Below are 72,089 nucleotides of genomic sequence, written 5' to 3'. Positions count from 1 at the left end.
GCTGAAACAACGCCTTGAAGGTGAGACGGGAGAAATTCTGAGGCGCACATGTCACTCCCAGTGTTTTCGGTAATGAAAGATTACATAGCTCTATTACACTCCTTGAGGCAAGCTATATATGGTATGTGGGATGTGTGCAGTTTGGAATGCCACAAGTTATGCACCCCCCCTCCCCACTGCCAAAATGAATGTGTACACTGCATGCGTGATCAAGTCCCAGCCCCTGTGAGGCGAGCACAGAGCATGGGGGGTAATTCCCATCTCCAGATGGATCTCACAACAAACAACACCTTTTGAAAAAGCTTTTTGGCGAGAGAAACTGGGGAGGACAAAGTGTGCAAACTGGTCAAGTTACAAAAGTTAGCATGACACACAGGGAAAGAAGCCAAAAAAGTTCCCTTCCTGCTGCCCTTCTCTGGTAATTTAATCTGTCTATAGCTTTGTCTCTGTCCTGACTTGGATAGCCCAGGCTAGCCCAATCTCATCAGATCTTGGAAGCTAAACAGGGTCAACCCTAGTTGATATTTAGATGGGAGACCACCAAGGAAGTCCAGGGTTGTGATACAGAGGCAGGCAATGGCAAACCACCTCTGAATGTCTCTTGCCTTGAAAAATCCTACAGGGTCACCATAAATTGGCTGTGATTTGACAACACTTCACATATACACACAGTTTTCTACTGATACATGCCTCAACTCCCAAGTTATCCTTAATCATCTGTTGCAATCTTTTCTGTTCTGAAAGATCCAATGTTATCTTATCCCCCCCCCCCAACAGAATAACTAGTGTAGCTTCAGACTCGGTCAAATGTGTCTCACTTTGGCCTCAACTTGGATTACAACATAGGTTACCAACACACTGGATCCTTCCTCCTTCCATCTGATTTCTGCACAGTCTAGGAAAAATATATCTTTGCTCTCAATCTTAATCTTTCCCCCTATATTTTCCAAGCCACACAGCACTACACAGAGCAGGCATTTTCCTTCTCTCTGCTAGTTAGAGACTCATACCTGGATCACTGGGCCCCTCTGCTCCAACAGACCCACTCCTTCTTGTCCTGTTCCCCATTTCCCACATTTAAACTTCTGGTTTAAAAGTAACTCTTGCTCCAAACTGGAAAAACTCTGCTCAATTTCTGGTTGATGTTGTAATATTGTTCTGTTTGGATAGGAATATGCTATTTGTCTATGCTTTTGATTCAGTATTTGCTGAGGATAAGTTTTCCCCTCCCTATGATTGTACCAAATTCTCCAATAAACTATGTATTTCTTGAACCTGTATATCCGGTCTCTATTGTCCCTTTTCTGCTGAACGCAGTACTCACAGTCACCTTTTTGAGTAAATGATCACTGTTGTCCGCTCCCTGGGCAAACAGACAAGGTTATTTCCCACATAAATCTGCTCACATGTCTGGGTGTGGTAAAATGATGGTTGGTAATGTCAGCCTAAAAAGGAGGAAATGAATAGTCTGCCATTTGCTTCTCTCTGTAAGTACTTGCAAAGTTCTGATTGTATGCAGTCCGGAGTCTTACTCAGAAGTAAGCCCCACTGAGATCAATAGAACCTGCTCCCAGGTAAATGTGTACAGCATTTTGGCCCTCTGAGAGACAGCTTCTTGGTCCTCATGCTTCTATTTTTATTTATTCATTCATTCATTTATTTATACACTGCTTTTCTCCCCAATGGGACCCAAAATTACTAACTTTGATCTCCTGTCCTCCACTTTATCCTCACAGCATCCCTTTGAGGTAGCTGAGATGATGTAACTGGTCCAAGGTCACCCAGCAAGATTCCATGGCAGAGTGGAGACTCAAAACTGGGTATCCCAGACCCTAATCTGATGCGCTAACCACAACACTGTGCTGGCTGTCAGCGCTTGCCTTTCTTTGGAAAGGAAACCTCAACTCAGGGAGTTCACAGACCATGTGTTCTTGCAGTGGCAGCTGCTTGATTTGTCTACAAACTGTCTATCAAGGTAGTTCTTTCTCTTCAGGATTTATTAATGGAATTAATTCTACCCAGATCGCAACTGAATGCTGTAGGTTTTTCTATTTCAGCGCCCAGGTAACAAGGAAGAGAAAATGAGGTGCCTTGACCATGCAAGGCTTTGAAAAGGCAGAGAAGTCAAACTTTGCATTGTGACATCAGTAACCACCCCCAGCTTTGTGAAGTCATCGGTGAGATCAGTGCAAATCCCAGTAGGAGATGAATCTGGGTTTGTCCTGAAGTAGCTCAGCTGAGGTAGAAGCAGGAGCTGGGAGCAGATAACTGTTTAGACCAGGGGTGTCGAACTCATTTGTAAGAAGGGCCAGATATGACACAAATGTCACTTGGTCGGGCTGGGTCATGTGCGCATAAATAAATATGAAAGAAGCAAGGGAGAGAGAGGGGGGAGAGAGAAAGGAAAGAAAGGAAAGGAAAGGAGGGAGAGAAAGGAAGAAAGAAAGGAAATGAAAGGAGGGAGATAAAGGAAGAAAGGAAAGGAGGGAGGGAGAGAAAGGAAGGAAGGAAGGAAGAAAGGGAGGGAGGGAGGGAGGGAGGGAAAGAAAGAAAAAGGGAGGGAGAGAAAGAAAGAAAGGAAGGAAAGAAGGAAGAGAGAGAAAGGAAGAACAGAAAGGAGGAAAAGAAAGGAAAGGAGGGAGGGAGGCAGAGAAAGAAAATGAGGGAGGGAGGGAGAGAAAGAGACAGAAAGAAAGGGAGGGAGGGAGGGAGACAGAGAAAGAAAGAAAGAAAGAAAGAAAGAAAGAAAGAGAAAGAAAGAAAGAAAGAAAGAAAGAAAGAAAGAAAGAAAGAAAGAAAGAAAGAAAGAAAGGGAAACAGCCTCCCCCTTCACCCCCGGCCGTACTAGCAGCCCTGAAGCCCAGCGTGACCGGGAAAGGGCCTCCCCCACACCCCCGGCCGGACCAGTGGCCCCGCGTGACCGGGAGCCTCCCCCTTAACCCCTGGCCAAGCCAGCGGCCACGCAGCCTGGTGCGACTGGGAAAGAGCCTTCCCCTCCACCCTGGCCGTGCTAGCAGCCTTGCGGCCCGGCACGACCAGGAAAGGGCCTCCTCCCAACCCCCAGCACCAGTGGGCTCATGGCCCGGCGTGACTGGGAAAGGGCCTCCCCCCACCCGTGGCTGCGCCAGTGGCCTTGCAGCCTGGAGTAACCGGGAAAGGGCCTCCCGCCCACCCCCGGCCGCCTCAGCGGCCTCGCGGCCCGGCACAACTGGGCAAAAGCCTTCCGCACTCCTTCCCCAGCCACGCATGGGCCTTGGGAAGGCCAGAAAAGGCTGCGAGAGGGGGAAAAGGGGGACTGGGTGCCTCAGCTCCAAGGAGCTGCATAAAAGCCCTCCAAGGGCCGCATGTTTGACACCCCTGGTTTAGACTTTCAGGAAGAAGCCATCATTGGGAGACGATAAATAGAAATGCAATCAAAGGAGAGATTCAAGGGGTAATTTCGAACCAACAGAGACAGAATTTAGGTGAGTCTTGAGAATAATTGAGCAGTAACTTTGTTGAACAAGGAGAAAGCCTTGGGGGTGAGGGTGGTGTCATCCTTGGTGGCACTTTGTTTGGGTGCTTTTGACTGAGTACACTGTCCCAGCTGTTCATTTGGTCCTTGCTCTGTTGTTTCTAGGAGCCTGTTGCTTCTATCTCATGTTTCAGAAACATCCCTTCTGCAAAATGCAGATGGAATGGTGGAATGGTATAAGTGGGGAACAAAGAAAATTAATTTGGAAGTTTCTTGTGTATCCATGATGAATTCTTGTAATCATTTGAGGGGAAGCTATGTTGATCTGCTGCAAAATTAACAAAGCAATGTGGTCTTAATTAGGACTAACCCACGACTGCTGTTTTGAATGTGTCAGTTTTTATCTTGTATGCATTTGGGTTTGCATAGAAATGTCACAGGCCTAGTGTGACATTTTGGACCTATTTTCTGCTGCCACCACCCTCACATAATCTTTCTGTTAGGGTTTTTGAGGTACTCCCAAACTTTTGGCTGTTATTGATAACCATGAGTATTTAACCATGGCAGAAAGCAAATAAACTGAAAATGAACCCAGGCAAGAAAAAAGTGATGCTGGTTAGGAAGGCTTGGAGAAAACTGTTCTCACTTTCGATGGTGTCATCTGACACTGTCTCAGTTAAGAATCTTGGGGTTGCAGCATTGTTGCTCGGGAAGCAAGTTAATCCAACTGCAAAGAAGTTTTCTTCCAACTCAGTCTGGCCCACAAGATGGCTTCCTACCTTGACTCGACCAATCTGGCGACCTCGATCCATGCCATGGTAGCATCGAAACTAGACTACTGTAATGTGCTATACTTAGGTTTCCCCTTGAAGTCCGTTCAGAGGCTCCAGTTAGTTCAGAATGCTGCAGCTAGGTTCTTATCAGGAGCTAGGAAGAGCATGGATATGATGCCCATTCTGCAGTCACTTCATTGGCTGCCCATCAATTACCAGGCTCAATTCAAGGTATTGGCTATCACATACAAAGCCCTTCGTGGCCTTGGACCCTCCTATCTGCAGGACCACTTCCCTTCAAACGCTCTGTTACAACAGTTTTGCTCATCTCAGCAGGGCCTTCTGCAGATGCCATCCTGCAAATAGGCAAAATCAACAACCACCCATGCTTGTGCATTCTCTGTTGTGGCCCCCAACTTATGGAATGGCCTGCCTGATGAGGTTAGGAAGGCTCCCATTCTCTTAGCTTTCCACAAATGATGCAAAATGGAAGTATTCAAGGTGACATTTTTTGCATAGCTAATAGGACTGTATTGTACTGTAATGGTTAAGAAAGTTGCATTTCTAAAGGAATGAAGACTATGGCCTAAACTACCATATTGCTGTTTATCACTTTTGTATGATCCAACTAGGTAGTTTCTATACCATTTAACATACCCATCCATCCATCCATCTCTTGAGTACTTGTTATAAGCAGGGTTAGTATTTTTAATTAAGTATTGCTGAAAAATGGGCATTTAGCTATTTTGCTGGCATTCCTCACATGACTAAAAGCAATTTTAAATTCTGCCAGTTAAAATCTGAAGAAAAGTGTGAATTGTACTGTATAGGTCTAATAAGCTGTACATACCTAAGCTATGATTTCCTTAGGGTCTCCTGCCCTCACTTAGTCCTGTTCGGACATTGTGATTTTCATCACAGGCCCTTTTCATGCCCCTCACCCCATCTTGGTCATGAGGTGAGTGGCTTTGAAGGAAAGGGCCTTCTGAGCGGCTATGGAATATCTCTCCTTACTCTTTGTGGCTGGTGGCATATTTGGACATTATTTAATGGCAGACCAAGACTAAAAAAAATTCTGCTGGCTTGTAATCTATTGGCATATGGTTTTGATTCCCTCTTGATTTCATGCTTTTTGGTTGCACTGTGATTTAAAGTCAGTAACTGCCTTGTGCTGATGTCTGTGGATGGGAGGGTCTGAAAATATTTTAAATAAATAATAGCTAGTTAACGGAACAGCTGGATAATACATTCTTCCCAGCTAAGTCTCTGTTTCCTATTGGTGATGCCAAGGATGTAAAAGAGAAATACAAGGTTCTGCCTTTGGTCCATCAAGCTCCCTACCATTTTCTACTGTAAGCGACAGCAACTTACCTAGCTGGGTTTCTTTTTACCTCACTTTGAACCAGAAAACCCCCCGGAAAAATAACTTTTTTTGGGGGGGGGGTTTACTGGTAAAAAAAAATTGGTGGCCACATAATATGGTAAACATTATTGAGTTACAGGGGTAGCAAGTTATGAGATAAAGATAGAACACAAATAGTATGATTGTGAGATTACTATAATTATTATAATAAGGCTGTTAGTAATGCTCAGTATAAATTTTTATCTTAGATGAATTCACAATGTAAATGTAAATATTTTAATTGCACCCTTCTAAAGTATATAAGGTTATATTTTAGTGTACTGTCAGTGGTTATGTTTGTAGTATGGTAAATAGTAAATGTGGTACAGAATGTATTGGCTGTTTATTGTGCAATATGTAGTGCGGAAAATAAAACTTATTAAAAAAATTGGTGGCAATAAAAGGGAGCCTAAAAAGCACATTTTTTTGGCAGTATTCGGGGCCACTTTGGACCCATCACCATTCTCCCCAATTCCCTTCCTCCTCCCGCCCCCTTATTTACCTGCGGGCTGAGATCAGATGCTGGCTCCCACCTCCTCGAGGAGCCAGTAGATGGTAAGCAGTGTCAATCTGAATCCTGGGGGGGATCAGATCCACTTGCCTGCCAGCTCCTGTCTTCTCTTGGAGGCGGGAGCTGGCAAGCTGTGGGGATCTCAACGCCCCCAGCGGCACAGAACTGAATGCTGGGTTCTGCAGAGCCTAGTGCTCACTTCTGAGCCACATATTTTTTGGGGGTTAGGTTTAATAAACCCAAAATTTTGATAATTTCAAAAAGTCAAATCCATTATATACGGGTACATCTTTTCTGAACATTTCTGGATTTATTAAACCCGAACCCCCAAAATACCAAAAAACCCTGCACCACCGTATTCGGAAGTGGGAATGACAGGAATTGAACCTATAAACTATGGACTCTACCACTGAGCTGAGGCCTGTCCTGTGGTAGTCATTTTTTTTGGGTTATGGCTGCTGGCAACTTTACGAAGTCATCCTTGCAGCAAGGACTTATGAAATGTGGCTCTTCTTTGCCATAGTTGTCATTTTAGAGATTCTTTTAAACTAGCAGTGGATCAACATTGGTTTGGAAACAGGCTTACCTAGAATGTTTCCCCTCCCTGTGCTTCATCTAAGAAAAAAAAAATTTTAATGGATGAGAAAAGTTACTTACTATTCCTCAGTTATAATTTCTTTGTACTCATTGGTATTGAGTGCTACCCGGTGGTTGAATTCAGATAATGCTGCTATTAGCCATCCATTTCCCAACATGTATTGTTTGCCTAACATTGAAAACAGAATTAGCAAATCAGCTGCTCTTTTGCCCCAGGAATGCCCCCTTGAGAACTTCTTTGGTGGCAACCTTGATGGGGCATTTCCCCCTTTAAATTTTTTTAAACATTTATAAATAGTGTCGAAGGCTTTCACGGTCAGAGTTCATCGGTTCTTGTAGGTTATCCGAACTGTGTGACGAGTGGTCTTGGTATTTTCTTTCCTGATGTTTTGCCAGAAACTGTGGCAGGCATCTTCAGAGGAGTAACACTGAAGGTCAGTGTCTCTCAGTGTCAAGTGTATAGGAAGAGTAATATATAGTCAGAAGGGAGTTGGGTTTGAGCTGAGTCATTGTCCTGCAAAGTATCAAAGGTAATGTGCTAATCATTGTCCTGTAAGTATCAAGATAATGTGCTAATGAGGGAGTGGTATGTTAATGTGGAACCATTGTATCCTGAAGTGATCTGTTAACATGTGGAATCTAAAAGCTAATCCGCACGGCTATTGTGGACTGTAGACTTTGTTAATCTGGGGGTTTTCAGGACAGGAAGCCAAGCCTTATTCATTCTTAAACTCTCTTCCTTTCTGTTACAGTTGTGCTGATGTTTATGAATTTCAATGGCTTCTCTGTGCAATCTGACAAAATGGTAGAATTGTCCAGTATTTCAGTGTCTTGGAATAAGACCCTGTGTCCTGAACATAAACATAGGTTCCACATTAACATACCACTCCCTCATTAGCACATTATCTTGATACTTGCAGGACAATGATTAGCAAATTACCTTTAATACTTTGCAGGACAATGACTCAGCTCAAACCCAACTCCCTTCTGACTATATATTACTCTTCCTACACACTTGACACTGAGAGACATTGTCCTTCGGTGTTACTCCTCTGAAGATGCCTGCCACAGCTGCTGGCGAATCGTCAGGAAAGAAAATACCAAGACCACGGTCACACAGCCCAGATAGCCTACAAGAACCGATTTATAAATATCTCTTTCCCCCCCTGTATTGGGCAGGAAGCCTCTGAGGAGTTGACGTGGCTCTACCACTCACAGCCACCGCAGATCTACCTCCCCCTTCAGGATTGTACTCCAAATGTGTCATGTAAACACCTATGCTATGTTTCTTTTGGTGGTTCCAGACTTCTGAAATTCTAATGCATTGTTTACTGAATGTCCCATTTTGTAAATTGTACTGACTCACCATCTGAGTGAGTCAGTACATGGAGTACATGGAGTCCCCATGACAAAGGTGGAACATCAATAACGTAAATAAAAAATATAGAACATTCAAAGCTTAGGCAGTGCAACAACAAATGCGGTGGAGGAGAATTGTCCTTCTTACAGCAGACACATCTCTGTTGTCTTTAGTGGATAGTTAATCACTGTAATCTGAAGTGAGGGAAAACTAAAACCAGAGTCTAGTGGCACTTTAAAGACTAACACAATTGATTCCAGAATAAGTTTTCATGAATTTAGAGCATTACACTCACTGTCACAAGTCAGGTAAAACACTTTTGAACAATTGATGTGCATAGCTCAGTGCAAAATGTATCGTGATGAAGACACCTAGGATTGCCAAGTCTGGGCTGGAATTTTTTTTAGAGATTTGGGGGTGGAGTCTGGGGAGGGTGGTGTTTGGGGAGGAGAGGGACATCACTGGGATATAAAGCCATATCCCATCCTCAAAAGCAGCCATTTTCTCCAGGTGAACTGATCTATTATGTCTGGTGGTCAGTTGTAATTCTAGGAGATCTCCAGGCCCCATCTGGAGGTTGGCAACACTACCTACACCACAAGTTAGCAATGCTGATGATTTCAGTGAAATGCTTATTGGACTAAGTCATGTGAATTCTGTTCACACATTCCAGTTTTGTTTGAATTCTGTTCACACATTCCAGTTCTGTTTGGTGGTATATGTGAATTATGGTGATGCAATCCACCTAATATTCCTTCGCAACTACTGTATACTGCTACACAGTACTGTGTAACTTCCTGTGTGAACAAAAGGGTCATAGCAATCAACTTCTGCTCAAACATTGCAACACAGCCCTTGCTGTTTGCTGAGCAAATGAAAACTGTACAAGGAGACCTTAATATGTAGGGTAGAATGATATACAATAGGAGAAAACATCTCTGCTTACACTTTTCAGTGCTTTATGACATATTCTGATCTTGTGATTTTGCCAGCTGCCAGCTTTGCAGTGGCACTCCTTCAACCTTAATTTGTAATAGGCCGAAATGAAACCTAGATCAAACCATCAGATCTGGGCACATAGGATCAAAACAATGAGGACCCTAGAGGGATTTCTTCTTTTGAAGGAATCCGCGTATTTTGTCATTAGTGAATAGGACAAGAATATCCCCCAGTGCTCTTATGAGTAAAGTTGTCTTGTTAGCTATTGTAACTACACCAAAACATGAAAACAGTCTACAGTGTTGATTAACAAAGTCTTAACCCTCTTCAGATGCTCCCTACAACTTGGGACCCACTATGATTTTTGTTTTAAATCAACACATTTCTCTCTTTCTCTCTTTTGATTTCTTCCCTTAAAATAAGTTAACAAAAAATAAAGTTATGCTGGTGTCCCTGATGTAAGCCATTGCAAGCTAGTGCATGAGCCCAGAGGACCTGGCTACCAGTTGTTTCTTGTGATCACTAGAAAGCTTTGTACAGCCTCCTGATCTCTTAGACCTCCCCTCCATTTCTACTGTCTTCCCCTGTCCCAGCCCTTTGCCTAACAGCCTAGCCTCAGAGCTGACAAAAATGTGCAAATGTAGTGAATAGTGAAATATTCAATCAGAAAAGGCAAGCTAAAATTGGTTTTTAAACATAATTTTATTATTTTTATTCATATATTTACATACCACCTCTTTGTTTCATTTTGAAAGCAAGGACGTTGGACAGCTTTGGGAGTAGTAAGCATGCAGGGACTGATTTTAGATACTAACCATAGGCAAATATTTTTGCAACCTGCTGGCATTATAGTTTTATGCTAGAGTAGACTAGTTTCTCAGCAGTGTTGTTATTGGCTCCTCAAGTTGTGTGGGAAGACAAGCAGATAAAATTGTCTATCATCTCTTGACTACTTGTTATAAACAGGGTCAATATTTTCATAAAGTATTGCTGAAAAATGGACATTTAGCTGTTTCGCTGGCATATCTCACATGATTAATGTCTGCACTGGGTCAGCGTCTGGACTGTCCTGGGCCTGCCCCTACTTACTGTGCAAGGCTAAGAAAAACAGCTCAATGCTGCTGCCATGATGCAGCATGACTCCAACACAACCCAGCCTGCTTCAAGGGCCAGGTGCAATCCTGGGTCTGCTGCCAGCAGTCCCCAGAGAATCCTGGCTGCAAGGCAAGGCCATGGGACCAAGATGTGGCTGGGGGCTGTTGCTGGAGAAGGGAGGAGCAGAGCAACAGGGCAGCCAGACCACTACAGTGGCTGAGAAGTAAGTCGCAGCCAGCCAGTGAGAGAGAGAGGGTGTGTGTGACACAGACTGGCCTCCCAGCAGAGTCCAGTTGCTCCTCAGAGGAAGACTCCCTGATGGAATACAAATCTCCAGAATACAAATCTCCAGAATACGGACTTCACACAGTTCATCTAGTGGATGGCTGAACAACAAGCCCAGTTGCTAAGGGCCGTGACTGCCCAGCAACAAGAACAAGAAGCACATTTGCTGAGGGACATCACAGCTCAGCAACAGGAGGCCCAAGCATCACTAGTAAGAGAGTTATGCAAGATGCTGGGCAAAGGACAGGAGGCACTGGCGGGTCCCTCCCACATTGGGAAGGCATCGGGCTGACAGTAAGATCCACCCCCTTTCAGTTGGCCAACTTGGACCTTGAAGATGATGTGGATGCCTATTTCAAGGCCTTCGAGCACACTGCTGAGGCTGCACGATGGCCCAGGGACCATTAGGCCTTCATTGTAGGATCCTTCCTGACCGGTGAGGTGCAGGCAGCGCTGAAGGTGCTCCTGAAGGTGGAGGATGCTGACTACAATAAGCTGAAAGAGGCTGTGTTGGAATCCTACTGGCAAAAGTTCCAGGCCATGGTATATCAGAAGGGTGATTGCCTGAAGGCCCTTGAGACATCTTTGCAAAAGTCAGCCTCCTGGTGGCTCTGGCCCTCAATAGAGAGAGAGAGAAGTGCATTGTGGAAGACATCGTACTAGAACAACTGCTGCAGATTCTACCCCACCCTGCGCCCAGTACTGGGTGGCCTGCATCAAGCCATCCAGTGCCTACACTGCTGGAGAACTTCTCAGTGGCAAAGCCTAAGGCACCTCTTTTGAGGTTTCCTTATTGGGGACAGCTGAGATAAAACGAATTGACTAACTGGACCTCCAGCAACCTCAAGGAGAGCTATGGCTGAAGTGACTCCCAGGGAACCCCTCTAAACACACCACCTCAGAAGAAAGTTCCCCCAGCCAGGAAGGACCACCAGCCCTAAGACCCTTACCACCTCTGTGAGGAGATGGGCCGTGGTGGGATGCGGAATGGGAGGTGGCCATACCCAATTTGACAACTCAAGCTTGGCCTCCACTGCTACTGGCTGTGGTAGAAGAGGCAAGCTGTCGACTAACAGTGCTACTTGACAGCGGCAGCTCGTTCTCAATGATCAGGTCTCGGCTTTTATCCAAAGACTTGCTGGTGGTACAAAAGGCCACCCTAGCATGTTTCCACCATCATACAGAAGAGTACCCACCCGGTGGTACAAGTACCAGGACAGTACCAGGAAAAGACCCAGGTGGTTGAGTTAGCTCAGGTCAGGACCCTCCAATACCTGATCCTCTTGGGCTTGGATGTGCCAAACTTCCACCAAGCATTGTGAGCAGTGACGGGGCCTGAAGAGACTCTCCTGGTGGACTAAGAAGCTGAGGAAGGGGTCGCATTGTGCACCCCAAGGACACTAACGCCCAGGATGAGGCCACGTTGTCTGCCCTGGAGGATGCCAATCCCCAGGAAGCCTGGAAGGTGAACCCCCTATTTTTACAAGCTCAGCAGGAAGACAAGTCCTTGGAGTCCCTGCAGGACTCATTGGTGGTGAGTGAAGGGGTGTTTAAGGATGCCCAGAGAGCACTGAGGTGGCCCCAGATCCTAAAACACCAAGGAGTGTGGTTTCGGTGTTGCAAGGAAGGAGGTGCTGAAATACAGCAACTCCTGATGCCCTGGCTCTACTGACAGGAAGTGCTTGCTAGGGTGCACATGCAACTTTGGGCTGGGCACCAAGGGCCCAAGGCGACCTTGTCAAGGATCCTGATGCAGTTATTTTGGCCCACATTAGTGCTAAAAGTCCATACCTTCTATAAAGCATGTGTCAACACACCACCAACCAAACCCCCCACTCTGTTTGAAAGGGTGGCAGTGGACTTTGTGTGACCCTTGCCTCACTCTTCTCAAGGCTTCCAGTACCTTTTAGTCCTGATGGGCAATGCCACCTGATACCCAGAGGCCATACCTTTGCAGAATATGCAGTCCACTGGCATTGCTTGAGCAATTGTGTGCTTCTTCGCACAGGTACGGTTTCCACAGGAAATCCTAACGGATTGCGATACACCCTTCGTGTCTTCCCTCACAAATGACGGTGCCTCATTGGGCATCAAACAAATCTTCACCACCATCTATCATTCCAGATGGGCTGGTGGAGAGATTTAATTAAATGTTGAAGGTGATGCTTTGGAAGTTGGCCGAAGACAAGCCAAACTAGTGGGATTTTTACTGGGACCCCCTGCTGTTTGCCGAACAGGAGATGAAGCAGGCCTCCACTGGTTATGTGCCCTTTGAACTGCTGTATGAAAGGAAACCCAAAGGGATTCTTGATCTTCACCACCCCTCAAGGGCTCTTCTAGTTTAATGTAATGCCTTTTAGGTTACATTGGGTGGCAGCCACCTTCCAGCAGCTAGTTGACCAAGTGCTAGCTCAGTGCCAGGGTTATGCTCTGGCCTATCTAGACATTATAATCTTCAGCCCTGATTGGCTGTCCCATGTAAAACACTTGGAACAGGTACTGAGAGCCCTAGCAAGTAGTGGATGATAAGAAAAGCCAGCTGGGGTTCCAAAAGCTCAAGTACTTAGGCTTCATGGTAGGTTGAGGACAAAAACTACTACCAGAGAAAACAGCTACAATGGAACAGAGTCCCGTTCTGGTCACTAAGAAGCAAGTGAGACACTTCCTTGGCATTATGGCTTATTACAGCTGATTCATACCCCACTTTGCTTCCATGGCTGCCCCATTGTCACTGCCTGAAGAAAAACAGTCCTTTGTACATCCAGTGGACCCTGGAGCGTCTGCAAGCATTCTACTCTAGCCACACAGCTCTTTCTCAAGAGCCGATCCTCCGAAATCCAGACTTCGAGTGGCCTTTTGTCATTTTCAGTGATGCATCAAAATCTGGTTTTGAAGCAGTCTTGCCCAAGAGAGGAACAGCCCATCCTATTTGTCAGCCACATGTTGCAAGCAGCAGAGACCAAATATGCCACCACTGAAAAGGAAGCATTGGCTATCAAGTAGGCATTGGGAGCCCTTCAGTATTATCTCACTAACAATTCTGTCACCCTTGTAATGGAACATTCTTTGTGATGGGATAAGGGAAGACATAGGTACCACTTTAGGAAAGCTATGCAAGAATATGTACACACAAAAGGTCTGCTACACAATTTAGACCAATATCAAGGGGTCAAAGTGAGCACTGTTCATCAGTGCTGCTGGCAATCTGTAATAAAATTGCAATTCAAGAGAGCTGTGACTGTGTCCATAACGTGTGGGCCTGAAAGCACAAATAAATTGAAAAAAAAAGTTCTTATAGATCCTTCTCTAGGCAACCAAACTACCTTTATTCTGAATATAATGTTTCTTGAAATTTCTTGTTATTACTTATCTGTCCACCAGATATCACACAAGTCCTTTGGCATTGATCTCAGTTCTCAAGTCTGTTTCAGCCAGTTGCAAATTCTGCAAATTTCTGTGTCATGATTTTTAACTGTAATCCATAGAAGTCAAATCTGGACCTATGTAATCCTTTGGGGTCCTATTGAATCAGGTGTTCGTTTAGTGTATACCTAACTTAATTTTCTCATTAGAAAAAAAATAAGAAAAATGCAAATAATAATCCATTTATGAAGAATGGGGGGAGCTTCAAACATTCTGGAAGCATAATAAATCCAGCATTCTTGTTTTTGCTAGCTCCAAAAACAACTGCAAATGCATGCTACATAGGCTGCTTACACTTGATGTTCTGCTGTCAAACGGTATGTAATGGTATGGTACCAATGACAAGTGGTAAATTAAGGGAGAGTTTCATTCCACCTGGAATAGCAACATATACCTAGGAGTTAAAGACAACAAACAATTAAAATATGAATCAAAACGACTGTTAAGCCCACTAAGAAAATTAGTGGTTATGTATTCATCTTCAAAAAGTCAAGCACAGTACTTACCATTAGATAATATTCCACACGAATTATTTTACAATCAAGGATTGATGGGGAAACAGGTGGAATTTTCAGCTGTTGGCCATTCCAGGTTTCTGTCTTCCCTGGTGACAGGGACTCTCCTTGCAGCTTGGCCACAGGTTTATTTTCTTTGTTCGTTCTTCCATTGGCATAGTATGTCTGCATTTGATAAATGGCAGCCTTTGGTACCACCATTCGGGAAGAGTGGTTCTCAAACTCTGCAAAGATCTGAATTGGTTCACCTTCAATTAAACAGTATATCAGACACATTAGATGGAAACAGGAGAATGCATCCCACAATTCAGATTTTATTATGTTTAGTAATATTATCTTTACAAAATTGGATAATGGTAAGAATACCTCATAGTACCAGCACCAACAAGACAACCTTTAACACATGCAATCTCATGGCAGAACTCACACCAATTGCAAAGGAGCGGAACTATCCCATATGCGGAGCTTAATTATAAGCTGAATGTAGCATATATAGATGTAATGGTAACATGGCTATTAACTAGCAGTCACAGGCTCTCTGTTTTACTTAATTCAGAATGTCCGCAAGGCTGCTTTGTTCCAAAACAAAAAACTTTTCCACACGAACTTGTTTTGCACACCTGGGGTAAAGCCCTGCCTTTCGATTTTGGCTCTTAAGGATATTGGGCCTGAGGCAAAAAACCAGTAACCCACAGTCTTTTCTTTTGTTCCTGCTTGGGGTGTCTAAAAGAAAAACAGAACAGATATACTTACAATTACATTTTTAGTTCAGTACAAAATCACATTGCTCTACAGCTTTTCAACAGATGTGTTCAAATGATAGCATCTTTGGCAACGTTCAGCATAAATCCAGGCATGAAAATAGAAAGCATCTTGTAAAAGAGGTTTCTGTTAGCATGAGAGTTTGGAATGATGGTCGGTGAGGGTTTTTTGCGCTAGTTCCCCCATCCTATCCCAGTTCATCCTCCTAGTACATTTGCAGTGCAATCGTAAGCAGCCACACCCTTCAATCGACTTAGTAGGGTATAACTGTGTTTTGGACTGCATTGCTGTACTACCAGTGATCAACACTGATACAAGAAGAACTGACAGCTATCTTACAGCTACAACCGTATCTGGAAGAGAACTTGTATTACTGTTAAGTGATACCTCCAGATTCAACAGTGATACCACCAGACTTTCTTTTACAGAGATCAGATTATTTTTATGAGTAAAGGGGATGAGTTCTCCATTAATCCTTCTTCAAACTCCATCTAAAAGGAAACCATCTTCTAGGGCACCTTTCCCAATAATCTGTGCATTACTTTTGAAAAACCAGTATTACTTTAATTTAGGCTTAACCTCATTGCATTAAAAGGGCTAACAACTGCACTGTACAAATATTTACAGCCTGATCCTAACCATGTTTATTTTATTGCAATGAAAACAAGTATGTTTGCTTGAATAGGAAAGAATGGCAATGGCTTAATTGACAACCTAGTTGACAGTCTAATTACATTGATGTTCTCAGTTTTATGCAGATTTAGGCAACTGTAAACTAATATACAATCCAAGCCTATACACGTTTATTTGAATTAAATCCCACTGAGTTTGAAAGGACCTATAAATTTCCAAGGTTATCTCAGAAAGTGTCTATATTCATTATCGCTCGTTATCTGTGGCAAGAGATTACAGAGGTTCTCCCCGAACACAGCGCTCTAATAACAAAGCAAAAGGTTGCCTCAGCCAAATCGTCAGTTATCAGAGAAGAAAGGATTTTTTTTTAATCTGAAGGAAAATATAAAGAAAAATACAACAAAAAAGTTGGGGAGGGGGATCTTATTGGCAGTTTGCCAGCATTACCTAGTCATTCTAGATGAAATCAGAAGCCCGGGAAAGGCTTCACCTGTCAAATTAGGTCTCCATTATGCAGGAGAGGTGAAAGGACCTTAATCGATCCTTTCCCACTAACGTTTCTCTTTCCAAATGTCCCACAGCTAGATAAGCAACAGAGCATTCAGAAGTGCCGCCAAATCAGATTGCCATTTCCCCGGAACTCCAAAAGAGCACATCATATTCTTATACTTCAAATACTTCATTGTACTTAACTACTGTTATGACATTTTTTGTTATTTCATTGACCGTGTTTTGCTATTGTTTCATTTCAAAAACAAAGAATGAGTCATTCTGTCAATTCTTACCAGTAATGAAGGAGTGTTGATATCTATATGTTCAACAACCGTAAATTCCTTCTTTGATTTTACTGGTAGATGCCAAGACCTGTGCAATTTTGCTTCTACCCAATAACGCACACTGCCATGAATGCCTTCAAATGAGGTAGGGAGTGATCTGTGCGGAACACAAAGGTCAAAACCGAATAAATCTTTTATCACCTTTGTCATTTAACATAAATATACACTCCGTCTGGGTAAGAACATTGTACTGTACTGTTAATGTATCATTATATAATCAAGCATAGTTTGGTTGTAGGATTTTTATGTTCAATTTGTTTGGAAGAAATATCTCTGTAGTTAAAAATTATTTGCTCAGCAGAACTACAGAATATGACCATATTTGTTCTGGATTTGCACCGTAATATGTTACAAGAATACAGTAACCCAGCTCATAGCCCAGTCAACCAAAATGCTTGATTTACAACATTTAGTCCCATTGAGAGGAAATGGTCACAAAACAGGATGAAATCTAAGCATTCCAGCTTGCTTAATTAGGTCATGGATCAGGCCAAGTGATCCTTTTGTCTTAGGTCACTTTTAAAATCAGGAAATAGGTTACAAGCAAAGCATTAAAACAAGATGAGGCCAACTAATTGCTTTAACATAGTTGACCTCCAATTTCTATATAGGAACATATTGATGTCAGCAAGGCTATTCCTTTACAGAAGTTTTTCGAGGTCTGAGGCAACACCTGTAAGAAATGCTCCTTCAGTTCCTGCAGTATCTGACTTTTTCTTAACAGTAATAGGTTATAGATATGAACAGGAGTTTGAAAATAAAGCTGCCTTTCAGTACCATTAGACAAAAACAGCAATAAGGCCTTACTGATTTCATAATATCAGAATATCAGTATCAGCTGTCATCATAGCTGTGCCTATAAGAAACATAATAATTAAAAATAAACTACCAAAAGTACAGTGGATGGTACTGATCCTTGATCATTAATCCCATCCCCTTTCTAGAACATAGGACAATGAAGATAACCAATTTTTGTTTGAATATTACATTTCTATAAATTGCTACAATGATATAAACTGTAAAATCCACTTTTAGTTTCAGACATACCCTCTAGATTCTGTTTACCGACAAGGCTCATCAGTTAACACAGCTTCTGTTCCTATGAGTAACCTCAAAAAGGCTAGTCTCTGGAGTAAATCAGGAGAGGTAGAATGTGTTTGGTCCATAATATTTAAATGTCCAGTGTGTGTGTGTGTATCTATCTATCTATCTATCTATCTATCTATCTATCTATCTATCTATCTATCTATCTATCTATCTATCTATCTATCTATCTATCTATCTATCTATCTATCTATCGCAGTTCAACTTGTAGCATCAGCTACACAGCTCTGTGCAACCTCAATTCAGCAGCAAGCCATGCCAGCAGCTCTAAAAGGACTAATGATCAATTCCTCCCATTTGTAAGGAGCAAAATAAGTCATGATGCTGATCAGATGTCTGGGCAAAGGGCATGATTGACAGGAGGGCTATAGGTGGCCCCAATGTCTCATGAGATGAATAAAAGCAACCTCTTTTTAATAGTTTATTAGGAAGATGCCCCCTGTAGCATATTCTAGCGCAATCTTTGTGACCACTGAAAAGGGTTTTTACTCTCTGCCCCCATATCTTAATGTACGAACTTTCCATCTATGGATTTACTGTCAGTCTACTCTGTCACAAAACATCAAGCGTATACTCACACCTGTGGAAGCTGAAAGCTGAATGCATATTCATGCCATCCTGAATGAATGATGTGGTTACCTTCATTGAAAAGAAAAAGAACAACAACTGATTTTTATACCACACTTTACCTTTAAGGAGGACATTGATTCAAAGGGTCGCCATGAGTCGGAAGCGACTTGACAGCACTTAACACACACACACATAAGGAGTATCAAAGCAGCTTACAATCACCTTCCCTTCCCCTCCCCACAACAGACACCTTGTGAGGTAGGTGGGGCTGAGAGAATTCTGAGAGAAGTATGACTAGCTCAGGGTCACCCATCAGGCTGCATGTGGAGGAGCGGGGAAACAAACCCGCTCCTCCAGATTAGAGTCTGCCACATTTAACCACTATACCATGCTGGCATTATCATCTAGGAGGGAAAAACCCAATATGGTATTCCACCTCTGAATATTAAACGCATATCATCATGCATTACGCAGGCTGCTTTAAACACCAAAAGGGACTAGGGTGGGATTAATAAAGGGGTGGGCAAAAACTGCACACCACACCCTCATTTGTGTTGTTCCAGTGACCTGAACCCTTTTTATCCTTGTAACTGGACTGTGGTTAATCACCAAGAAGTTTGTCTAGTCTCTGTGACAGTTCTTTCTATATTTCTAAATTCAGTATTTAGTATTCATCTCAATCACCCTTGTCTCTGTCCTTTCTCCTTTTCCTCCTGTTGTCTCCTCTATGGCCTAAATTTAGATTATAAGGTCAAAGACAAGGCTGTATTGTTTCAAGGGGGGGATCTTTTAACTGATGCCCCAATATGCTTTCTATGCTAGATTAATTTTTAAATATTATATTATTTACTTAGCTGCAGCACTAAAAAATAACACTGATCCACAGCGCTTTATTTAATATATGTACCATTAAAACCAATGCTGTGTACTTAAGGCTGAGGATTTATGAATTCAATATAAAACTTCCTTGTCCTGTGAAGGGTATTTTGAAATTATCAAACAACTAAAATAAGGCATGTTGTTCAATTCTTTATAATTGGCAATATCCTCAAAGGAGACAATTCCAGAGTTAAGCAACATATTCTAAATATTATAGTAATGAATACAATGACTTTTTGAGCATACACATTGGTGATGCCCATAACGATGGTGTGCTCTTGAATTTAAACAGGCAAACAGGGCCAAATTTGAGCAGAGGTAAGACCTCAGTCATTGTATTACAAGAGAGGGGTACAACTTGTTTTAAAGGGACAGACAGATAAGGAAGGGGGAGGAGTAGCATTATATGTCAAGGATGTGTATACTTCTGAAGAAATACACACTGGCACCCAGGAGGAACTCAAAGCCCCAATACCGGAAAGGGATTTTGACCTAATCAGCATTACTGAAACTTGGTGGGATGTCACTCACGACTGAAGTTTCATGTTCAGATTCATATATTTCTTCACAAGTATTTCTTCAGCTGAAGTGGATCCTCCTCCTCCTTTGGAGGTTTTGTTGTTAGAGTCCTTACCTGAGCCACCCCTTCATGCATCTGATATTGGAACTATGTCATCCAAGGACCCAGTTCATGTTCTTAACTGGATGTGGGGGGATGGCCAGTAGGGAAGCTTGAGGAAAAAGTCACACCATTTGTGTCAAGACAACATGAATTATCAGTGCATAAGGGTTGCCTCCTTGCGGAAATAGAGTTGTTATCTTTAAAAGTTTGATGCATCATGTTTTGGAGGCATTGCATATTGGCACTCTGGCATAGTATGGATGAATGCTCATGCGTGCAGTTGTGTGTGGTGGGCCAAGTCAGATGTTGAGGGGGAAGACTGGGTCAAAAGGTGTGATGAGTGTCAGGCCACAAGGCCAGCTCCACCACATGCTCCAGTGCACCCATGGGAGTCAACAAAAACCCCATGGTTGGAGCTTCATAATGATTTTACTGGCCCAGCTCAGGGCCAGAGGTTTTTTTTTTTTTTTTTTTATAGTGGTTGACTCATATTCTAAATGGTTGGAAATGATCCTTGTTTTGCCAATGACATTAAAGCCTTATGTGGACTTTTTGCAACACATGGGTTGCCAGATGCTGTCGTTTCTGTTAACAGTGTCCAGCTGACATCAGAGGAGTCTCACTCTGAATAAACGGGAACGACAAGGTTTTATAGTCAGATACAAACAACTATGCAGTTGTTTAACAGAAACCTTGCAGAATACACTGACAATGATAGTTGTGTGTGTAAAGGGCTGTCAGGTTGCAGCTGACTTATGGCGACCTCTTATGGGGTTTTCAAGGCAAGAGACTACAGAGGTGCTTTACCAGTGCCTTCCTCTGCTTAGCAGCCCTGGTATTCCTTGGCTGTCTCCCTTCCAAATATTAACCAGGGCCGACCCTGCTTAGCTTCCGAGATATGATGAGATCAGGTTACATCATGCTGCCTTCCCCTGCACAATGATAGCTGGCAACTGCTATTTCCTTTATCAGCATAGACTTTGCTATTTCCTTTAACAGCATAAACTTTTGGCTTGTTTCCTCATTAATTTAGAAACCAGAGTAACCTGTTCATCCTTAACTGTGTTCTGACAAGAATGGCAAACACGGTTCAGCACCTTAAAAGCAGAATTATAGTTGAATATGTGGCTATATTCAACGTTCACAATAGTCAGAGACAATTTAATGGCTACAGTTTGGTTCACTCCTGCTTTCATTTCTCCCCACAGCTGCAATCTTAAATATCCTTATTAGGGAGGAAGTCTGATTGTATCCAGTAGGATTGGCTTTTAAGGAAATCTGTTTAGGATCGCTATGCATAATCATCCAGACTGCAGTAAAAGAAAGAAAGAAAGAAAGAAAGAAAGAAAGAAAGAAAGAAAGAAAGAAAGAAAGAAAGAAAGAAAGAAAGAAAGAAATGCCGTTTGCCATGGGAAATGGTTCAAATATGTTAGAGCGATTGATTCAAAGTCAGCCTTACCTCTTTCCTGCCCAAACAAGATATCCTTATGCTTGAAATATTTTTCCGTTGCCCAGTAACTATCGTCGGAAGTGTCGCCACTTCTCGATTCAGTCCAGCGTACGTTTGCAAGTCCTTTTGAATGTATTTTAAGCGAGGTGACTGTAATTTCTTCGGTAACTTCTAAATGCACCCTTCCGGAGACTGTGTCCCCCCTCGAATAGACATTGCTGTCATTAAGATAGTCCAAGCTTATTGTCAAACTCTTCACCTTCCCCATGTTAACAGCTGGGTTTTTTTTTTTTAACAACAAAGTCTAGGAAAATATAGTGTAAGACAAAAAGGGGGATGAAGAAAAGTCAAGATCTCATAGAAAAATGCGATCTTTCCCGAACCACGATCAGTTTCTCTGCACTGCGTAAAAGACTGCAGGCAGGATCAAAGATCAAATATCGTGTTGTGGACCAGACCGTCCTGGGGATGCCTTCAGCAGGAGGCGCGCCGAACGCCGCTCGCTGCCCCTCCGCGGTCCCTGCAGGAAGGCGAAGGCGGCTCGCCCGCTGCCCGCTCGCTTGCAGACGAGCTGTACGGGGGAAGAAAGACCCCCAGCGCGCCTGTGTGGCTCCGGCCTCTCTGTGCAGTCGGTGTAAGGGCAGTGGCGTAGCGTGGGTTGTCAGCACCCGGGGCAAGGCAAGTAATTTGCGCCCCCTAACCCGTGGATTTTAGCACTCGAGTCTCTTCCACTAGATTAGTTAAAGAAACCCTTACCCCCTAAGCACATGTATTGTTTGTGCTGATGTAATTAAAGTAAAATGACTGAACCTGGGGCCTTCGGTATACCAAGCAGCTGTGGGACTTGCAAATACCTCTGTACTTAATAATTTGTGTTTAAGAGGTGTTTGGAAGATGCAATACAAACCTTATGCCTGCTTGTCTTTGGGCCATACTCCTCCTGTGTTGTTTAGGTGGAAAGCAGCCACTGGCTTCCTTTTGGGACTTCATGTACCCCCCCCCATTCATTTTCATATGCCCAAAACATATATTTACTGTTTACTGATATGATGCTTGCTATACACCTCTGTGCACATCCTGGCCACAGGAGGCAAAGATGTATAGTAAATTGGCCCATGCTGCAAAACTAAATTAACTGTATACAATTCAAATTCACCAATTAGTAATAAGTGGAAGATGAGTTTGAAAAAGAAAAGTCCAGGAGGCAATTCTCACTAAGCATCAAATTCTAATCCACAAGTGGTTTCTCTAACAATGTGTGTGTGTGTGTGTAAAGTGCCGTCAAGTCGCAGCCGACTTATGGCAACCCAGAGGCCACTTACCGGCATCATCTTCGCCCCGAACCGCATTGAGGCGGGTGGCGCCGGCTCCCACCACCCGGGACCGAGGCGGAGACCAACGGCCGAGGCCTGGAGGAGTGCGGCGGCCTCGCGTGCCCAGGAACCTGTTGCAGGCGGCGCTCCCGGGCCGGTGGGACGGCCCTCGCGGGACCGGCGCCTCTCTCAGGGCCCAGCGCCGCCCCGCGCCCTTCAGCTTTGTCTCGCCTTCGCCCCCCACCCCTCCTTCCCCGCCGCCTCTGCTCGCCACAAACAAGACGGCCGCCGCCCTCCAGCCTCCTCTGAAACTCCCCCCCCTTCCGCTGGCCCGGCAGGGAGGAGCTGCTGAGTCCCACCCCCAAGGTGGGCTGGGCCGGGTGAGGCCGACGCTGTGGGCTCCGCCGTGCGGCCCTGCCTCAGCGGCGAGGGGGAGGGAGATTAATGCCTGAGGCGGCCCTGCCGTGAGTTGGGGAGCGGGGCCGCGGCTTTCCCGCCCCCTGGAGGCCTGCTGAGAGTTTGAAAATGTTATACAAAAAACACCGCTTTGAAAGGGTTTTTTGGATACCGCGGCTTATGAATGGTTGGAAGACGTCTTCACTGCAGTGAGAGAGAGTGAGTGAGTGAGCCAGGCAGGGGCAGAGAGCTGCGAGTGCGCCCCCCCAGATGTTGCGCCCGGTGCGGCCGGCCCCCCCTGCACCCCCCACGCTACGCCACTGTGTAAGGGAGCCGCGCCCTCTCAGGCTGCGCTTCCTGCCTTGACTCTCGGCGTGGAGGAAAAGCCGCCCTCCCGTCGAGGAAGGCGTTTCACAACCCGGGAATCCACAGCCGAGCAGCTTGGAAAGGAGAGCCGCGCCTCTCAGCTGGCAAACGAGCACGGGCTGCCCGCAGCCAGAGCGCCAAACAGCTGATGCGCAGGGACGCCCCCAGAGCATCGCCGCCTGGTTGGAGCAGGAGCGGAGGGGGAGGGGGCTCTGCTGGATAGTTCAGGACAGCGTGTTGCATTACGATGAGCGGCCCCCAGCAGTTGAACGGATTCAAAACCGCATGAGTTGGGAATCCAGGGAGGGGTGAGCACCACCTCCAAGGCAGACCTAGTGAGCGGATGGAGGCAGGAGAATGCCTCGGTTTGGTTCTCCCGTTAGTGCAAATCTTGGCTGGATTTCTTTAAAAATAGTTTGGAGAGGGTTCTTCTAGGGTAGAAAACGATTTTGCTTGTTCCCTCTACTTCCAACTATACTAAGTCTTATTGTGTGTGTTAAGTCATGGCTACCCTATGAATGAAAGTCCTCCAAAATGTCCTATCTTTGACAGCCTTGCTCAGATCTTGCAAATTGAAGGCCGTGGCTTCCTTTATTGAGTCAATCCATCTCTTGTTGGGTCTTCCTCTTTTCCTGCTGCCCTCAACTTTTCCTAGCATGACTGTCTTTTCCAGTGACTCTTGTCTTCTCATGATGTGACCAAAATACGACAGCCTCTGTTTAGTCATTTTAGCTTCTAGGGTCAGTTCAGGCTTGATTTGATCTATAACCCACTGATTCGTTTTTTTTGGCAGTCCACAGTATCCATAACACTCTCCTCCAACACCACATTTCAAAGGAGTCTACTTCATTCCTGTCATCTTTCTTCATTGTCCATCTTTCACACCCATACATAGTAACTGAGAATACGATGGCATGAATTAACTTAATCTTGGTGGCCAGTGACACATCCTTACACTTCAGAATCTTTTCTATCTCCTTCATGGCTGCCCTTCCCAATCTCAATCGCCTTCTGATTTCTTGGCTGCACTCTCCCTTTTGGTATTATTAGATCACCTATATCAGTGGTTCCAAAACATTTCAGGCCACTGCCCCCTTGGTTCCACAGACTCAACCCCAGCGCCCTCTACCCTATCCAACAACACAGTTGAAGGGGCCCACCTCTAGTGCCCCTTGCTGCCCCTTTGCCTCTTAGTGCCCCCCTAGGTAATCCCACCACCCCAGGAGGGGGGTACTGCCCACTTTGGGAACCACTGACCTATATAAAGGAAATGGTGCACTGGAGATGGTTACCATAGTGAGGAATACACTGTGAAAGAATATCAGTTTTCTAGGATTTGCATTCCTCTCTTTGTGTTTTCTGTGTCCCAATAGCCTTCCCAGATCTTGATATACTGGAGATAGCTGCTTAAATGGGTTAAAAATTAGTGACCATTTTGAGGGGGCGGGAAATCTATTGGTAGGTTCATTTACTCTTTCATTTTAAAAAATCCATTAAACGAACCATAGGCCATTTCTTTCACTAATGCACACAATGGTTTGCCTGTCAACTGGCACCTAAAAGTATTATGTAAACAAATAATCCATATGTATAAACAGGTCTATTTAATGTGCATGCTTTGCTGCTCATGAACTAAGTTCTGACAGTCCACAAATGGTTTCCCGTCCTCTTCATCAGGGCTGGATGAAATTAGCAGTTCTGTAAAGTTTGTAAGGATGTTTTATTCTGAGCATTCAAAGTTTTCATTAAAAATTTCTCCTCTCTTAGAAGAAAGTCCCAGAGGGGATTACTCTCCAATGCATACTTACTTTATTCCCAAGTAAGTATGCATTGGAAGCTGCATAAACATACTCTAGGGTTGCAATCCTAAGCAAATATACCAGAAAGTACTGAATCCCTTGGGACTTATTGCTGAGTTATTTAATCAGTTAAGTCATTTTTGTTTTCCCTGGGTTGAAACATAATAGAAATTCCAGTACTCTTGTGTGATACTTTTTTTTTAAATTTCTGTGCCACAACATTTCTGTGCCATCTTGTGGCAAAGAGAGCCAACAAGTTGTAGTGGTTAAGAGCGATGGTTTGGAGTGGTGGAGTCTGATCTGGAGAACTGGGTTTGATTCCCCACTCCTACACACGAAGCCAGCTGGGTGACCTTGGGCTACTCACACTCCCTCAGCCCCACCTACCTCACAGGGTGTCTGTTGTGGGGAGGGGAAGGGAAGGTGATTGTAAGCTGGTTTGATTCTCCCTTTGGCATCCCACTCCATCCATACAGCTCTTTCTCAAGAGCCGGTCCTCTGAAATCCAGACTTCGAGCGGCCTTTTGTCATTTTTACAGATGTATCCAAATCTGGTTTTGGAGCGGTCTTGCCCAAGAGATAGAGGGACAGGAACAGCCCGTCCTGTTTGGCAGCCGCAAGTTGCAAGCAGCAGAGACCAAATATGCCACCATTGAAAAGGAACTTGTGCTGCACAAGTAAAGTTAAACACAATTTGCAGCCACTATGTCAAAATGTGTTATACAATCTTAATGTTCAATATAACTACATTAATGAACATAATAATAAACATAAACATAACATCAACATGCTCCAAGTTGTGCAAGTATTGTATTAAATCTGGTAGTGCGTTCACAGGATGTGAATGCATTATCAGATATAACACAACAGAGGCACAACGTGGAGCATGTTGATGTTATTTTTATGTTTATTATTATGTTCATTAATGTAATATGGAACATTAAGATTGTATAAGACATTTTGGCATAGTGGCTGCAAATTGTGTATAACCATTTAAAAGGAGGCATTGGCTATCAAATAGGCATTGGGAGTATTATCTCACCAACAATCCCGTCACTCTTGTAACGGAACATTCTGTCTGACGGGATGAGGGAAGACATAGGTACCGCTTTAGGAAAGTTGTGCAAGAATATGTACACACAAAAGGCCTGCTACACAATTTAGACCAATATCAAGGGCTCAAAGTGAGCATTGTTCATCAGTGTTGCTTGCAATCTGTAATAAAATTGCAATTCAAGGAGAGCTGTGACTGTACCTAACTGGTGTGGGCCTGAAAGCACAAGAATGTAAAATGAAGTTAAAGCATCAATGATAACAGCTTTCATTTAAACCAAGGCCTTTTATAAATTGAGCAGGTTGCTGGCCAAAGGATTTGAGTGTCTGTCTAGATGGCCACGGTGAAGGAAAGGTCCTTAAAGACTGCAAGTTCATTTGCAGCAGTATCGTCTGTCTTTGCACTGCCTTTTTGTTGCTACTGCTGTCCAACAATGTAAAAACCCCCTCCAAATCCTAAATATAAGATAATTTATCTGTAAAATGTAGTAGTAGCTCAAAACCTGCGGTTAAATTCACGATTAAAAACTCACGGCATTGTAAATTTTGTTCTTAAATCCAAGATTGATCTAAAGTGGCAGCAAGGTGCTCTGTGGCTCAGTCCTGATAACAAACTCCTGCACTCTGTACCACTAAATCCTTCCTTAGCCTTCATGGACTGCCCTATTTTGTAACTAATTTTTATCTGCAGTTCATCATGTTAATTATTTCTATATAAATGGTATGGATTTGTAATCAACTGTTTCAGTTTTTCTTAATCCCTATTATCATTTATTGAGGTATTTTTCTTACCTTTATGTTTCAAAATGAAACACCCAAGTTGATTTGCAAACAAAGAGTAAAATTAATCTGGGATAAAGAGTAACATTTTTTTAAATACTTGCTTGTTTTTATTCTGCGTTGGCAAGGTTAAAGAGTTGTATTTGCATTAGTTTATTCCATTATTATTATTATTCCATATTTATTCCATAGTTGTTATCATCATCATCATTATTCCATAGTTTAATAGCATACCAGACCATGCAATGTGGTGAATAGCAACCTCTGCAAACAACAGTATGCGCTTTACCAGTTTGCTTTGCAGATTACTACAATTTTGTCTTGTCTGCATTGGCTCAACAGCCATGTCCATATAAGAGAATGGGTACAATTTTACTTCTGGGTAGAGGAGCCTTCTGTTCCTTCTTCTCATGTTGGGCTTGCTAAAATTGACAGAGCAAACTCATCCTAAAAGAGCTGCTCTCCTTCCTTCAGAGAACCAGTGCTGGAATGTAGGATTACATTGTTGCAATGGAATGAAGCTGCAATGGGAACAAAATGTGAAATGCTTTGTGCTCCTCCTGTAGATCAAAGAATAGCATAACAACTTAGGAGTTGTCAGGTGATGTGGGAAGACTTCTTCAAACATTGCTCCCAACTTGCTAGAATCCGGGTGGAGACTGTGTTTCTTATTTATTGATATGTGTAAATAACCACCCTATGAGTAAAAAACCCAAGGAGTATCTGCGAACAAGGGACTGAACCTTAAAGGGGGAAGGAAAAGGGTACAGGTAGTATCAACCTCCTTCTCTTCATGCTGTGGCCAAAGTAGCCAGACTGGGTACATGTGGAAATACCTTAGCCTGTGCATCACAACTTCCTTAGGATGCACAATGCAAATACCTTAAGGCTTGTTGTCATGGGGCCAATACACAGCTTCATTGTGGAAAAAGCACTAGAGGGAACATGCCCTACACCAGGGGTGAGGAACCTTTTTCCTGCCAAGGGCCATTTGCACATTTATAACATCATTCGGGGGCCATATCAAGTGTAGATCTCCCGGGGGGGGGGAGGCTAGGGTTGCCAGGTCTCCGGCCACCACCTGGAGGTTGGCAACCACAGGGGAGGCAACGCAGAGAAGACCTGGGGGCTCCCCCACTCCTCCCCCCTCCCAGGAGGGAGGGCAGCCAGCGGTGGGCCCAAGCAAATGAGGTGCTGGGGGCGCAGCCCGCAGTCGATCAGTAAGGGAGGAAGGGAGGAAAACAGAGAAAGAGGAAAAGGGAGAGAGGGAGAAAGAAATGGAAAGAGGGGGAGAAAGAAAAGGCTGGAGGGAGACAGACAAAGAAAGAGAGGGAGAGAGAAAAGCCCCCCACACATACCCACCAGCCCCACGCAATCTGGCCCCAGGCTCCATGCCCTCCCACCCCCAGAATCCACAAAAGGCCCCCCGAAGCCTGATCGGCTCCTGCGTGCATGCTCTGCTGCCAGGAGCCGCTGGCCTCTTCCCCCCCCCTCGCTGCTCAACAGCCGACAGGCAGCAAGAGGGGCTTACAGTGTGCCCCGGCGTTCCTGCACGCTGCGGCTATAGGGGGCAGCCTTGGGGGAAGTGTCCCTCCCCCTCCTCTTGCCAACTAACAGCCGTCAGTTGGCGAGAGGAGGTCCAAAGGGCGCCGCAGCGCCCCTGCAAGCTGTGGCCCCAGGAACACCCTCAGGGAGGGCCGCCCTGTGCCGTTTCTCCTCGGCGGGGGCCCCGAGCTCCCGAGGGCCACAAAAAATGTCCTCGGGGGCCGCATACGGCCCCCGGGCCTGAGGTTCCCCATCCCTGCCCTACACTGATACTTACATATAGCTGATGAACCAGTCTTTGAAGCAGGACAATGAATGAGCTCTCAAAGAAGTGGGAAAGACTGGGTTATTAGGAAAAAACCTTATCACCATGTTCCATCTGTGAACATTCATAAATGGCCTCTTTTTTCATGATAGAATTTAAGTTCTGTGCATCTGCCTCTACTTGGAGCGATATGCCTCTGCCTTGCCATGAAAGTTTCCCATGACCACAAAGAATTTATGAGCAGGATCCAACCCTGAATTTTGTTGTTGATATGTAGCTAGCCTTATCATGCCTAGGACCTTTGTTCCTGGTGATTATAGAATCAGAGTTGGAAGGAATCACCAGAGTCATCTAGTCCAACCCCATGCCCAATGCAGGAAATTCACAACTATCTCCTCCACCCCCCCCCCAAATGACCCCTACTCCATGCCCAGAAGATGGCCAAAACAAACAAACAAACAAACAAACAAACAAAAAAAACCCTCGAAGATCCCTGGCCAATCCGGCCTAGCGGAAGATTACTTCCTGACCCCAAAGTGGCAATGGGCATTACCCTGAGCATGTCAGAAAGGGCCATGAGAGCCAAACATTGATGTAATCCTTCCTGCCCTCCTTCTCATGATCTGCCTAAATTCATAGAATCAGCATTGCTGTCAGGTGGCCATCTAGCCTCTGCTTAAAAACCTCCAAAGAAGGAGAGCCAGTCACCTCCCAAGGAAGCCTGTTTCACTGAGGAACCTCTCTGTCAGAAAGTTCTTCCTAATTTTTAGCCAAAAACTTGTTTGATTTAATTTCAACCCACTGGTTTTGGTCCAACCTTCTGGGACAACAGAAAACAACTCAGCACCATCATCAGTCTATATGATAGCCATTCAAATACTTGAAGATGGTTATCATATAAATTGCCAGGCATCTTCTCTCCAGACTAAACATACCGAGCTCCTTCAACCTTTCTTCACAGGACGTGGTCTCCAGACCCTTCACCATCTTTGTTGCCCCCCTCTGGACATGTTCCAGCTTGTCTACCTCCTTACATTGTGGCTCCCAAAACTGAACACAATATTCAAGTTGAGGTCTAACTAGAGCAGAGTAAAGCTATACCATCACTTTGCACGATCTGGACACTATACGTGATCTGGACACTCTACTTCTGTTAATACAACCCAGAATTGCATTACCACATCATACTGCTGACTCATGTTCAGTTTATGGTCTAAGACCCCTAGATCTTTTTTGCATATACTACTGCCAAGACGAGTCTCCCCCATTTGATTTTTTCCTGTCTAAATGCAGAACTTTACATTTATCTCTGTTGAAAGTCAGTTGATTAGTTTTAGTCCAGTTTCCCAGCCTGTCAAGGTGATCCTGTATCTTGACTCTGTCTTCTACTACATTTGCTACTCCTATTTTTCCCCCCAATTTGTGGTGTATTTTCTTCTAATCTTTTTAAAAATTTCTGATTATCCTGTCTATATCTCTTGTCACACCTTGAACTCCTTTTTTAATCTTTTCTTGTATACTTCTGTTTGTCTAATTTTTTGTAGGGTTCTTTCTACTGACTGCTTAATTTGGTTTGTGGCTGTTTGGATTTGTTGTATCAATATTTCTGAAAGCTAATCTATTCTCCAGAACATCTTATTCTTCTTAAATCATTTGCTTTTTATCTTTTTGACATGCCCCAGATACAATTGTTGTCTTTCTCGTCTTTCTTTTTTACATTCTTTCCATACACCATTCCCTAAACTACTAAACATATTTAAAGAACATCAAGAAGCAATAATTTCATAATATATTCCATACACTATAATTCAAAAATTCAGCCAAAATTTATAAATCAAAGTTTTAATTTTTTTTCATATATCAAATATTTCAAACAATTCACATGATTAGCCACCAATTTAAGATTACATGAGAAATATACTAAAAAAGGATGTGGATAAGATGCAACAATACAAAAATAAAATGAAGTAATGATGATAATATAATAAATTGAAAAAAATGTTCTTATAGACCTTTCTCTAGACAACCGAATGACCTTTATTCTGAGTATAATGTTTCTTTAAATTTCTTGTTATTACTTATCTGTCCATCAGATATCAGACAAGACCTTTGGCATTGATCTCAGTTCTCAAGTCTGTTTCAGCCAGCTGCAAATTCTGCAAATCATATCTGTGTCATGATTTTTATCTGTAATCCATATAAGCCAAATCTGGACCTATGTAATCCTTTGGGGTCCTATTGAATCAGGTCTTTGTTTAATGTATACCTTAATTTTCTCATTAGAAAAAAAATAAGAAAAATGCAAATAATAATCCATTTATGAAGAATGGGGGGAGCGTCAAACATTCTGGAAGCATAATAAATCCAGCATTCTTGTTTTTGCTAGCTCCAAAAACAACTGCAAATTCACGCTACATAGGCTGGTCATACTTAATGTTTTGCTGCCAAATGGGATGTAATGGTATGGTACCAATGACAAGTGGTAAATTAAGGGACAAATTTATTGCACGTGGAATAGCAACATATACCTAGGAGTTAAAGACAACAAACAATTAAAACATGAATCAAAATGACTGTTAAGCCCACTAAAAAAAATAGTGGTTATGTATTCATCATCAAAAAGTCAAGCACAGTACTTACCATTAGATTATATTCCACACGAATTATTTTACAATCAAGGATTGATGGGGAAACAGGTGGAATTTTCAGCTGTTGGCCATTCCAGGTTTCTGTCTTCCCTGGTGATAGGGACTCTCCTTGCAGCATGGCCACAAGTTTATTTTCTTTCTTCGTTCTTCCATTGGCATAGTATGTCTGCATTTGATAAATGGCAGCCTTTGGTACCACCATTCGGGAAGAGTAGTTCTCAAACTCCGCAAAGATCTGAATTGATTCACCTTCAATTAAACAGTATATCAGACACATGAGATGGAAACAGGAGAATGCATCGTACAATTCAGATTTTATTACGTTTAGTAACATTATCCTTACAAAATTGGATAACGGTAAGAACACCTCATAGTTCCAATGGTAACAGTACCAGCACCAACAAGACAATCTTTAACACATGCAATCTGATGGCAGAACTCACACCAATTGCAAAGGAGCGGAACTATCCCAAATGCGGAGTTTAATTATGCTGAATGTAGCATATATAGATGTAATGGTAACATGGCTATTAACTAGCAGCCATGGGTTCTCTGTTTTACTTAATTTAGAATGTCCACAAGGCTGCTTTGTTCTTAAACAAGAAACTCTTCCACAAGAATTTGTTTTGCATACCTGGGGTATAGCCCTGCCTTTCGATTTTGGCACTTAAGGATATTGGGCCTGAGGCACAAAACCCGCAGCACACGGTCTTTTCTTTTGTTCCCACTTGGGGTGACTGAAAAAACAACAACAACAGAACAGATATACTCACAATTACATTTTTAGTTCAGTACAAAATCACATTGCTCTACAGCTTTTCAACAGATGTGTTCAAATGGTAGCATCTTTGGCAACGTTCATAATAAATCCAGGCATGAAAATAGAAAACACTTCCCTTTGACTCTTCTCTGCAGCCTCTAAAAAATGAGCAACAAAATAAGTACACTGAGGGTCAGAGTCCTCTAAGAACAACTGAACCTTTTGCTCTAAAGTTGCTCAAAAATATGCAGACCATTTTTTAAAAAAATGGCACAATCCATTTTAGCCTAAATTGGGACACATACGGGCATTGCAAAAGGATATGTACCAAACAGCGCATTCCTGAAAGGAATGCCTGCGCTGGGCTTAGGAGGCAACCCTGCGGTGGTGCTGAAACCTCTACCCAGCGCAAAAAACCTGTGCAACCCTCACACCTCATAGGGTTGCACAGGAGATATGCTAGCAAAAAGCTGGCGTATCTAAAAAATAAAATAAAAAACGGGCGTTCCTGAGCCGAAATGGCTCCAGAGGCTGACTAATGTCGCGGCGGCAGCCGGCACCTGGGCCTGCACGCCGGCGCTGCGGACACTCACGCCGGCGTGTGCCTTCTGGGTGCTGGTGGTGTGGGCCCCTGTGCCGGCGGAGGCCTCCTAAGGCCTTTCGGCTCAAATTTAAAGAATGGGCTGAAAGAGGGCCAGCGGCCTTCGGAGTATAGAAACGTTTAATAGAACACCAAAGCACCCCCTTCTAAATGCAATTTACTCTTGCCAATGCTTATCTATCTGTTCACCAGATGGCGGTTGTATTGGTTACAATCAATCTCAGTTCAAATCAGCTTTAATTTCTCGGATGGTAAAAAAAAAATCCACAATCCATGTGGGTAAAAACTACTTTTGATTCAAGTTTTTACTTTGTATCAGTATAACTTTTCCAATAGAAAAAAGATGACGAAAATAACTATAGAGATAATTCATTTAAGAGATACAGAGGAGAAGGGGGGAGTTTCCCAAAACAGTCTTGAAGTGTCTTGCCATTTTAGATTCTCTGATTCAGAGAACAACTATACATTTCCAAGGTTTTCTCAGAAAGTGTCTATATTCATTATTGCTCGTTATCTGTGGCAAGAGATTACAAAGGTTCTCCCCGAACACAGCGCTCTAATGACAAAGCAAAAGGTTGCCTTAGCCAAATCGTCAGTTATCAGAGAAGAAAGGATTTTTTTAAAATCTGAAGGAAAATATAAAGAAAAATACAACAAAAAAGTTGGGGAGGGGGATCTTATTGGCAGTTTGCCAGCATTACCTAGTCATTCTAGATGAAACCAGAAGCCCGGGAAAGGCTTCACCTGTCAAATTAGGTCTCCATTATGCAGGAGAGGTGAAAGGACCTTAATCGATCCTTTCCCACCAACATTTCTCTTTCCAAATGTCCCACAGCTAGACAAGCAACAGAGCACTCAGAAGTGCCGCCAAATCAGTTTGTCATTTCCCCGGAACTCCAAAAGAGCACATCATACTCTTATACTTCAAATATTTCATTGTACTTAACTACTGTTATGACATTTTTTGTTATTTCATCGACCGTGTTTTGCTATTGTTTCATTTCAAAAACAAAGAATGAGTCATTCTGTCAATTCTTACCAGTAATGAAGGAGTGTTGATATCTATATGTTCAACGACCGTAAATTCCTTCTTTGATTTTACTGGTAGATGCCAAGATCTGTGCAATTTTGCTTCCACCCAATAACACACACTGCCATGAATGCCTTCAAATGAGGCAGGGAGTGATCTGTGCGGAACACAAAGGTCAAAACCGAATAAATCTTTTATCACCTTTGTCATTTAACATAAATATACACTCCGTCTGGGTAAGAACATTGAACTGTACTGTTAATGTATCATTATATAATCAAGCATAGTTTGGTTGTAGGATTTTTATGTTCAATTTGTTTGGAAGAAATATCTCTGTAGTTAAAAATTATTTGCTCAGCAGAACTACAGAATATGACCATATTTGTTCTGGATTTGCACTGTAATATGTTCATTATCATTATCATTAACCTTTATTGGCATGCCAGAGAACAAAAATAAAACAACAATATACCTCCAAAGGACAATACATATAATTCACAATTCGGGTTAATAAAACTTTTCTTGTTCTTTAAGAACTCCTGTAAGAAATTCAGCCACAGTAGCCATAATTTTAGGATCCTGATCACTCAAGAGAAATTTACATTTCACTTCATTGCTCCTGTATCTCATGGACTGGACCAAAGTAAATAACAGTTTATCCCGCAGAGTCACATAAAGAGTGCAATCTAAGAGGATGTGATCAATTGTATCAAGCAAGTTTAAACCACATGGGCATAAGCGTTCGTGCCTGGGGATCTGAAGATATCTGCCTGAGAGCATCCTAGATGGGAATGCATTAACCCTAGCTAATAAAAAAACATGGCGTTGAGAAGGTACCTCTAGATTATCCAAATACCTAGCCATTTTACCAAAGTCGTTATTAAGGCCTAAAGCCGCAAGAACAGATGGAGGGTAGAGCTGGGTTAAGATTCTGCAGCTCTACATCCAGGAGACGTTGTTTAATTCTTTTAAAAATATAAGATTTTAGAGTAAGGTTATCTAAATCAATTCCAATTTGACAAAGTTTAGATCTAATTAATATGTCCCATGAAGAGTAGTGAAGTTCACTTTTCAAAAGATTTAAAAGGGAACCTGGCTCAGTTTGGAAATATAATTTGAGCCAATATCTTATTGTTTGAATCCAAGCTTTAGTGGTTATCAAGTTTTGTCCGATTTCGAGGCAAATTGTAAAATATGAAACACATTTAGGTATCCCCAGTATTTGTCTAAGAAATATGGCTTGGGTGTTCTCCATTTCTTGATTAAGGGCTCCAATCCATAAGGGAACACCAAACAGAAATTGGGGAAATATTTTTGTTTTCAGGATTTTGATCACTGCGGGGACACATTGATTCCCTTTCGCGTAAAAAAATTGCTTAAGTTGGTTTAAGGAAATCCTGGTAGCTTTGATAGTGTTATGTCGATGTACAGACCAATTAAGATTATAGTTATAAGTAATCCCCCAATACTTATTGCTTTTAACTTGTTTGATTGAATCCTTCCCAATATGCCATTTATATAAAGACCATTTTTTAGAAAACACCACTACCTTTGATTTGGAGGGATTAATAAAAAGTAGGTTCAATTGGCAATAATTGTTAAAAGCATCTAAATATCGTTGTAGGCCTACTTTAGTAAAAGAGACAATGACGGTATCATCCGCTTAGAGGAGTAGAGGTAAAGACTGGGACCCTAATTTAGGTGGATGGCCATTGACTGAATCTAATGATTGCGCTAGATCAGAAAGAAAAATATTAAAAAGCAGGGGAGCTAAAACACCCCCCTGTTTAACGCCTATTTGAATTAAAATTTTGTTAGTCAGACCACCATTGGGTGAAAATTTAACTTGGCAAATGGTGTTTGAGTGTAATTTCTTTAGAAGTATTAGCAGCCTGGGGTCAATTCCTAATTTTGACAGTTTGTCCCACAATTTCTCTCTAGAAATAGAGTCAAAAGCACTTTTTAGGTCAATGAAAGCTACAAACAATCCCCCTCCATCTTCATGTATTTTTCCACAAGAAAGGAAAAGACGAGACTGTGATCCAAAGATGATTTGTTCTTAGTGAATCCTATTTGCTCTGGGCCAATAATGGATTTAGCTTGGGACCACTCTGAAAGGCGGATCTCAAGATGTCTAGCATATAACTTACCCAGTATTGCTAGCAAGCTAATAGGGCGGTAGTTTCCCGGTAGAGTAGGGTCTCCCTTTTTGTAAATTGGCATTAAGATTGAGTTCAGCCATGATTCGGGAAGGATACCATAATGGTCAATTGATGTAAAAAGACTGGCTAATAGGGGGCCCACCAGTCAGCATATTTCTTAAAGAATTTGACAGGGAGCCCATCTGGACCTGGTGCTCTACCGGATTTTAGTTTAGAAATCAGGGTCATAATTTCCTCCCTACTTACTACATGCCATGGAGAGATATTTGAGGGAATAATTTCCTCATGATCAAATGGAGGGACCACAGCAGGGCCAAAGACATTAGAAAAATAATCAACCCATACTTGGGGGCAATATTTGACTCAGGGGAGGGTTTGTTGTTTAATAAACAATAAATTGTTCTCCAAAAGATTTTACTGTCACTTGATTTCAGAGACAAAAAAAGTTGGTCCCATCTTTTTTGATAATAGGCTTTCTTTTTGTTAGCCCCTAGTTCCTGATAAGCTTTTTTTAGCGATAAATATTGCCCCATATCGATTATTTGGCTTCCTTTCCATCTATGGATTTGCTGTCAGTATACTCTGTCACAAAACACCAAGCGTATACTCACACCTGTGGAAGCTGAAAGCTGAATGCATATTCATGCCATCCTGAATGAATGATGCGGAGACCTTCATTGAAAAGAAAAAGAACAACAATTGGTTTTTATACCACACTTTACCTTTAAGGAGGACATTGATTCAAAGGGTCGCCATGAGTCGGAAGCGACTTGCGGCACTTAACCCACACACATAAGGAGTATCAAAGCAGCTAACAATCACCTTCCCTTCCCCTCTCCACAACAGACACCTTGTGAGGTAGGTGGGGCTGAGAGAATTCTGAGAGAAGTAGGACTAGCTCAGGGTCACCCATCAGGCTGCATGTGGAGGAGTGGGGAAACAAACCTGCTCCTCCAGATTAGAGTCTGCCACACTTAACCACTATACCATGCTGGCATTATCATCTAGGAGGGAAAAACCCAATATGGTATTCCACCTCTGAATATTAAACGCATATCATCATGCATTACGCAGGCTGCTTTACACTCCAAAAGGGACTAAGATGGGATTAATAAAGGGGTGGGCAAAAACTGCACACCACACCCTCATTTGTGTTGTTCCAGTGACCTGAACCCTTTTTATCCTTGTAACTGGACTGTGGTTAATCACCAAGAATTTTGTCTAGTCTCTGTGACAGAGACTAGATTTCTAAATTCAGTATTTAGTATTCATCTCAATCACCCTTGTCTCTGTCCTTTCTCCTTTTTCTCCTGTTGTCTCCTCCATGGTCTACATTTAGGTTATAAGGTCAAAGACAAGGCTGTATTATTTCAAGGGGGGGGGAATCTTTTAATTGTTGCCCCAATATGCTTTTTATGCTAGATTCATTTTTTAATATTATTATTATTTACTTAGCTGCAGCACTAAAAAATAACACTGATCTGCAGCGCTTTATTTAATACATGTAACATTCAAACCAATGCTGTATTCTTAAGGATGAGGATTTACGAATTCAATATAAAACTTCCTTGTCCTGTGAAGGGCATTTTGAAATTATAAAAACAACTAAAATAAGGCATGTTGTTCAAGTCTTTATAATTGGCAATATCCTCAAAGGAGACAATTTCAGAGTTAAACAACATATTCTAAATATTATATCAATGAATACAATGACTTTTTGAGCGTACACATTGGTGATGCCCATAACGATGGTGTGCTCTTGAATTAAACAGGCAAACAGGGCCAAATTTGAGCAGAGGTAAGACTTCAGTCATTGTATTATAAGAGAGGGGTACAACTTGTTTTAAAGGGACAGACAGATAAGGAAGGGGGGAGGAGTAGCATTATATGTCAAGGATGTGTATACTTCTGAAGAAATACACACTGGCACCCAGGAGGAACTCAAAGCCCTAATACAGAAAAGGGATGTTGACCTAATCGGCATTACTGAAACTTGGTGGGATGTCACTCACAACTGAACTTCCATGTTCAGATTCATATATTTCTTCACAAGTATTTCTTCACAAGTATTTCTTCAGCTGAAGTGGATCCTCCTCCTCCTTTGGAGGTTTTTTTTGTAGAGTCCTTACCTGAGCCACCCCTTCATGCATCTGATATTGGAACTATGTCATCCAAGGACCCAGTTCATGTTCTTAACTGGATGTGGGGGGATGGCCAGTAGGGAAGATTGAGGAAAAAGTCACACCATTTGTGTCAAGACAACATGAATTATCAGTGCATAAGGGTTGCCTCCTTGCGGAAATAGAGTTGTTATCCCTAAAGTTTTGATGCATCATGTTTTGGAGGCATTACATATTAGCACCCTGGCATAGTATGGATGAAGGCCCTGCGTGCAGTTGTGTGTGGTGGGCCAAGTCAGATGTTGAGGGGGAAGACTGGGTCAAAAGGTGTGATGAGTGTCGGGACTTCCGGTGGTGCCGTTGGAGAGAGCACTCCATTTCCCCAGGTTGTCCTGGGAGAAATCCAAGTTTGCGTTATTTTTGGGGTACATAGATACCCCAATCCGACCCTTGCAAGTGGGTTGGAAAGCAGGAACTCCCTGCAGCCCGCAAACGCGGTTTGACCTCCTAGGTACTCTGAGGGGGCTTTTTTAAGCCCCTCGGAGTCCTAGACGCCGGTCCTGCGAGGGCACTAGGGAAGGACATCACCAAAACGCAACTTTGGCAGCAAGCTCTACCCTCCACCGCCTTAATACCAACATAAGGACTACATAAAGAAAAGAACCTCACCTCTTGACACCCAAGTGAGTGCAAAAGAACTCTTCGTCTACTTACTAGAAATTTGAACAGACGGGAGGCTGATAAGAATATTTCTGGGACCCCCACCCCTCCATAATCCGAACTGAAAAAGTTTGATCTGAGTTAGTCATCGGGATTAGCGACAGGAGCCTTATCGGATCGATCAGCCTAAACCATAACAAAGAGTCGGAAGGATACCTTTTAGACTGACAAGAATTATCACCAATGAGAAGGTCCGAAGGAAGGGGAGGGTGATTTCTCTTCCTGATTTTCCGGCGAATTCCTGCCATGTTTGCAGTAAGGGAGTGCCTGGAACGGAAGACTCTCTATAACACCCTCTCTATCATTGGAACTAAAACAACAGGAAGTAGCCGCGGGACTGAATATCCGTCGCACTCGAGTTACTTTCAAATCATTCCTGAAGGAATAACCATCGAGAAGAGGCGATAGAAGGTCTGCAGCACTAGTAACTTCCTGTTTACTTCCTGATTAATCCGATCTAGAGCGACCGAAAAAACTCACTGGTATTTTAAAACTTTAAAATGCAATTTTAAAGCCAATTTCGACTCTTTTCAACCCGAAAAAATTATTAGGCTGATCTTTGAACTATCATCTTTTAACCAGCACCTTAAAGGCCCTGTCGGTGGACATGTATTTTACCAGCTTTTTTTGAATGTAAATGTCTCGAACCCGCTCTGGCTCACTACATAGCCCTGCCTATACTAAACTAAGGGATTCTTTACAAACCTCGACCATGGAAAAAAAGTTACAGGATATGCTAACTAAACAAACTGAGGCAACAAATAAACAGTTTGAACAGATGTCTACACAGATGGCACAGTTGACTTCTATGATGACAAATCTTGGTCAAGCATCCCAAGCTATTAATCAGAAGTTGGATGTGGTCACTGGAGACTTGAAAGAAGTAAAAACTCAAATGATTGTTATGAAGACAGATATGCAAGCGATGGATGTATCAATTAAGAAAGTGATGGATGAGCACAAGGATACAAAGAAAAAATTAACAAGCCAAGAAAAACATTGAAACAATACAAGCGGATCAGATGGCGGCAAAAAATCAAATGGCAATGATGGAGATGAGAGTGAAAGAGACCAACCTTCGTATACGCAATTTTCCAGATATGATGGGAGATAATAAAGAATCTGCAATACCAAATTTGGCCTACTTATTTCAGATAGATGAACAAGAATTAAAACAAGCCATTAATAGAATATACAGGATACCACTACCTGCTAGAATGAGAAGATCTAAGCCAAGAGATTTGATGATAGTGTTCTATGACACCAGAGTTAAAGACAAGATTATGAAGATTCATTATGAAAATCCAGTGTCAGCAGGAGATTCCTCTCTTATACTACTGAAGGATATTCCAAGGCATCTACTTTCACAGAGGAATAACTACAAAGACTTTGTGTCTATACTGAAAGCTAATGGCATCAAATACCGTTGGATTATGCCACAAGGTTTGGCTTTCACCTATAAGGAAGTGAAAACGACAATTCTATCCCAAGCAGATGTGGGGAAATTTTTGAGAAAATATAAAATGGACCTTAAAGAATTACCTGGAGAGAAGGAGGAAGAAGAGGAAGAAGAAGAGGTACAGGGCGCAGAAGGTGGTACCAAACTATAGACTTTTTATTTTGCTAAAAAATACTACATTATGGCAAAAGCAATTTCTTGGAATGTAAATGGACTGAATGAGAAAACTAAAAGGGCCAGAATCTTCAAATATCTACAGAAATATAAATACTCCCTAATTTGCCCACAAGAAACCCATATAGCTTCAAAGCATAAAAAATACTTGGAGAAACAGGTGCTTGGACAAGCATTTATTGCTTCTGCTAAAACTAAAACAAAGGGAGTGGTAATCTATGCCCACCCCAGTCTCTGTCCAGAACTAGTATATAAAGACAATGAAGGAAGAATTGTAATTATCAGAACTAAAATATTGGGACAAAGGACAATAGTGGTTGGAATCTATGCACCCAATGAAGGGAAAAAATCCTTCTATGAAAAATTACATGACCTGATAACCCAGTACGCACAAGACCAAATTTTATTGATGGGCGACTTCAATGGAATTATTCTCCCATCTCTGGACAAAAAATCAAAAGCAAAAGATATCAATGATGGATGCTTGCCTAAAACTTTCTTTGCCATGGCTTCAGAATTAGAATTACAAGACATTTGGAGAACAATGAATACAACAGCTAAAGAATACACCTTTTATTCAGCAAGACATGATTCACACTCCAGAATCGATATGATATGGGCCAGTAAATCAATTTTCACGCAACTACGTTTGACTGGGTCAAAAGGTGTGATGAGTGTCAGGCCACAAGGCCAGCTCCACCACATGCTCTAGTGCACCCATGGGAGTCAACAAAAACCCCATGGTTGAGGCTTCATATTGATTTTACTGGCTCTACTCAGGGCCAGAGTTTTTTTTTTTATATAGTGGTTGACTCATATTCTAAATGGTTGGAAGTGATCCTTGTTTCGTCAATGACATTAAAGCCTTATGTGGACTTTCTGCAACACATGGGTTGCCAGATGCTGTCCCAACACATGGGTTGCCTGATGCTGTCGTTTCTGTTAACAGTGTCCAGCTGACATCAGAGGAGTTTTGTACATTCCTTGGCAGTGGTTTCATCGATCACATTACTTCAGCCCCTATTCATCCAGAATCAAATGGGCAGGCTGACAAAACGGTTAGGACAACCAAGGGTGCATTAAAACAAATTGTTGAGGGTGACTGGGATCATTGCTTGGCAAGTTTTCTTTTGATGCAACATATTACACCATGTTTGACTACAGCAGGGGTGAGGAACCTTTTTCCTGCCAAGGGCCATTTGCACATTTATAACATCATTCAGGGGACATACCAGGTGTAGATCTCCCAGTGGGGGGGTAGAGGCTAGGGTTGCCAGGTCTCCAGTCACCACCTGGAGGTTGGCAACCCCAGGGGAGGCCACACAGAGAAGGCCTGCAGGACGCCCCCACTCCCCACTCCCAGGCGAGAGGGCAGCCAGCGGTGGGCCCAAGCAAATGAGGCGCCAGGGGGGTACAGATCACAGTTGATTGGCAAGGGAGGGAGGAAAACAGAGAAAGAGGAAAAGGGAGGGAGAAAGGGAGAAAGAAATGGAGAGAGGGGGAGAAAGAAAGAAAAGGACGGAAGGAAAGAAAGAAAAGGAGGGAGGGAGACAAAGAAAGAGACAGAAAAAGAGGGAGAAAGAGAGGGAGAGAAAGGAGAGTGACAGAAAAAGAGGAAGAGAGAAAAGCCTTCCCCCCACACATGCGCGTGCACGCCGGCCCCATGCGACGGGGCCCCAGCCTCCCTGCCCCCCCGCCCCCCCCCCACACGGCGGTGCTCGGAGCTCCACGTGACTGGGCCCCAGTTTCCATGCTTTCCCCCCCAGAGTCCACAAAAGCCCCCCCCCCAAAGCACTATCGGCTCCCGCATGAATGCTCTGCCGCCGGGAGCCACCAGCCTCTCCCCCCCTCGCTGCTCAACAGCCGACAGGCCTCCGCGGCAGGGCCCCAGAGCTCCCAAGGGCCACAAAAAATGTCCTTGGGGGCCGTATGTGGCCCCCGGGCCTGAGGTTTCCCATCCCTGGACTACAGGCACAGGAGTCCTGCTGAGCTGCTAATGAACAGGCAGCTGTCTACTCTGTTAGATCATACACTCCCGGATCTTACTGAGGATTGACCAAATGATATTGGCAGAGATGTCACCATGGGTGGAGGTTGCACGTTTGCCCCTGATGACCCTATGTTAGGAATTATGGCTCTGAGTCATCCTGCTACTGTGAAGCAGTGGGGCCACTATCCTATTGGACAGAGACATGTGCTGTGAGGTCATGTGGGTCAAATGAGGGGATGTGTGCCTGGGCCATTTGTTCCCATTATTAGTGCTCGTGAGGCGGATGCCATTGATTCCCCAGCAGCAGGGTTTGCTGAATCTGGACATGGACATGTTGACACAGAGCCTGAAATTAAAAATGAGCAAGAGACTGCTGACGGTCACATCAACCCCAGTGCAGAACCAAGGTCGCCCACAGCGTGTTAAGAGTGGGACCACAGTACCTGGAGGACTACATGAGCTGGGGGGAAGGACTGCAGTGTACTGGCCTTGAAGCGGGTCAGACAAGGATGTATTTTATCTCCCTATCTATATGCAGAACATATAATTAGGAAAGATGGATTAGATTTAGATGAAGGTGGAGTGAAAATTGTAGGAAGGAACATTAATAATTTGAGATATGCTGATGACACTGCATTATTGGCAGAAAATAGTGAAGATTTGAAACGACTACTGCTAAAAGTTAAAAGAGAAAGTGCCCAAGCAGGACTACAGCTGAACATCAAGAAAACAAAAGAAATGATTACAGGAGAATTACACAACTTTAAGGTTGACAATTAGGTAGGAAATTGAAATTGTTGAAGACTTTCTATTTCTTGGCTCCACCATCAACCAAAAGGGAGACTGCAGCCAAGAAATCAGAAGGAGATTGAGACTGGGAAGGGCAGCCATGAAGGAGCTAGAAAAGATTTTGAAGTGTAAGGATGTGTCACTGGCCACCAAGACTAGATTAATTCATGCCATCATATTCCCTATTACTATGTATGGGTGTGAAAGCTGGACAGTGAAGAAAGCTGATAGGAAGAAAATAGATTCCTTTGAAATGTGGTGTTGGAGAAGAGTGTTATGGATTTCGTGGACTGGCAAAAAAACAAAAACAAATCAGTGGGTTATAGATCAAATCAAGCCTGAACTGACCCTAGAAGCTAAAATGACTAAACTGAGGCTGTCGTATTTTGGTCACGTCATGAGACGACAAGAGTCACTGTAAAAGACAGTCATGCTAGGAAAAGTTGAGGGCAGCAGGAAAAGAGGAAGACCCAACAAGAGATGGATTGACTCAATAAAGGAAGCCACAGCCTTCAATTTGCAAGATCTGAGCAAGGCTGTCAAAGATAAGACATTTTGGAGGACTTTCATTCACAGGGTCGCCATGAGTCGGAAGAGACTTGACAGCACTTAACACACACATATGAACTAAAATAACTTTGATTGCTATGCAGCTCCATACTGAACGTTTGCATTCTGCCACCATTCTAATACCATCGCTGCACTACATGCTTGCATAAAACACACTGCTGGCGTTGGAAGCAACAGAATATTCTGTGTAACTTCCTCACTGATTTAGAAACAAAACAACCCCAGAGCCTTGACCTTCCTGCAAAATTCTTCCCATGTCTGCAGTAAATCTACAGCATATTCAAGTATACATAAGGAAAAAAGCATGCCCAAATTAGATAACCAATTTTAACACTTTCTTGTGCCAGAAATTAAGTAATCACCACCACCTGATGCCTGTAACCAATCTGCTGTGAGGCGAAGGAGCACCCCCTCCCTCTCTTTAGTACCAGCCCCAAATAGGATTGAACCACTTCTAACAAAGGGTGGAGACTTCAGAAAAACAACCTTAGACTCTCCTATACTTCCACGTTGGCACCATTTAAACAATGGATTAAAAATCTGAAGACTGATCTGCCCCAGGGAACTGAAATTGCCAATAAAATTACTCTCCATTTGCAGATTTCCCATACTGACACAGCAGACCACAAGGGCTTCAAGAACTCTCCAATTTAGAAATAATACTTTGATTTGGTAACAGATTTGTCTAATTGGGGGTCTTCCTCCGTCATAGCTTTACACCTCTCTTGCTAACTAGAAGGATTAGAAAAGAATATAGTTAATGTAGCAAGTTTTCTCAGCCTTCAGGAGAAAAAGCTACGTGGTCCTGCACATGGGGTGCTGAAAGAAAGTGTCAAAATAAACCACAGGGAACCTTTTATCTGCTAACAATTCTTCATCTATCACTTACTAGCTCAAGAGTCCAACCTGGTATGAATAAACCTTGAAAGTTAGTTTTGCTTAGTTGTTTCTTTTATTGCACCCAAAGAGACAGTCTATGCCACCAGAAGATCAGGCAAGAGTCTCACTCTGAATAAACAGGAACGACAAGGTTTTATAGACAAACAACTATGCAATTATTCACAGAAACATTGCAGAATACACTGACAATGATAGGTGTGTGTGTAAAGTGCTGTCAGGTCGCAGCCGATTAATGGTGACCCCTTATGGGATTTCAAGGCAAGAGACTAACAGAGGTGGTTTACCAGTGCTTTCCTCTGCTTAGCAGCCCTGGTATTCCTTGGCTGTCTCCCTTCCAAATATTAACCAGAGCCGACCCTGCTTAGCTTCCGAGATATGATGAGATCAGGTTACATCATGCTGCCTTCCCCTGCACAATGATAGCTGGCAACTGCTATTTCCTTTATCAGCATAGACTTTGGGAGGGACTTTTGGCTTGTCTACTCATGAACTTAGAAACCTGTTCATCTTGAACTGTGTTCTGACAGGAATGGCAAACATGGTTCAGCAGTATAAAAGCAGAATTATAGTTGAATATGTGGCTATATTCAAAGTTCATTGTAGTCAGAGACAATGTAATGGCTACAGTTTGGTTCACTCCTACTTTCATTTCTCCCCACAGCTACAATCTTAAACATCCTTATTAGGGAGTAAGTCTGATTGTATCCAGTAGGATTAGCTTTTAAGGAAATCTGTTTAGGATCGCAATGCAAAATCAATGATGCCGTTTGCCATGGGAAATGGTTCAAATACCATGTTAGAGCGATTGATTCAAAGTCAGCCTTACCTCTTTCGTGCCCAAACAAGATATGTTTGAAATAATTTTCAGTTGCCCAGTAACTATCGTCGGGAGTGTCGTCTCCTCTCGATTCAGTCCAGTGTACATTTGCACGTCCTTTTGCTTGTATTTTGAGCGAGGTGATTGTAATTTCTTCGGTAACTTCTAAATGCACCCTTCCGGAGACTATGTCCCCCCTCGAATAGACACTGCTGTCATTAAGATAGTCCAAGCTTATTGTCAAACTCTTCACCTTCCCCATGTTAACTGCTGTTTTTTTTTAAAAAACAGCAACAAAGTCTATGAAAATATAGTGTAAGACAAAAAGGGGAATGGAAAAAAAGTCAAGATCTCATAGAAAAACGGGGTCTTTCCTTAACACCTATCAGTGTCCCTGCCCTGCGAAACAGACTTCCAGGCAGGACCATCGTGTTGTGGACCAGACCGTCCTGGGGATGCCTTCAGCAGGAGGCGCGCCGAACGCCGCTCGCTGCCCCTCCGCGGTCCCTGCAGGAAGGCGAAGGCGGCTCGCCCGCTGCCCGCTCGCTTGCAGACGAGCTGTACGGGGGAAGAAAGACCCCCAGCGCGCCTGTGTGGCTCCGGCCTCTCTGTGCAGTCGGTGTAAGGGAGCCGCGCCCTCTCAGGCTGCGCTTCCTGCCTTGACTCTCGGCGTGGAGGAAAAGCCGCCCTCCCGTCGAGGAAGGCGTTTCACAACCCGGGAATCCACAGCCGAGCAGCTTGGAAAGGAGAGCCGCGCCTCTCAGCTGGCAAACGAGCACGGGCTGCCCGCAGCCAGAGCGCCAAACAGCTGATGCGCAGGGAAGCCCCCAGAGCATCGCCGCCTGGTTGGAGCAGGAGCGGAGGGGGAGGGGGCGGGGACGGGGACGGGGGGGGGGCTCTGCTGGATAGTTCAGGACAGCGTGTTGCATTACGATGAGCGGCCCCCAGCAGTTGAACGGATTCAAAACCGCATGAGTTGGGAATCCAGGGAGGGGTGAGCACCACCTCCAAGGCAGACCTAGTGAGCGGATGGAGGCAGGAGAATGCCTCGGTTTGGTTCTCCCGTTAGTGCAAATCTTGGCTGGATTTCTTTAAAAATAGTTTGGAGAGGGTTCTTCTAGGGTAGAAAACGATTTTGCTTGTTCCCTCTACTTCCAACTATACTAAGTCTTATTGTGTGTGTTAAGTCATGGCTACCCTATGAATGAAAGTCCTCCAAAATGTCCTATCTTTGACAGCCTTGCTCAGATCTTGCAAATTGAAGGCCGTGGCTTCCTTTATTGAGTCAATCCATCTCTTGTTGGGTCTTCCTCTTTTCCTGCTGCCCTCAACTTTTCCTAGCATGACTGTCTTTTCCAGTGACTCTTGTCTTCTCATGATGTGACCAAAATACGACAGCCTCAGTTTAGTCATTTTAGCTTCTAGGGTCAGTTCAGGCTTGATTTGATCTAGAACCGACTGATTTGTTTTTTTGGCAGTCCACAGTATCCATAACACTCTCCTCCAACACCACATTTCAAAGGAGTCTACTTCATTCCTGTCATCTTTCTTCATTGTCCAGCTTTCACACCCATACATAGTAATTGAGAATACGATGGCATGAATTAACTTAATCTTGGTGGCCAGTGACACATCCTTACACTTCAGAATCTTTTCTAGCTCCTTCATGGCTGCCCTTCCCAATCTCAATCGCCTTCTGATTTCTTGGCTGCACTCTCCCTTTTGGTATTATTAGATCACCTATATCAGTGGTTCCAAAACATTTCAGGCCGCTGCCCCCTTGGTTCCACAGACTCAACCCCAGCGCCCTCTACCCTATCCAACAACACAGTTGAAGGGGTCCACCTCTAGTGCCCCCTGCTGCCCCTTTGCCTCTTAGTGCCCCCCCCAGGTAATCCCACCACCCCCAGGAGGGGGGGTACTGCCCACTTTGGGAACCACTGACCTATATGAAGGAAATGGTGCAATGGAGATGGTTACCATAGTGAGGAATACACTGTGAAAGAATATCAGATTTCTATGATTTGCATTCCTCTCTTTGTGTTTTCTGTGTCCCAATAGCCTTCCCAGATCTTGATATACTGGAGATAGCTGCTTAAATGGGTTAAAAATTAGTGACCATTTTGAGGAGGGGGAAATCTATTGGTAGGTTCATACTGGAGATAGCTGCTTAAATGGGTTAAAAATTAGTGACCATTTTGAGGGGGGGGGGAAATCTGTTGGTAGGTTCATTTACTCTTTCATTTTAAAAAATCCATTAAACGAACCATAGGCCATTTCTTTCACTAATGCACACAATGGTTTGCCTGTCAACTGGCACCTAAAAGTATTATGTAAACAAATAATCCATATGTATAAACAGGTCTATTTAATGTGCATGCTTTGCTGCTCATGAACTAAGTTCTGACAGTCCACAAATGGTTTCCCGTCCTCTTCATCAGGTCTGGATGAAATTAGCAGTTCTGTAAAGTTTGTAAGGATAATGTTTTATTCTGAGCATTCAAAGTTTTCATTAAAAATTTCTCCTCTCTTAGAAGAAAGTCCCAGAGGGGATTACTCCAAGATGTTTATTCCCAAGTAAGTATGCATTGGAAGCTGCATAAACATACTCTAGGGTTGCAATCCTAAGCAAATATACCAGAAAGTACTGAATCCCTTTGGACTTATTGCTGAGTTATTTCATCAGTTAAGTCATTTTTGTTTTCCCTGGGTTGACACATAATAGAAATTCCAGTACTCTTGTGTGATACTTTTTTTTTAAATTTCTGTGCCACAACATTTCTGTGCCATCTTGTGGCAAAGAGAGCCAACAAGTTGTAGTGGTTAAGAGCGATGGTTTGGAGTGGTGGAGTCTGATCTGGAGAACTGGGTTTGATTCCCCACTCCTCCACATGAGCGGTAGAGGCTAATCTGGTGAACTGGATTTGTTTCCCCACTCCTACACACGAAGCCAGCTGGGTGACCTTGGGCTACTCACACTCCCTCAGCCCCACCTACCTCACAGGGTGTCTGTTGTGGGGAGGGAAAGGGAAGGTGATTGTAAGCCGGTTTGATTCTCCCTTTGGCATCCCACTCCATCCATACAGCTCTTTCTCAAGAGCCGGTCCTCTGAAATCCAGACTTCGAGCGGCCTTTTGTCAATTTTACAGATGTATCCAAATCTGGTTTTGGAGCGGTCTTGCCCAAGAGATAGAGGGACAGGAACAGCCCATCCTGTTTGGCAGCCGCAAGTTGCAAGCAGCAGAGACCAAATATGCCACCATTGAAAAGGAACTTGTGCTGCACAAGTAAAGTTATACACAATTTGCAGCCACTATGCCAAAATGTGTTATACAATCTTAATGTTCAATATAACTACATTAATGAACATTATAATAAACATAAACATAACATCAACATGCTCCAAGTTGTGCATGTATTGTATTAAATCTGGTAGTGCGTTCACAGGATGTGAATGCATGATCAGATATAACACAACAGAGGCACAACGTGGAGCATGTTGATGTTATTTTTATGTTTATTATTATGTTCATTAATGTAGTTATATGGAACATTAAGATTGTATAAGACATTTTGGCATAGTGGCTGCAAATTGTGTATAACCATTTAAAAGGAGGCATTGGCTATCAAATAGGCATTGGGAGTATTATCTCACCAACAATCCCGTCACTCTTGTAATGGAACATTCTGTCTGACAGGATGAGGGAAGACAAAGGTACCGCTTTAGGAAAGTTGTGCAAGAATATGTACACACAAAAGGCCTGCTACACAATTTAGACCAATATCAAGGGCTCAAAGTGAGCATTGTTCATCAGTGCTGCTTGCAATCTGTAATAAAATTGCAATTCAAGCAGAGCTGTGACTGTACCTAACTGGTGTGGGCCTGAAAGCACAAGAATGTAAAATGAACATCAATGATAACAGCTTTCATTCAAACCAAGGCCTTTTATAAATTGAGCAAGTTGCTGGCCAAAGGATTTGAGTGTCTGTCTAGACGGCCACGGTGAAGGAAAGGTCCTTAAAAACTGCAAGTTCATTTGCAGCAGTATCATCTGCCTTTGCACTGCCTTTTTGTTGCTACTACTGTCCAACAATGTAAAAAACCCCTCCAAATCCTAAATATAAGATAATTTATCTGTAAAATGTAGTAGTAGCTCAAAACCTGCGGTTAAATTCACGATTAAAAACTCACGGCATTGTAAATTTTGTTCTTAAATCCAAGATTGATCTAAAGTGGCAGCAAGGTGCTCTGTGGCTCAGTCCTGATAACAAACCCCTGCACTCTGTACCACTAAATCCTTCCTTAGCCTTCATGGACTGCCCTATTTTGTAACTAATTTTTATCTGCAGTTCATCATGTTAATTATTTCTATATAAATGGTATTGTGAGGGCCATGTGTCTCTGACTCCCTTCCCCTTCTTCGTATCCTCTATCTCTGTCCCTTTGAACTCGTAAAAGCAGTTCACACCTCCCCATGCCTTCCTGGTCCCCGGCGCCTCATCTGCCTTTCCCAGGTGCCGCTCTTGCCCTCCCCTGCTGCGCTTCCTGCATGCACTCCCTCGGGCCGAATACGGCCTTGAGGATTTGATAGTCCTAACAGTCTCTCTGGGATCCGTTTGATGTTTTGTATTGCACCAATCTATCTTGTAACTTCCCACAACCCCAGTGCCCTGTAGTAGATATATTCTGTAACCCTGATAAGCTAGCTCACTTGCAACTTTAAACTCGTGTCTGTCTTGTACTATCTGAAGCCTTCAATAAATCCTTTGTTTCTGCATCGAAGTCTGAGCAAGTGATTTTGCGGAGCTAGCACAGTTAGGTTGGGACTCTCACATTAAGTTGCAAGTCCTTGCCTCTTCGCTCTGCATCTGTACCTTACGGGACAGTAATGCCAGGCGAGGAGGATACCTCTTCCCCCCCGGGTTCACCGGAGAAACCCGAGGTTCCGGAGAAACCTGACCCTAGGGAGGAGGACGCCAAGCGGAAGGTACCCGGTGCCCCTCACCCGGGACCGGGCTTGGGTACGAAGCCCAAGAACACCTTTAACTCTTGGCTGGACTCTCCTAAGGGCTGGTCGCTCTCCCGGACCGAGGCGAAGTACCGCCGCATGGCTTTGTCCGGCGCGGGACTCGAGGACGACCCCACGCGTAGGGATGTCCTGATGGACGAGGAACGGAGGCAATGGCAGGAGGAACGCCAAGCCATGTTGGAGCGCATGGATGCCATGCAGACCGTGATGGGTGAGATGGCTGCCGCCATGGATGCGCTGAAGGTACAGCCTCCCCCCGGCAACCCCCCGGATGGGACACCGGCGGCTCCCCCCGTTCCTCCCAGCGCTCCGGCCCGCCGTGACCTGAAGATCACGTATGATGGGTCGGGGGATCAGTTGACCTTCTTTATGGTCCAAGTGGACATTTTTATGCGGGAGCAGGGCCGGACCTTTACCTCTGAAGAGTCCCAAGTCCAGTATGTGGCCTCCCTCCTGCAAGGCGAAGCGGCCGCATGGATGGTGTTACAATACGAACTCCGCTCCCCCGTGTTGCGGAGCCTGGACGAGTTTATGATTGCTCTCCGAAACCGGTTCGAGGACCCGAACCTGGGGGAGCGGGCCAAGGCTACTCTGATGCAACTACGCCAAGGGACTAAGTCGGTGGCGCAGTATGCGAGCGAATTCCAGTCTCTATCGAGTAGAATTCTAGATTGGAGCGAGGCTACCCGGGTGCAGTGCTTCAGGGAAGGGCTGAATCCGGACCTGCAACATTGGGCCTTCATGCAAGGTAATCCCCCTGACGTCGAGGGCTGGGTGCGCCACGCCGCCGATATCGAAAATTGGAAGCAACTCCTGACCCTGTCCAAACAGCGCACCGGCCGCGACTTTAAGCCGAGAGGGGACAGACCAGGCGGTACCAGAGATTCCCGAACCCCGGGCGGCGGAGGCGGCCCCTCAACAGCCGAACGCCGCAAGCGCTTCGAAACCGGGGTGTGCTTGGTGTGTGGAGGTAAGGGTCACTTCGCCTCGCAATGCCCGTCCCGCTCCGGACGTCCGGCTCCTCCTCGCCCGACCCCGACCGAAGCGGAGAAGACCCCGGCGGAGGGTCAACCTCGACGCCGAAGCGGAGCTCCTGGACGCCGGAGCGCACCCTCCGCGCTCCACGCGCGCGCTCAAGATGGAGCCTCCACCTCTACTGGTCCATCGGGACCCCGGATTACAAATGCAGCCTTTGACTCGGCCGAGTCACGGATTACAACTACCACGTCTCCTTCATCCAGTGAGGAAGAAGAGTGGGAGATGCCGGCAAAAAACGCCGTCGGTCTGCTGTAAGAGGGGCTCCTCAGCAGACCGCTCCAGTCGTTGTGCAAGGAGCTCCACCGATGGTAAGCGCCCAAGAGGATAATGTGTACATCCGGGTCCACCTATCCTTACCCAAAGGGGGTCCAGTGTTAGAATTCCCCGCGCTAGTTGACTCTGGGTGCGCCCGCACCTTGATTAGTGAGGAAGCAGCCAAGAGACTACGCGTCCGACGCAAACGGCTCCCGGGTCCCCTCCGTTTCTCTCAAATGGACGGTAGTGACTTTAAAAAGGGGCCCGTCACTCACCGTACCACTGCGGTGGTCATGGCGGTGGGAGAACATTGGGAACGACTATACTTTACCATCGCCCCCATAGTTGCCCCCGTAGTTTTGGGGATGAATTGGTTACAGGGACACAACCCCTCCATTAACTGGGTCAAACGAACACTCACGTTCCCCGAGGACCCCTGCGGAATGCACGACAAGGACCGAGTGCTTTGCACCCCGACCGCCGCGTTGGTGGGTTCCCCCGGGCCCGCCCCCGCTACACCCCATCTACCCTCGGAGTATTCCCAGTTCGCGGATGTGTTTGATGTGAGGGAATGTGATGAACTGCCCCCACACCGAGAAACTGATTGCGCAATTGAGATCGTGGGAGATGGCAAGTTGTCCAAGGGGAAGGTTTACCCCATGAGCCCCAATGAAAAGGCGGTGTTGCGGGACTATTTGGACACTAACCTAGCGAGGGACTTCATACGTCCCTCCAAAGCACCGTACTCCGCCCCTGCCTTTTTTGTCAAAAAGAAAACGGGTGACTTGAGATTGTGTATTGACTTTCGTAGACTGAATGCTGTCACTCAGTCTAACGCTTACCCCCTCCCTCTCATTCCAGACCTTCTAGCGCAATTGAAGGAAGGCCGAATCTTCACCAAACTGGATTTGGTGGAAGCCTACCACCGCATCCGCATTAAGGAGGAGGACGAATCTAAGACGGCCTTTTCGAGTTGTTTTGGCATGTTTGAATATTTAGTGATGCCGTTCGGACTTTCAGGGGCTCCGAGTGTATTCATGCAATTAATTAATGAAGTTTTACATGATTTGTTGTTTCGGGGGGTGGTGGTATTCCTGGACGATATTCTCATTTATTCTGAAACCATGGACGAGCATGTCCGGCTGGTGCGCGAAGTCCTCCAGCGACTGCGGGACCACAAACTGTATGCTAAGGTGTCAAAATGTGAATTCCACCAGCCTTCCATCACATTCCTAGGCTATGTAATTTCCCACCAGGGGTTGGAGATGGATCCCGAAAAGGTCCAGGCGGTACGGGATTGGGAACCCCCCACCACACGCCGGCAACTGCAGCAGTTTTTGGGGTTTGCAAACTTCTACCGCAACTTCATTCCCAATTTCGCCCAGGTGGCTCTCCCCCTCACTTCCCTTTTATGCACCAAGGGGAAGGGAGCAAACGCCGCGCTACCCTCGGCCCGTTTGCAGTGGTCTCCACCCTGCCAGCAGGCGTTCGATGAGCTAAAATTGCTCTTTTCGTCCGAGCCAGTACTAGCCCACCCGGACTGCACTAAACCATTCATGGTCCAGGTGGACGCCTCGGACGTAGCCATGGGAGGGGCTCTCCTGCAGAGAGACGAAACTGGGAGGTTGAGACCGTGCGCCTACTTCTCCCAAAAAATTTCTCAGTCGGAAATCAACTGGGCGATTTGGGAGAAGGAGGCGGCGGCTGTAAAGCATGCCCTCACCATCTGGAGACATTTTTTGGAAGGGGCAGAATTTCCGTTTGAGGTGTGTACCGACCACAAAAATTTAGAGGCTCTCAAGGGGGCCAGAAAGCTCAACGCTAAACAGATTCGGTGGGCTCAATTTTTCGCCAAGTTCCGTTTCACCCTCAAGCACGTCCCCGGGAAGGAAAATGCCCTGGCTGATGCCCTGTCCCGACTCCCCCAGTACCGCAATGACTTTGACCGTCCCGTGGACTCCCTGTTCACCCCCGAGCAACGGGGGGAAGTCTCAGGTCTAGCCGTCACCACCCGGTCCCAAACCCGCCAACCGGGTAGTCCCATGCTCAAAGGGGTCCCGGAAGCTTTTCAGCAAAGGCTCCGAAACGCATCTCTGCAGGAAGCGGAGCAACAGATTCTCCCTGCCGGCATGGAACAACGGGACTCCTGCTGGGTGCGGGGTGGAAAGCTTTATGTCCCGACGCCTCTCCGTAAGGAGGTCTTGGGACTAGTCCACGGGGCCAAACTTGCGGGTCATTTTGGCTTTGTAAAAACTCTGCACCTGGTGAGGCGGCAATTTTGGTGGCCCAGCATGAGAGCTGATGTGGAACTGTACGTGCGCAGCTGCCCCGTCTGCGCCACAGCTAAAAAGAGGATGGGAAAACCCCCGGGGCTTCTGAAACCCTTAGAAACACCCACCCGACCGTGGGAAGTGATCGCCATGGACTTTATCACCGATCTACCTCCCAGCCGGGGTAAGACGGTCCTATGGGTAATCACGGACCTGTTCTCCAAACAGGTCCACTTTGTTCCCTGTGCCGGACTCCCCTCGGCCCAGGGTTTGGCCAAACTGTTTATCACTCATGTCCTAAGGCTTCACTCGATTCCCAGAAAGGTCCTCTCCGACAGAGGGGTCCAGTTCGTCGCCAAATTCTGGCGGGCCTTTCTGAAATTGATGGGGGTGGAGGAGCAAGGACTCTCCTCGGCTTACCACCCCCAAACAGATGGTCAAACTGAACGAGTAAATGCCGTGGTCGAGTGTTACCTCCGGTGTTATGTCAATTACCACCAGGACGATTGGGTGGACTTACTGCCTTTTGCTGAGTATGCCTACAACAATGCCCCTCATTCCTCCACTGGTTTTAGCCCTTTCCAGGTGGTGTACGGGACGGAATTCGGCCCTTTCGGTTCCACCCCCGTCACCCCTGAGCTCGAGGCAGTCCCGGAAGTCCAGGAGTGGGTGCAGGTAGTTTGGTCTACTTGGCCCTGGTTGCAAAAGAACCTAGAACGGGCCAAGCGCAAATATAAGGAACAGGCCGACAAACATCGGTCCCCGGGCTGGGAGCTCAAGGTGGGGGAGCAAGTTTATCTCTCCACCAAAAACCTGTGCTCACTCCGACCCTGCAAAAAACTAAACGATCGATACGTGGGACCTTTCCCCATTTCCCGGGTGATCAATGAAGTCACAGTGGAATTGGAGCTGCCAAAAACCCTTAGGGGAGTTCACCCCGTCTTTCATATCAGTCTGCTCAAGCCTTACGTACCCGCTCCCCAATTCCACTCCCCCCCCAAACCCGAAGTTCCAACTGTAGTGGGCGGGGACACACACTTGGAAGTGTCCAAGGTTTTAGATTCCAAGTGGAAGAAAGGGAAACTGTTCTATTTTGTCCGATGGAAACATCTGGGACCTGCACACGATGAATGGGTAGCAGCCCCCCACATGGCGCCCCCCCGCCTCGTTCACGAATTCCACTGCGCCTATCCTGATAAGCCTCGGCCTCCCGACCTTGCGGGAGGGGGGCCTTAAGGGGGGCAGAATGTGAGGGCCATGTGTCTCTGACTCCCTTCCCCTTCTTCGTATCCTCTATCTCTGTCCCTTTGAACTCGTAAAAGCAGTTCACACCTCCCCATGCCTTCCTGGTCCCCGGCGCCTCATCTGCCTTTCCCAGGTGCCGCTCTTGCCCTCCCCTGCTGCGCTTCCTGCATGCACTCCCTCGGGCCGAATACGGCCTTGAGGATTTGATAGTCCTAACAGTCTCTCTGGGACCCGTTTGATGTTTTGTATTGCACCAATCTATCTTGTAACTTCCCACAACCCCAGTGCCCTGTAGTAGATATATTCTGTAACCCTGATAAGCTAGCTCACTTGCAACTTTAAACTCGTGTCTGTCTTGTACTATCTGAAGCCTTCAATAAATCCTTTGTTTCTGCATCGAAGTCTGAGCAAGTGATTTTGCGGAGCTAGCACAGTTAGGTTGGGACTCTCACAGGTATGGATTTGTAATCAACTGTTTCAGTTTTTCTTAATCCCTATTATCATTTATTGAGGTATTTTTCTTACCTTTATGTTTCAAAATGAAACACCCAAGTTGATTTGCAAACAAAGAGTAAAATTAATCTGGGATAAAGAGTAACATTTTTTTAAATATTTGCTTGTTTTTATTCTGCGTTGGCAAGGTTAAAGAGTTGTATTTGCATTAGTTTATTCCATTATTATTATTATTCCATATTTATTCCATAGTTGTTATCATCATCATCATTATTCCATAGTTTAATAGCATACCAGACCATGCAATGTGGTGAATAGCAACCTCTGCAAACAACAGTATGCGCTTTACCAGTTTGCTTTGCAGATTACTACAATTTTGTCTTGTCTGCATTGGCTCAACAGCCATGTCCATATAAGAGAATGGGTACAATTTTACTTCTGGGTAAAGAGGAGCCTTCTGTTCCTTCTTCTCATGTTGGGCTTGCTAAAATTGACAGAGCAAACTCATCCTAAAAGAGCTGCCCTCCTTCCTTGAGAGAACCAGTGCTGGAATGTGGGATTACATTGTTGCAATGGAATGAAACTGCAATGGGAACAAAATGTGAAATACTTTGTGCTCCTCCTGTAGATCAAAGAATAGCATAACAACTTAGGAGTTGTCAGGTGATGTGGGAAGACTTCTTCAAACATTGCTCCCAACTTGCTAGAATCCGGGTGGAGACTGTGTTTCTTATTTATTGATATGTGTAAATAACCACCCTATGAGTAAAAAACCCAAGGAGTATCTGCGAACAAGGGACTGAACCTTAACGGGGGACGGAAAAGGGTACAGGTAGTATCAACCTCCTTCTCTTCATGCTGTGGCCAAGGTAGCCAGACTGGGTACATGTGGAAATACCTTAGCCTGTGCATCACAACTTCCTTAGGATGCACAATGCAAATACCTTAAGGCTTGTTGTCATGGGGCCAATACACAGCTTCATTGTGGAAAAAGCACTAGAGGGAACATGCCCTACACCGGGGTGAGGAACCTTTTTCCTGCCAAGGGCCATTTGCACATTTATAACATTGTTCGGGGGCCATATCAGGTGTAGATCTCCCGGGGGGGGGGGAGGCTAGGGTTGCCAGGTCTCCGGCCACCACCTGGAGGTTGGCAACCACAGGGGAGGCAACGCAGAGAAGACCTGGGGGCTCCCCCGCTCCTCCCCCCTCCCAGGAGGGAGGGCAGCCAGCGGTGGGCCTGAGCAAACGAGGTGCTGGGGGTGCAGCCTACAGTCGATCAGTAAGGGAGGAAGGAAGGAAAACAGAGAAAGAAAAAAAGGGAGAGAGGGAGAAAGAAATGGAAAGAGGGGGAGAAAGAAAAGGCTGGAGGGAGACAGAGAGGGAGAGAGAAAACACCCCCACACATACCCGCCAGCCCCACGCAATCTGGCCCCAGGCTCCATGCCCTCCCACCCCCAGAATCCACAAAAGGCCCCCCGAAGCCCGATTGGCTCCTGCGTGCATGCTCTGCCACCAGGAGCCGCAGGCCTCTTTCCCCCCACTCCCTCTCGCTGCTCAACAGCCGACAGGCAGCAAGATGGGCTTACAGTGTGCCCTGGCGTTCCTGCACGCTGCGGCTATAGGGGGCAGCCTTGGGGGAAGTGTCCCTCCCCCTCCTCTTGCCAACTAACAGCCGTCAGTTGGTGAGAGGAGGTCCAAAGGGCGCCGCAGCGCCCCTGCAAGCCGTGGCCCCAGGAACACCCTCAGGGAGGGCCGCCCTGTGCTGTTTCTCCTCGGCGGGGGCCCTGAGCTCCCGAGGGCCACAAAAAATGTCCTCGGGGGCTGCATACGGTTCCCGGGCCTGAGGTTCCCCATCCCTGCCCTACACTGATACTTACATATAGCTGATGAAACAGTCTTTGAAGCAGGACAATGAATGAGCTCTCAAAGAAGTGGGAAAGACTGGGTTATTAGGAAAAAACCTTATCACCATGTTCCATCTGTGAACATTCATAAGTGGCCTCTTTTTTCATGATAGAATTTAAGTTCTGTGCATCTGCCTCTACTTGGAGCAATATGCCTCTGCCTTGCCATGAAAGTTTCCCATGACCACAAAGAATTTATGAGCCTGAATCCAACCCTGAATTTTGTTGCTGATATATAGCTAGCCTTATCATGCCTAGGACCTTTGTTCCTGGTGATTATAGAATCAGAGTTGGAAGGAATCACCAGACTCATCTAGTCCAACCTCATGCCCAATGCAGGAAATTCACAACTATCTCCTCCAGCCACACCCCCCCCCAAATGACCCCTACTCCATGCCCAGAAGATGGCCAAAAAAACAAACAAACAAACAAACAAAAAAACACCTCGAAGATCCCTGGCCAATCCGGCCTAGAGGAAGATTACTTCCTGACCCCAAAGTGGCAATGGGCATTACCCTGAGCATGTCAGAAAGGGCAATGAGAGCCAAACATTGATGTAATCCTTCCTGCCCTCCTTCTCATGATCTGCCTAAATTCATAGAATCAGCATTGCTGTCAGGTGGCCATCTAGCCTCTGCTTAAAAACCTCCAAAGAAGGAGAGCCAATCACCTCCCAAGGAAGCCTGTTCCACTGAGGAACCTCTCTGTCAGAAAGTTCTTCCTAATTTTTAGCCAAAAACTCGTTTGATTTAATTTCAACCCACTGGTATATATATTCCATACACTATAATTCAAAAATTCAGCCAAAATTTATAAATCAAAGTTTTAATTTTTTTTTCATACATCAAATATTTCAAACAATTCACATGATTAGCCACCAATTTAAGATTACATGAGAAATATAATAAAAAACGATGCGGATAAGATGCAACAATACAAAAATAAAATGAAGTAATGATGATAATATAATAATTTGAAAAAAATGTTCTTATAGACCCTTCTCTAGACAACCGAATGACCTTTATTCTGAGTATAATGTTTCTTGAAATTTCTTGTTATTACTTATCTGTCCATCAGATATCAGACAAGACCTTTGGCATTGATCTCAGTTCTCAAGTCTGTTTTAGCCAGCTGCAAATTCTGCAAATCATATCTGTGTCATGATTTTTATCTATAATCCATATAAGCCAAATCTGGACCTATGTAATCCTTTGGGGTCCTATTGAATCAGGTCTTTGTTTAATGTGTACCTTAATTTTCTCATTAGAAAAAAAATAAGAAAAATGCAAATAATAATCCATTTATGAAGAATGGGGGGAGCGTCAAACATTCTGGAAGCATAATAAATCCAGCATTCTTGTTTTTGCTAGCTCCAAAAACAACTGCAAATTCATGCTACATCGGCTGGTCATACTTAATGTTTTGCTGCCAAATGGTATGTAATGGTATGGTACCAATGACAAGTGGTAAATTAAGGGACAAATTTATTGCACCTGGAATAGCAACATATACCTAGGAGTTAAAGACAACAAACAATTAAAACATGAATCAAAATGACTGTTAGCCCACTAAAAAAATTAGTGGTTATGCATTCATCATCAAAAAGTCAAGCACAGTACTTACCATTAGATTATATTCCACACGAATTATTTTACAATCAAGGATTGATGGGGAAACAGGTGGAATTTTCAGCTGTTGGCCATTCCAGGTTTCTGTCTTCCCTGGTGACAGGGACTCTCCTTGCAGCATGGCCACAAGTTTATTTTCTTTCTTCGTTCTTCCATTGGCATGGTATGTCTGCATTTGATAAATGGCAGCCTTTGGTACCACCATTCGGGAAGAGTAGTTCTCAAACTCCGCAAAGATCTGAATTGATTCACCTTCAATTAAACAGTATATCAGACACATGAGATGGAAACAGGAGAATGCATCCCACAATTCAGATTTTATTACGTTTAGTAACATTATCCTTACAAAATTGGATAATGGTAAGAACACCTCATAGTTCCAGTGGTAACAGTACCAGCACCAACAAGACAATCTTTAACACATGCAATCTGATGGCAGAACTCACACCTATTGCAAAGGAGCAGAACTATCCCAAATGCGGAGTTTAATTATAAGCTGAATGTAGCATATATAGATGTAATGGTAACATGGCTATTAACTAGCATCCATGGGTTCTCTGTTTTACTTAATTTAGAATGTCCACAAGGCTGCTTTGTTTTTAAACAAGAAACTCTTCCACAAGAATTTGTTTTGCATACCTGGGGTATAGCCCTGCCTTTCGATTTTGGCACTTAAGGATATTGGGCCTGAGGCACAAAACCCGCAGCACACGGTCTTTTCTTTTGTTCCTACTTGGGGTGACTGAAAAAAAAAACCCAGAACAGATATACTCACAATTACATTTTTAGTTCAGTACAAAATCACATTGCTCTACAGCTTTTCAACAGATGTGTTCAAACGGTAGCATCTTTGGCAACGTTCAGCATAAATCCAGGCATGAAAATAGAAAGCACCTCCCTTTGACTCTTCTCTGCAGCCTCTAAACAATGAGCAACAAAATAAGTACACTGAGGGTCAGAGTCCTCTAAGAACAACTGAACCTTTTGCTCTAAAGTTGCTCAAAAATATGCAGACCATTTTTTAAAAAAATGGCACAGTCCATTTTAGCCTAAATTGGGACACATAAGGGCATTGCAAAAGGATATGTACCAAACAGCGCATTCCTGAAAGGAATGCCTGCGCTGGGCTTAGGAGGCAACCCAGCGGTGGTGCCGAAACCTCTACTCAGGCAAAAAACCTGTGCAACTCTCATGGGGTTGCACGGGAGATACGCTAGCTAAAAGCTGGTGAATCTAAAAAATAAAATAAAAAATGGGTGTTCCTGAGCCGAAATGGCTCGGGAGGCTGACTAATGTCGCGGTAGCAGCCGGCACCTGAACCTGCACGCCGGCGCTGCGGCCACTCACGCTGGCGTGCGCCTTCCGGTCGCTGGTGGTGTGGGCCCCTGTGCCGGCGGAGGCCTCCTAAGGCCTTTCGACTTAAGTTTCAAGAATGGGCTGAAAGAGGGCCAGCGGCCTTCAGAGTATAGAAACGTTTAATAGAACACCAAAGCACCCCCTTCTAAATGCAATTTACTCTTGCCAATGCTTATCTAACTGTTCACCAGATGGCGGTTGTATTGGTTACAATCAATCTCAGTTCAAATCAGCTTTAATTTTTCGGATGGTAAAAAAATATATATCCACAATCCATGTGGGTAACAACTACTCCTTTTGATTCAAGTTTTTACTTTGTATCAGTATAACTTTTCCAATAGAAAAAAGATGATGAAAAGAACTATACAGATAATTCGTTTAAGAGATACAGAGGAGGAGGGGGGAGTTTCCAAAAACAGTCTTGAAGTGTTGTAAATTGTAAAGTGTTGTAAATCTTGCCATTTTAGATTCTCTGATTCAGAGAACAACTATACATTTCCAAGGTTTTCTCAGAAAGTGTCTATATTCATTATTGCTCTTTATCTCTGGCAAGAGATTACAGAGGTTCTCCCAGAACACAGCGCTCTAATGACAAAGCAAAAGGTCGCCTCAGCCAAATGGTCAGTTATCAGAGAAGAAAGGATTTCTTAAAATCTGAAGGAAAATATAAAGAAAAATACAACAAAAAAGTTGGGGAGGGGGATCTTATTGGCAGTTTGCCAGCATTACCTAGTCATTGTAGATGAAATCAGAAGCCTGGGAAAGGCTTCACCTGTCAAATTAGGTCTCCATTATGCAGGAAAGGACCTTAATTGATCCTTTCCCACCAACGTTTCTCTTTCCAAATGTCCCACAGCTAGACAAGCAACAGAGCACTCAGAAGTGCCGCCAAATCAGATTGCCATTTCCCCGGAACTCCAAAAGAGCACATCATACTCTTATACTTCAAATATTTCATTGTACTTAACTACTGTTATGACATTTTTTGTTATTTCATCGACCGTGTTTTGCTATTGTTTCATTTCAAAAACAAAGAATGAGTCATTCTATCAATTCTTACCAGTAATGAAGGAGTGTTGATATCTATATGTTCAACAACCGTAAATTCCTTCTTTGATTTTACTGGTAGATGCCAAGACCTGTGCAATTTTGCTTCCACCCAATAACGCACACTGCCATGAATGCCTTCAAATGAGGTAGGGAGTGATCTGTGCGGAACACAAAGGTCAAAACCGAATAAATCTTTTATCACCTTTGTCATTTAACATAAATATACACTCTGTCTGGGTAAGAACATTGTACTGTACTGTTAATGTATCATTATATAATCAAGCATAATTTGGTTGTAGGATTTTTATGTTCAATTTGTTTGGAAGAAATATCTCTGTAGTTAAAAATTATTTGCTCAGCAGAACTACAGAATATGACCATATTTGTTCTGGATTTGCACCGTAATATGTTACAAGAATACATTAACCCAACTCATAGCCCAGTCAACCAAAATGCTTGATTTACAACATTTAGTCCCATTGAGAGGAAATGGTCACTAAACAGGATGAAATCTAAGCATTCCAGCTTGCTTAATTAGGTCAGGGATCAGGCCAAGTGATCCTTTTGTCTTAGAAGAGGTCACTTTTAAAATCAGGAAATAGGTTACAAGCAAAGCATTAAAACAAGATGAGGCCAACTAATTGCTTGAACATAGTTGACCTCCAATTTCTGTATAGGAACATATTGATGTCAGCAAGGCTATTCCTTTGTAGAGGGTTTTCGAAGTCTGAGGCAACACCTGTAAGAAATGCTCCTTCAGTTCCTGCAGTATCTGACTTTTTCTTAACAGTAATAGGTTATAGATATGAACAGGAGTTTGAATATAAAGCTGTCTTTCAGTACCATTAGACAAAAACAGCAATAAGGCCTTACTGATTTCATGATTTCATACATTATATCTGAATATCAATATCAGCTGTCATCATAGCTGTGCCTATAAGAAACATAATAATTAAAAATAAACTACCAAAAGTACAGTGGATGGTACTGATCCTTGATCATTAATCCCATCCCCTTTCTAGAACATAGGACAATGAAGATAACCAATTTTTGTTTGAATATTACATTTCTATAAATTGCTACAATGATATAAACTGTAAAATCCACTTTCGTTTCAGACATACCCTCTAGATTCTGTTTGCCGACAGGGCTCATCAGTTAACACAGCTTCTGTTCCTATGAGTAACCTCAAAAAGGCTAGTCTCTGGAGTAAATCAGGAGAGGTAGAATGTGTTTGGTCCATAATATTTAAATGTCCAGTGTGTGTGTGTGTGTCTGTCTATCTATCTATCAGTGGCAGTTCAACTTGTAGCATCAGCTACACAGATCTGTGCAACCTCAATTCAGCAGCAAGCCATGCCAACAGCTCTAAAAGGACGAATGATCAATTCCTCCCATTTGTAAGGAGCAAAATAAGTCATTATGCTGATCAGATGCCTGGGCAAAGGGCATGATTGACAGGAGCGCCATAGGTGGCCCCAATGTCTCATGAGATGAATAAAAGCAACCTCTTTTTAATAGTTTATTAGGAAGATGCCCCCTGTAGCACATTCTAGCGCAATCTTTATGACCATTGAAAAGGGTTTTTTCTCTCTCTCTGCCCCCATATCTTAATGTACAAACTTTCCATCTATGGATTTGCTGTCAGTATACTCTGTCACAAAACATCAAGCGTATACTCACACCTGTGGAAGCTGAAAGCTGAATGCATATTCATGCCATCCTGAATGAATGATGTGGTCACCTTCATTGAAAAGAAAAAGAACAACAATTGATTTTTATACCACACTTTACCTTTAAGGAGGACATTGATTCAAAGGGTCGCCATGAGTCGGAAGCGACTTGACAGCACTTAACACACACACACATAAGGAGTATCAAAGCAGCTTACAATCACCTTCCCTTCCCCTCCCAACAACAGACACCTTGTGAGGTAGGTGGGGCTGAGAGAATTCTGAGAGAAGTATGACTAGCTCAGGGTCACCCATCAGGCTGCATGTGGAGGAGCGGGGAAACAAACCCGCTCCTCCATATTAGAGTCTGCCACATTTAACCACTATACCATGCTGGCATTATCATCTAGGAGGGAAAAACCCAATATGGTATTCCACCTCTGAATATTAAACACATATCATCATGCATTACGCAGGCTGCTTTAAACACCAAAAGGGACTAGGGTGGGATTAATAAAGGGGTGGGCAAAAACTGCACACCACACCCTCATTTGTGTTGTTCCAGTGACCTGAACCCTTTTTATCTTTGTAACTGGACTGTGGTTAATCACCAAGAGGTTTGTCTAGTCTCTGTGACAGTTCTTTCTAGATTTCTAAATTCAGTATTCAGTATTCATCTCAATCACCCTTGTCTCTGTCCTTTCTCCTTTTCCTCCTGTTGTCTCCTCTATGGCCTAAATTTAGATTATAAGGTCAAAGACAAGGCTGTATTGTTTCAAGGGGGGGGGGGTCTTTTAACTGATGCCCCAATATGCTTTCTATGCTAGATTCATTTTTAAATATTATTATATTATTTACTTAGCTGCAGCACTAAAAAATAACACTGATCCGCAGCGCTTTATTTAATATATGTACCATTAAAACCAATGCTGTGTACTGGATGAGGATTTACGAATTCAATATAAAACTTCCTTGTCCTGTGAAGGATAATTTTGAAATTATCAAACAACTAAAATGAGGCATGTTGTTCAATTCTTTATAATTGGCAATATCCTCAAAGGAGACAATTCCAGAGTTAAGCAACATATTCTAAATATTATAGTAATTAATACAATGACTTTTTGAGCATACACATTGGTGATGCCCATAACGATGGTGTGCTCTTGAATTTAAACAGGCAAACAGGGCCAAATTTGAGCAGAGGTAAGACCTCAGTCATAGTATTACAGGAGAGGGGTACAACTTGTTTTAAAGGGACAGACAGATAAGGAATGGGGGAGGAGTAGCCTTATATGTCAAGGATGTGTATACTTCTGAAGAAATACACACTGGCACCCAGGAGGAACTCAAAGCCCCAATACCGGAAAGGGATTTTGACCTAATCAGCATTACTGAAACTTGGTAGGATGTCACTCACGACTGAACTTCCATGTTCAGATTCATATATTTCTTCACAAGTATTTCTTCACAAGTATTTCTTCAGCTGAAGTGGATCCTCCTCCTCCTTTGGAGGTTTTGTTGTTAGAGTCCTTACCTGAGCCACCCCTTCATGCATCTGATATTAGAACCATGTCATCCAAGGACCCAGTTCATGTTCTTAACTAGATGTGGGGGGATGGCCAGTAGGGAAGCTTGAGGAAAACGTCACACCATTTGTGTCAAGACAACATGAATTATCAGTGCATAAGGGTTGCCTCCTTGCGGAAATAGAGTAGTTATCAAAGTTTTGATGCATCATGTTTTGGAGGCATTACATATTGGCACTCTGGCATAGTATGGATGAAGGCTCATGCGTGCAGTTGTGTGTGGTGGGCCAAGTCAGATGTTGAGGGGGAAGACAGGGTCAAAAGGTGTGATGAGTGTCAGGCCACAAGGCCAGCTCCACCACATGCTCCAGTGCACCCATGGGAGTCAACAAAAACCCCATGGTTGGCGCTTCATAATGATTTTACTGGCCCAGCTCAGGGCCAGAGGTTTTTTTTTATTTTTTTTATAGTGGTTGACTCATATTCTAAATGGTTGGAAGTGATCCTTGTTTTGCCAATGACATTAAAGCCTTATGTGGACTTTTTGCAACACATGGGTTGCCAGTAGGGCTGTCGATTCGGTTCGGCCCGAACTGAAAAAGAGCCGAATTTCCCCTGATTCGGTGGTTTTTAGTTCGGGACGAACCGAACTAAAAAATGGCGGAAAACCGGGGAGCCGAATTCAGCGAGTTCGGGAGTTCACGAATAAATCCGGCAAATTCGGGGCCGTCAGTAAGCAGCATAACCGTCAGTAGGCAGCATTCTCCTCCCCCGGCCAATCGGTGGCCAAGCTGGGTCTTCTTCTGGCCAATCAGTCAGGATTGAGCACTGGAGGAATCAGCTGATGCGCGGCCGGGCCGGGGAGAGAGAGAGAGTGAGAGAAATCCTCGTGTGTGTGGGGTGCTTGTACACATTCGCTCCTTTCCGTGGCTGCAGGGGGCGCATTTTTGGGGGTAAAGACCCCACACTTTCCATGGAGCTTCAGACAAGCCTTCTTAAGAGACCACACAAGTTTTGTAAACATTGGGTCAGGGGGTCCCGATATATGGGCTTTCCCCTTTTCCCTATTGGGATGAATGGGATCCTGTATGCATCTCCAGAGCAAAACGTCCCGTGCTTAAATGGAATCGTCTTGGATTACCCAGTCCTCCTCCCAGCCCCTCCTAATGGAACAGAAGACAGCCACAGTAAGACCCCTTTGGGGGCTTTAATCTATATTTTTTCTCCTGTGTGTGTGTGTGTGTGGGGAAAGCAGAGTCTGTGTGTGTGTGGGGAGGGAGCAGTTTCTGTGGGTGGGTGGGGAAGCCAAAGGGGGCTTTCGCCCGTTCTGCCTGGGTGTGTGTGCCCCCTCGAGTCTCTCTCTCCCAGTTGTGTTGCTTTGCAGTTGTGTTGCTTTGCAAACTTCTTAGCACCTGCCCCACCCTTTGCATGTTTGCAAAGGTGTTGCTTTGCAGTTGTGTTGCTTTGCAAACTTCTTAGCACCTGCCCCGCCCTTTGCATGTTTGCAAAGGTGTTGCTTTACAGTTGTGTTGCTTTGCAAACTTCTTAGCACCGGCCCCGCCCTTTGCATGTTTGCAAAGGTGTTGCTTTGCAGTTGTGTTGCTTTGCAAACTTCTTAGCACCTGCCCCGCGCTTGCTCTCATCAGCTGTTTGTCGGGGCTGGGAGCTTTCTGCGTGGGCGGCAAGCTCTGCTCAGAGATGCACATTAAGGGTGGGGGGACCCTTTTGGGGCCCATATCTCAGCCCCCCTGACCCAATCTTTACAAAACTTGGGGGGTCTGGCAAGAAGGGTCCTTTGAAGCTCCGCTGAAAGTTTGGGACCTCTAACCCCAAAAATGCCCCCCCCAGAGCCGCGGAAAGGCGCAGTTGTGCTTTTAATGGCTTTATTCGGCCGATTTTTTCCCCCGAACTTTGAATTCCCGCCGAATTGCACGGACCCGAAGTGGGGGAGTTCGGACTTTGGCATATCCTGAATCTAAATGGGCCGAATTCAGCCGAATCCAAACTATACCGAATTTTTTTTAATTCAACAGCTCTAGTTGCCAGATGCTGTCGTTTCTGTTAACAGTGTCCAGCTGACATCAGAGGAGTCTCACTCTGAATAAACGGGAATGACAAGGTTTTATAGTCAGATACAAACAACTATGCAGTTGTTTAACAGAAATCTTGCAGAATACACTGACAATGATAGTTGTGTGTGTAAAGGGCTGTCAGGTTGCAGCCGACTTATGGCGACCTCTTATGGGGTTTTCAAGGCAAGAGACTACAGAGGTGCTTTACCAGTGCCTTCCTCTGCTTAGCAGCCCTGGTATTCCTTGGCAGTCTCCCTTCCAAATATAAACCAGGGCCGACCCTGCTTAGCTTCCAAGATATGATGAGATCAGGTTACATCATTTTGCCTTCCCCCGCACAATGATAGCTGGCAACTGCTATTTCCTTTATCAGCATAAACATTTGGCTTGTTTACTCATTAATTTAGAAACCAGAGTAACCTGTTGATCCTTAACTGTGTTCTGACAGGAATGGCAAACACGGTTCAGCAGCTTAAAAGCAGAATTATAGTTGAATATGTGGCTATATTCAACGTTCACAATAGTCAGAGAGAGAGAGAGAGAGAGAGAGAGAGAGAGAGAGAGAGAGAGAGAGAGAGAGAGAGAGAGAGAGAATGAGAGAGAATGAGAGAGAATGAGAGAGAATGAGAAGGATGCCGTTTGCCATGGGAAATGGTTCAAATACCATGTTAGAGCGATTGTTTCAAAGTCAGCCTTACCTCTTTCCTGCCCAAACAAGATATCCTTATGCTTGAAATATTTTTCAGTTGCCCAGTAACTATCGTCGGAAGTGTCGCCACTTCTCGATTCAGTCCAGCGTACATTTGCAAGTCCTTTTGCGTGTATTTTAAGCGATGTGACTGTAATTTCTTCGGTAACTTCCAAATGCACCCTTCCGGAGACTGTGTCCCCCCTCGAATAGACACTGCTGTCATTAAGATAGTCCAAGCTTATTGTCAAACTCTTCACCTTCCCCATGTTAACTGCTGTTTTTTTTAAAAAAACAACAACAAAGTCTATGAAAATATAGTGTAAAAAAAGGGGGAATGAAAAAAAGTCAAGATCTCGTAGAAAAACGGGGTCTTTCCTTAACACCGATCCGTGTCCCTGCCCTGCGACACAGACTTCCAGGCAGCACCATCGTGTGCTGGACCAGACCGTCCTGGGGATGCCTGAAGCAAAAGCCGCGCCGAACGCCGCTCGCTGCCCCTCCGCGGTCTCTGCAGGAAGGCGGAGGCGAAGGCGGCTCGCCCGCTGCCCGCTGCCCGCTCGCTTTCGGAGGAGCTGTACGGGGGAAGAAAGACCCCCAGCGCGCCTGCGTGGCTCTGGCCTCTCTGTGCAGTCGGTGTAACGGAGCCGCGCCCTTTCAGGCTGCGCTTCCTGCCTTGACTCTCGGCGGGGAGGAAAAGCCGCCCTCTCGTCGAGGAAGGCGTGTTCACAACCCCGAGAGCCAACAGCCAAGCAGCTTGGAAAGGAGAGCCGCGCCTCTCAGCTGGCAAACGAGCACCGGCTGCCCGCAGCCAGAGCGCCAAACAGCTGATGCGCAGGGACGCCCCCAAAGCATCGCCGCCTAGTTGGAGCAGGAGCGGAGGGGAAGGGGGCGGGGAAGGGGGCGGGGAAGGGGGGGGGCTCTGCTGGATAGTTCAGGACAGCGTGTTGCATTACGATGCGCGGCCCCCAGCAGTTGAAGGGATTAAAAACCGCATGAGTTGGGAATCCAGGGAGGGATGAGCAGCAGCTCCAAGGGAGACCTAGTGAGCGGATGGAGGCAGGAGAATGCCTCGGTTTGGTTCTCCCGTTAGTGCAAATCTTTGCTGGATTTCTTTAAAAATAGTTTGGAGAGGGTTCTTCTAGGGTAGAAAACGATTTTGCTTGTTCCCTCTACTTCCAACTATACCAGGTATTGCTAGATCACCTATATCAGTGGTTCCAAAACTTTTCAGGCCGCTGCCCCCTTGGTTCCACAGACTCAACCCCAGCGCCCTCTACCCTATCCGACAACACAGTTGAAGGGGCCCACCTCTAGTGCCCCCTGCTGCCCCTTTGCCTCTTAGTGCCCCCCCTAGGTAATCCCACCACCCCGGGGGGGGGTACTGCCCACTTTGGGAACCACTGACCTATATGAAGGAAATGGTGCACTGGAGATGGTTACCATAGTGAGTTTTCTACGATTTGCATTCCTCTCTTTGTGTTTTCTGTGTCCCGATAGCCTTCCCAGATCTTGATATCTAGAGATAGCTGCTTAAATGGGTTAAAAATTAGTGACCATTTTGAGGGGGGGGGAAATCTGTTGGTAGGTTCATTTACTCTTTCATTTTAAAAAATCCATTAAACGAACCATAGGCCATTTCTTTCACTAATGCACACAATGGTTTGCCTGTCAACTGGCACCTAAAAGTATTATGTAAACAATCCATATTTATATACAGTTCTATTTAATATGCATGCTTTGGTGCTCATGAACTAAGTTCTGACAGGCCTCAAATGGTTTCCCATCCTCTTCATCAGGGCTGGATGAAATTAGCAGTTCTGTAAAGTTTGTAAACGTAATGTTTTATTCTGAGCATTCAAAGTTTTCATTAAAAATTTCTGCTCTCTATATACTTAGAAGAAAGTCCCATAGGGGATTACTCCAAGATGCTTATTCCCAAGTAAGTGTGCATTGGAAACTGCATAAACATACTGCAGAGTTGCAATCCTAAGCAAATATACCAGGAAGTACTGAATCCCTTGGGATTTATTGCTGAGTTATTTCATCAGTTAAGTCATTTTTGGTTTCTCTGGGTTGACACATAGTAGAAATTCCAGTACTCTTGTGTGATACTTTAAAAAAAAATTCTGTGCCATCTTGTGGCAGAGAGAGCCAACGTGGTGTAGTGGTTAAGAGCGATGGTTTGGAGGGGTGGAGTCTGATCTGGAGAACCGGGTTTGATTTCCCACTCATCCACATGAGCGGGAGAGACTAATATGGTGAACTGGATTTGTTTCCCCACTCCTACATATGAAGCCAGCTGGGTGACCTTGGGCTAGTTACACTCTCTCAGCCTCACCTACCTCACAGGGTATCTGTTGTGGGGAGGGGACGGGAAGGTGATTGTAAGCCGGTTTGATTCTCCCTTAATTGGCAGGGAAAGTCGGCATATAAAAACCAACTCTTCTTCTTCATAGCTGTGTGTGTGTAAAGTGCCTTCAAGTCGCAGCCAACGTATGGCGGCCCCTTTTGGGGTTTTCATGGCAAGAGACTAACAGAGGTGGTTTGCCAGTGCCTTCCTCTGCACAGCAACCCTGGTATTGCTTGGTGGTCTCCCATCCAAATGATAACCAGGGCTGACCCTGCTTAGCTTCTGAGATCTGACGAGATCAGGCTAGCCTGGGCCATCCAGGTCAAGGCTCTTCATAGCTAGCAAGAACATACTGAAGCTTCTGCAGGTGCCAACCTGCAAATGGGGAAAAAATGCACCTAAATGTCACTGGAGTTGGTAGAATTTGCATGTATACAATAAGTACCAGTTTTTTGGGTCATGTGTTTAGAAGTCTGCTTCAAGGTTACACATAAATAGATTTAACAATATGCAAGATTTTGAGTTCCCCAGAACTCTTCATAAGGCCAGATGGCACAAACCTTTATAAAGGAGGGAAAGCAGATTTCCGTAGCTGGGGCCCCAACATCTCACCTCAAGGAGGATAAGCAATTTCCCCCTTCAAATGCAACATTGCCGGCATGAAAAGCAGATCCTTAATTTATTCATGAAGTAGTTTGTTTATTTCAGCGTTGCATCCATGAAACCATTTATTTGCTGCATTTATACCTCACTGTTCTCCACAGTGGGGACCCAAAGCAACTTCCATTGCTAGGCTTACCAGGTCCCTCCTGTCCTTTGGCGGGAGGTTTTTAGGGTGGAGGTAAGGTGGGATTGCACGCATGCGGCCCCGCCAACGCGATTATGTCACTTCCGGTTTATGTGTGGCAGGGAGGGAGCGGCTTTGTTTGTCTCCCCGTAAGTGTGGCAGGGAGGGAGCGGCTAGCTAGGAACATACTGAAGCTTCTGCAGGTGCCAACCTGCAAATGGGAAAAACCAACAACTGCCTATACACATGCTTTCTCCATTGTGGCCCCCTTCTTATGGAATGGCCTGCCCAAGGAGGTCTGGAAAGCTCCCACTCTCCTGGCTTTCCCCAAACTATGCAAAACTGAATTATGTCAAGAGAGCTTTTCTGTGCAGGTAATAGGGCTACAGTGTACAAAATGGTTCACAAACGTACTTGGATAAATGATTAGGGACTGTGGTCTACATGACTGTGTAGAGCTTACTTTAAATAGGATTCCATTATGTAAATTGTGTAAAATTATGTAAATATTTGGCTTTTTCAGGTTTGGCTATTCACCTTTGCTCAGAGGCATGGCTCTGTGCTTTCTCCTCCCTTTCTTTTATTTTTCTTTTTTTTACTGGTTTTGTTAGGGCCCCATAGTTGGGGCCTTTTTGAGGTTGGGATCATGTAATCTGAGCCGACTTTGTCTGACCAACTTTCCAACCACAGAACCATCCGTCGTCATCACTATTTAGTGGGTTGATATGGATCAAACATAAGGTGTTTTTTTTTTAAAGACGAGGCTCACCTAGTTCCATCCAGAGGGATATACCCTCCAACTAAAAAGGTGCAATCTTCAAGTCCTGCTACCACCAGGCTTCTGAAGGAGATTTCTTCATCCACGTGGATGAGCAATCTGCTTCAGACAGCCCCCGTGGTCAAGACTTTGGCTGGCTCCGATCTCACCATCACCCAGAAAACCTGCTCTGAAACGGAGGCTTTGTTTCTCTGCACCGTGACCATCTCTTGAAATCAGATTTTTGATGATCACAATAAAGGACTATTCACAGGATGTCATTTGCCACCAAAATAAATGTTTTCTGTGCCTTAATTCTCTTGCATTTAAGTCATTTTTCCTCCATTTGGAAGTTCATTTGCATGGACATCATGCTATGCACCCCAGATATGAAGGCAGCCTCCAGACATTGAGGCACTAGTCTGGCAATTGGCTCTTTCCGCCAGTCCTCAGCAATGCTGAACATCTGAACCTGAAAACCAGCTTGCAAATCAGCTCGCAAATACCTGGGGGATGGGGGTGTCCCCTTTGCGC

The 72,089-nt window shown here is 44.5% G+C and overlaps 2 protein-coding genes and 1 pseudogene across 2 annotated transcripts; all 3 read right to left on the bottom strand.

Moving 5' to 3' along the window:
- Nucleotides 1-14,149: 14,149 nt before the first annotated feature.
- LOC130476727 (arrestin domain-containing protein 3-like) lies at nt 14,150-21,478 on the bottom strand. Its single transcript, XM_056848702.1, has 7 exons — nt 21,220-21,478; nt 18,651-18,663; nt 18,268-18,336; nt 16,535-16,682; nt 14,975-15,077; nt 14,346-14,602; nt 14,150-14,233 (listed from the first exon to the last, which is right to left on the bottom strand). The coding sequence occupies exons 1-7, from the start codon at nt 21,476-21,478 to the stop codon at nt 14,150-14,152; spliced, it is 933 nt and encodes a 310-aa protein (XP_056704680.1).
- Nucleotides 21,479-31,065: 9,587 nt separating this feature from the next.
- Nucleotides 31,066-45,895, bottom strand: LOC130477014 (arrestin domain-containing protein 3-like; annotated as a pseudogene).
- Nucleotides 45,896-58,987: 13,092 nt separating this feature from the next.
- Nucleotides 58,988-71,782, bottom strand: LOC130477013 (arrestin domain-containing protein 3-like). Its single transcript, XM_056849010.1, is given in 9 exon segments — nt 58,988-59,101; nt 59,103-59,177; nt 59,289-59,545; nt 59,933-60,035; nt 61,710-61,857; nt 63,383-63,447; nt 67,652-67,935; nt 68,043-68,583; nt 71,726-71,782. Coding segments are annotated over 9 exon segments (1,644 nt in total).
- Between the last annotated feature and the right edge of the window lie 307 nt (nt 71,783-72,089).

The sequence above is a fragment of the Euleptes europaea genome, chromosome 4, assembly GCF_029931775.1.
Source record: "Euleptes europaea isolate rEulEur1 chromosome 4, rEulEur1.hap1, whole genome shotgun sequence".
In the NCBI taxonomy this organism is placed as follows: domain Eukaryota; kingdom Metazoa; phylum Chordata; class Lepidosauria; order Squamata; family Sphaerodactylidae; genus Euleptes; species Euleptes europaea.
Note: the sequence above shows the minus strand (reverse complement) of the source record. Positions and strands in the feature narration are given on the sequence as shown.

Bases quoted from the DNA above. Each gene is read 5' to 3' on its own strand.
- LOC130476727 (XM_056848702.1), bottom strand. From the start codon at position 21,478: ATGGGGAAGGTGAAGAGTTTGACAATAAGCTTGGACTATCTTAATGAC. The intron at 16,683-18,267 runs GTGAGTATACGC...TGTTCCGCACAG, and splicing joins AGCTTTCAGCTTCCACAGGT to ATCACTCCCTACCTCATTTG. The intron at 15,078-16,534 runs GTAAGAATTGAC...TTTTTCTTTTAG, and splicing joins TCAACACTCCTTCATTACTG to ACACCCCAAGCAGGAACAAA.